Below are 71,184 nucleotides of genomic sequence, written 5' to 3'. Positions count from 1 at the left end.
TTCTTGTTTCAAGCTTCGCCTACTACATTGTCCCCGGTTATCTTTTTCCTACTCTTTCTGCACTCTCCTTTGTTTGCTGGATCTGGAAAGGTTCGGTCACAGCACAACAAATCGGTTCTGGCCTCAATGGGCTTGGCATTGGCTCATTCGGCTTAGATTGGAGTACTGCCTCATTCATCGGCAGCCCACTAGCAACTCCGGCCTTTGCCGTCTTCAATGTCATGGCAGGATACTTGTTGGTGTTGTATGTGCTGACTCCCATCACCTACTGGACTAATGCATACAATGCTAAGAGCTTCCCTATCTTCTCTTCACATATCTTCACCTCTGAGGGTGCTCATTACAACATAACCAGAATACTCGACGAGAAAACTTTTACACTTGATTTACAAGAATACGAACAATATAGCTCCATTAATCTCAGTGTCTTCTTCGCCTACGCCTATGGTCTCGGGTTCGCTACCCTCGCTGCCACCCTCTCACATGTCGCTTTATTCCATGGAAAGTGAGTATCTACACATAAATAATATATATAACAGATTCTATTTATAGTTGCCATTGTCGTGTGTTCTTAATTAGTGATCGAGTGTATGTATGTGAATCCTTGTGCTGTGAAATTAAGATCAATATGGAGTTTATGGAAGAGAGCAGCAGTGACGGCGCATGACAAGTTTGCAGATGTGCACACAAGAATCATGAAGCGAAACTATGAAGCTGTTCCGCAATGGTGGTTCATCTCTATCTTAGTCATCTTCTTCGGCTTATCGATCTGGACTTGCGAGGGCTTTGGTGGGCAGTTACAGCTGCCATACTGGGGTGTCATTCTTGCCTGTGCTTTGGCTTTCGTCTTCACACTTCCAATCGGTGTCATTAGCGCGACAACAAACCAAGTAAGTCATCTTCCCAAGATTAATAGTTCAGTTACAATCTTGAGATCAAATTCTTATCTATTTTGTTCTTCTTGAATGGAGCAGCAACCAGGGTTGAACATCATTACAGAGTTGGTGATTGGGTATTTGTATCCTGGGAGGCCACTGGCAAATGTTGCATTCAAGACATATGGCTACATAAGCATGTCTCAAGCTTTATTTCTTGTTCAAGATTTCAAGTTAGGGCACTACATGAAAATCCCTCCTAAGTCCATGTTCCTTGTCCAGGTAACTAATTACTCAACTCTTTCTTGTTAAATTAGGGTACTTTATCATATAACCAAACTTTACCCAAACCCAAACCCTAGAAATGAAGCTGTCCTTCCTCAATTAAGGATCCTTTTCTGCATGTCAATGTTGTATTAGGGTTTACAGGAAATATTAACTACACAAATACCTTAAAAAGTGAATATATACATACATATAGCTAAATACCATAGCTAGTAGTTATTCATCATATCATGAATATAATTAGCACATACCTTCATGGAAATTTACCCTAACCCTAACAATGGAAGTGTCCTTCATCAAGCTGGTAGGCACAATGGTGGCATCCACAGCCTACTATGCAACAGCATGGTGGCTTCTCACGTCAGTCGATCATATATGCGATGTCGCCAACTTGCCGGAGGGTAGTCCATGGACCTGCCCGGGCTCCGACGTCTTTTACAGTGCATCAATCATCTGGGGAGTCATAGGCCCACGCCGAATGTTCGGCAACCTCGGCATCTACTCAAACATGAACTACTTCTTCCTCATTGGCATGCTTGCTCCAGTACCAGTTTGGCTTCTCACAAAAGCATTCCCTGAAAAGAAATGGATTAGGCTCATCAACATGCCAATAATTATCGGTGCAACAGCAAACATGCCTCCGGCGAAAGCAGTGCATTACATGACATGGTTTGTCGTCGCCTTTGTCTTCAACTTTGTGGTGTATAGGAAGTATAAGAATTGGTGGGCAAGGTATACGTATGTGCTATCAGCGGCGTTGGACGCCGGTGTGGCGTTCATGGGTGTGGTTATTTATTTTGCCTTGCAGTCCAATGATGTCTATGGCATGGATTGGTGGGGGGGTGCTTCAAATGATCATTGTCCTTTGGCTACTTGCCCAACAGCTCCGGGTATTAAGGTTGCTGGTTGCCCGGTCTTCTGATGAATTTAATTTGCATGCTTGTTTGTATGATTTCATTTAGATGTTTATAGTAGTTTGGAGTACTTGGAATGTATATTTATCACAGAACACTATGTTTTTCATTCTACTTGTTGGCAAATAAAATCATGTCCTTGCAAATCAATGTTTCTGCAACTCAACGGTTTGTTGATGGGTTGGGCTGAGAGAAAATAACAATTGGTAATAAGTAAAAGAAAATAAAATAAAAAACTTAAATTTGGTAAACATAACATAAAGGAAAGAGGAAAAGATAATTCAAGTTGGATATACTAGCAGAATCTCTCCCTCTTTTCAATCCAGTGAATTTAACAGACTAATCATCAAATCATACCAAGTTACATAAACAGAACATATAGTATTCCTTCAAAACATCAACTGCTTTACTTGTTTTCATTGTAATCATGTATGCCTTAAACATCTCAAGGAAGTCCAAACCAACAAACAAACAGTTTACTTGAACAGAATATACTGTATTTGTTCAAACATCAACTGTTACACTTATTTTAGTAGTTATCGTTTATGCTTACATAATATCATAACAAACAAAGTTTCCTGACAACAGAAACCCAGGACATTCATTTAGTTAGTAGTTCCACATTCTTACGCATATTAACAAGACCATTCAAACAGAATCCACATGTTCTTGCTGCATCTGATTCAAATGAAAGGTGCCTTCTAAGTTTTTGTGCACTTCAACCTTGAATTTCTCCTCCTTGCTCCCTCTCTTAAGCTTAAGCAGCATATCAAACTTGGCAGAATCTTCAATCACCTGAAATAGCATGGCAAAGATGAAGCCTTGTCCCAAATGCGGCTAAATATTCAAAAAAAAACAAAGGAGGGCTTACCTCTGCCTTAGCATGAAGGATGTCCAGAAGTTCATAGGGGACAATGGAGTTGGACCTCTGCTGGATGGTTGTGACAGCATGATTTGCTGCGTCCTTGACCACAGGGTCATGTGCAGGCACATTTCGCCATCCAGGTTCATGTCCATCTGACAAAAATCAGGGCCAAATTTATGTAGCCACTAACATGCAAGGTTACTTGGATGCACCAGATATTGTCATGAAAATATAGATCAGATAAAACTGTACGAGATAAAATTTCTTTGAACCCTATGACCGCAATTCTGTTGCCCTTCAAAATCGACCAGAATTTTGCATTGTATGAAAATAAAATGCGAGTTTGTGAGTGCATTCTTTTCTAAATACATGTAAAGCTGGGGCAAATAAGCAATTTTTGCTATTATTATTTTTATTCATCTTGCAATGGTTCCAAAAGGGTGGCCTAATAACTGAAGTTAGTTTTCTAAAGCAGAGGCAATGACAAAGTTTACTATTAAACTTGGATGCAGTAACAAAAGCACCCAAAAAAGAAAAAAATTCATCTGTTATCCATGTTATTGAAACTGTTGCCCTGCACAGATATTGCAAACTAGACACTGCGCCAACCTAGTCAAAATTGTCAAATAATGGTAATCAAACTTTCCAAAAACAAAAATGAACAATTTGAAAGTTCCAAAATTATAGACTATCAAATCCACACATCAAAATACACATTATAATAAGAAATAAGGCGTTAAGCTTTGATGTTCTTTACAATAAATAAATAACAAATCCAATCTAACACATTACAACATAAAATGTCATGCTAATAAACGAATAAGCCACATCTTTGTAGAAAATAAGCAATTTGGCATGATCAAACCCGGATAGTTAGGTACATTATTATTCAGATGAAGTGGGTACCTCATTGGTGAGGCCACAAATTATCAGACTGGAGCTAATCCTAATCAAACAGCACAAGCATGAAACAGGAAGCTTTAAATCACAGTACAATAAATTCTTCTGATTATCAGAACCGCTACTAAGCTCTTCGGCATACAGATCCTAAAACCCACAGACCGCTAAAAATATCACATGGATATCTGAATAAAATTTTTCAGTCAATGCATGGTTGAGCAAAGCTGAATGTTGAACCAAACATAACACGCATGAAATATCGACCCATGAACACAAGGCTATCTTGTTTTACATACTGATCAAGCACATATAGTTATTAAGCCCTATAAAAATGAAGCATCTTTTTTTATAGAAAATTATGAGACATCAAACAAAGGATAGCTCAAAGAAATCTCAACAGGCACAAAAGCCAAACCCCGAAATTAGACATTATCATGATGCTAGTGTTACAGTCTTGGTGATTGCATTGGCATTACCTCGCTTGACACCAAGGTCAGAAGCAGTAAGTGAGGGCGAGTCTCCAGCATGCTTAAATTCCTGAAGCTCCTTAAAGTTCAGCCATGGCTTGACCCAGACCTTGGCCTCATAGAGCTTCTTAGTTCCGGCATCAATTGCCTCCACAGTCAAGTGATGCAGAGTGCCTGCCACTACCTGCTCTTTGGCCTTCACAACCCTTGCAAACTCTAGTAGTTTATTCTATTAAAAAAACACAAAAATCAACTTAAAAAAAAAAGGAAAAAAAAAATTAACAATCAACAACAAGACCATAATATGCCTAAAATCTCTGATTTTTGGGCCAAACGAGAAAAACTATAACTGATCCTTTAGCAGTTTGTTCTAAAATGAACCATAGCTCCAAAAACAACACTGATAGAAACCCTAAACAGTCAAAAAGTGCATAATTTAAGGTAAAACCGTAAAAAAATCACAGAAATAAAGAAAAAGAAAAAGAAAACAATGACAAAAAAAAAATCTCTCAAACTGATAAAAATTGAAATTATTCAAAAATAACAAAATTAATAAAACTAAGATCCGCCCAATTATCACATTGACCTCAAAAAAATTGGATCAAAAAGCACAAAATACAAGATCAATAATTCCCAATCCACCGATTCAACAAGAAAAACAATAAAAGATCAGGAAAATCAATAAAATTAAAAAAAAAAAAAACACTAAATCAGACCTCCTTCTTGTTGTGCTCTTCCACAGCGAACCGAGCGAGATCCTCGATCTCAACGCTGTTCTGGAACCCCTCCGATTCCTTGACGCCTCCGAGAGTTGCCATTGCGATCAGACTTTCTTCTTCTTCTTCACCTCCTCCTTGATGATGGTGATGGTAAGCAAGAGAAGCAGTGATAAATAGGGCGGTGGTGGAAATGCAGAGGAAGTGAATGCGAAAACGAGTTCCGAAGGAAGTCCTCATTTTCATTTGCTTTCCGATTTATGCTCTTTTTTTTTCTTTGTACTACGACGCTTTCAATGCAACTTGGTGTATTCCCTTCTGGTTCTTGAGATGGCGCCGATTTGCCACATGCCATGAATGGATGAAATCCGACGGTCAGAGAGACTTTGCTTAGGATGCAAGCGAGGGTTTCCGTTTAAAAGCACATTTTTAATGCTAACAAATCTACGACGTGTCCATCATGAATGATATCTTGTGGGGCCCACATCTCAGTGGGGGGCCACCAAGACTTTGCTGTGAAGGAAACAAAAATTTTGGAAAAGCTTTTTATTATTTTTATTTCTAAGAAATTGCGTCAGTTCATCTCCGTTCCATTTGTACTCTCGTTTAAAATAAATTTGCTTACCAACAAGTACTTTATCATTTGAGTAACTGTTAAAATTTTGGTATAATACAGATTGATCCTCTATTTTTCTCTTTCTACTCTTTTGGTCATTCTACTTAGGAATGCACTCTATTAATCTTTTTACTTTTAAAAATGACCCAATTTAATCCCTTTATTCTTAATTTTTTCCCATCTAATTGTTGATTGGCCCATACCAATTGTTGATTGGCCCATGCCAATTATGTTCTTCATCAACATGGAAGGGCAAGGATGTCATTTCTCCTTCTGTCGTGACTTGGTGGTAGGTGAAGAGAGTTAGTGGGGGAATATTTTTATTATTTCGGGGGTAGGTGCCACCCTACCCCATCATCATGAGCCCCTGGATCAAAATGATCCCAGCCCCTTGGTTTGTTTGGTGAAGGGGCTATATAAACCCCCATGACATTTGTTAAGTCACACGAGTGAGAGTGAGGAAGTTAGAGAGAGAGAGAAGGGTGAGAAGTGTGAGAAAATAGTTTGAGAGTTAGTCTATTCTCCCTAGTATAAGAGAGGATACTTGGTTTTTCTCCTTATTATTGAGAGAGTTTGTAGCTTCCGAAATTTTTCCCACTTAGTGAATTTCTTCTATCCTCGCCCGTGGTTTTTACCCCTAATTATTTAGGGGTTTTCCACGTAATATCTTTGTGTCCTTTATTTTTCAGCATTATTCTTATTTATTTTGTTGCGGTACTGCTATATCCAGTCCTACATTTCACAACAAGTGGTACCGAGCTGGGACTTAGGGTGTGTATATATATCTACTTTATCGTATGCTCGTGGGTCGCCACTAATAGTGGATCCTCCACATCGAGAAAATAAGTTAGATTATTATTCACCCTTTGAGGAACCCGGTTACGCCTTTGAAGCGCGTTTGTGATAGAAGCGATGGCGAAAGTATGATATTGAAAAAAATTCAACGGGAGTAATTTCTCACGTGGAAGTCGAAAATGAAGGCAATCCCGAGGAAGGACAATCGTTTGGCGGCCATCACCGAAAGGCACCGTAGGTCAAAGATGACAAGTGGAATGAGATGGATCGGGGAACGCCATTGCCAATCTTTATCCGGCACTGCCGATGGGGTTCTATCAAGCATAGCGCAGAAGAAGACGGCAAAGGAGATCCGGGATCACCTCACTAAGTTGTGACGAGGCCAAATCACTCCACAACAAGATTTTTCCTTAAGAGGAAACTCTATACTTTGCGTATGGCGGAATCTACTTCAGTGACGGAGCACATGAACACACTGAACACTCTATTCTCCCAACTCACATCATTGGGACATACTAATAGAGTCAAGTGAGCGTCTGGAAATTCTACTCCAAAGTTTACAGATTCATATGATCAACTCGTCATCAACTTAACAAACAATGCCTCCACGGACGGGTCTAGTATTTGATAACATTGCACTGCTGCTTGCGGAGGAAGAGAGTCGCCATGAGAACAAGGAAGACAAGTTAGCAAGTTCGCAACAAGCGGAGGCCTTGGCGGTGAGCGAGAGGAAGATCAACGAGCGTGGATCGAGTGGGAGCTCGCAATCATGGTAGATCAAAATCAAGGAGTAAGAAGACTTTCAAGTGTTACCACTGTGGCAAGAAAGGTCACTTGAAAAAGGATTGTTGGAGTCTAAATAAAAAGGATTCCAATCCTCAAGGAAATGTTGCAAACACTTCAGATGATGGAGTAGCCATGGTGTGTGAAGCAGTATCTACATCAAGTAAAAGATTTGCTGATGTATGGCTTCTTGATTCAGCAGCCACTTTTCATATGACCTCCCGAAGAGAATGGTTCCATCACTATGAACCTATCTCTGGGGGATCTGTGTACAGCTGTAATGATCAAGCCTTGGAGATCGTTGGCATTGGCACCATCAAACTGAAGATGTATGATGGCACGATTCGGACTATAAAAGAAGTCCGACATGTGGAGGGCCTCAAGAAGAATTTGTTGTCTATAGGACAACTTGATGATCTTGGTTGCAAAATTGAAGTCCAGAACAAGATCATGAAGGTAATTCGAGGAGCGCTTGTATGTATGAAGGGGGAAAAAATAGCTGCTAATCTATACATGATGATGGGAGAAACTTTGCAAGAAGGGAGAAGCTTCGATTCTTTGCAAGTGATCCAAGTGAAAGATGCTCATGATGACATGGCACGAGAAAAACTTGGACACATGTCGAGCAAGGAATGAAGATTCTTGCAGAAAAGGAATCTCACTTTCATGGTCTCACAAAGGTAACATTACCCTTTTGTGAGCATTGTATCAGTGAAAGCAGCAAAGATCGATCGAAGTTCAACACATCTAATTCTAGAAGCAAAAGCAATTCTAGAATTGGTACACTCGATGTGTGGCAAGCACCGCTATATCTCTCGGGAGGAGCAAATTACTTTGTATCATTTATTGATGACTATTCCAGGAGATGTTGGGTGTACTCTATCAAGAGGAAGGGTCGATGTGTTTCAAGTCTTCAAATTCTACAAAGCGCGGGTGGAACTTGAATCTGGAGAAAAGATCAAGTGCTTGAGGACTGATAATGGAGGAGAATACACCTGGCAAAGAATTTGATGAATTACGTAAACAAGAAGGCATTAAAAAGGCGATTCACTACAGATACACTCCTCAACAAAAATGGAGTGGCGAGGCGGATGAACAGGACTCATTGGAAAGAACAAGAGCCATGATGGGAGTCGCAAGCTTAGACAAGAAGTTCAGGCGTAAGCGGTCAAGCACCTGTTATGTGGTGAATCGGGCTCCATCAGCTGCAATTGAGTTGAAGACACCGATGGAGATGTGGGATCGGTAAGCCGATTGATTATTCAAACCTTCATATATTTGGAAGTCCATGTATGTAATGTACAGATACCCAGAAACTACAAAAGCTGGATCCAAAATCCAGAAAATGTATGTTTCTAGGATATGCTGATGGTGTTAAGGGGTATCGCATGTGGGATCCCACTGCCCACAAGGTTGTAATCAGCAGGGATGTTATCTTCATGGAAGACAAAGAACAAGAGCAAGTAGATGGTAAAAGCACTTCAAAAGAAAGCACAGAGACTACAACTGTACAGGTAGAAAAAGAAGCTGAAGCTACACCAGAGCATGAGGTACAAGAGCCAGCTGAATCTGAAGTCCCAGAAGTTCGGCGGTCAACTCGTACAAGAATGGCACCAAGTTGGCATTCTGACTATATTATGGAGGGTAACATTGCTTACTGTCTTCTAACTGAGGATGGAGAACCATCAACTCTTCAAGAAGCACTGAACAATTCAGATGCATCTCAGTGGATGGCAGCAATGGAAGAAGAAATTGAAGCTCTTCATAAAAATAGGACATGGGAACTGGTGTCACTACCACAAGGGCGAAAGCCCATTGGCAACAAATGGGTCTACAAGATCAAGCGCAACAGTGATGATCAAGTAGATCGTTATCGTGCTAGACTGGTGGTAAAAGGATATGCTCAGAAGGAAGGTATTGACTTCAACGAAATATTTTCACCTGTGGTTCGACTTACAACAGTCCGAGTAGTCCTGGCGATGTGTGCTACATTAGACTTGCAGCTTGAGCAGTTAGATGTCAAAACTGCATTTCTTCATGGAGATCTTGAAGAAGAAATTTACATGCTCCAACCAGAAGGATTTGAAGAAAAAAGTAAAGAGAACTTGGTTTGCAGGTTGAACAAATCTCTGTACGGTCTAAAGCAGGCGCCAAGATGTTGGTACAAGAGATTTGATTCCTTCATCATGAGCCTTGGTTACAGCAGATTCAATACAGACCCTTGTGCATATGTCAAGAGGTTTGAAGAAGAAGATTTCGTCTTCTTGTTGCTGTATGTTGACGACATGTTGGTAACAGGCCCCAACAAAGATCGTATCAAGGAGTTGAAGGCACAATTGGCTAGGGAGTTTGAAATGAAGGACTTGGGACCGCAAACAAGATTCTAGGGATGCAAATTCACCGAGACGAAATAACAAGAAGATTTGGCTTTCTCGGAAGACTTATCTAAAGAAGATCTTCGTGACGCTTCAACATGCAAGACCGTAAGCCAATTTCTACCCCACTTCACGTTAATTTCAAATTATCCCTCAAGTATGTGTCCTAGCGGTGAAGATGAGAGGATGGAGATGTCTCGAGTACTCGTATGCATCGGCGTGGGAAGCCCTAATGTTCGCCATGATCCGTACTAAGACCGGACATTGCATACGCAGTGGGAGTGGTAAGTCGGTATATGGTGAATCCTGGTCGAGAGCATTGGAATGTTGTTAAGAGGATTCTCAGATATATAAAGGGAACCTCAGATGTTGCATTATGTTATGGGGATCGGACTTTCATCGTCGAGTGGATATGTTGATCGCTGATTATGCGGTGATTTTGATAAAAAGCAAATCCACTCATCGGATATGTGTTCACACTAGCGAAGGAGCCGTGAGTCTGGGTTTCAAAAGCTGCGATCGACCGTGGCTACATCAACGACAGAAGCAGAGTATTTGGCAACTACACAAGCCAGCAAAGAAGCAGTGTGGTTGAAGATGGTGTTGGAAGAACTCGGGTACAAACAAGAGAACATCACTCTATATTGTGATAACCAGAGTGCATTGCATCTTGCAAGGAATCCGAAAGCATTTCATTCAAAGACCAAACATATCGGGAGTTCAAGTACCACTTCATTCGTGAGAAAGTAGAAGAAGGTACGAGTGGACATGCAAAAAGATTCATACCAAGGATAACCCTAGCGATTTCATGACAAAAAGCAATCAACGCTGATGATTCATTTTGGAGTCGATCCTCTTGTGGTCTGACAGAGCGTAAGCAACATTGAATGGCAAGGTAGAAAGAATGGTGTGAAGATCTGATTGTTTTTTAATCAAATCTTCAAGTGGGAGAATTGTTGATTGGCCCATACCAATTGTTGATTGGCCCATGCCAATTATGTTCTTCATCAACATGGAAGGGCAAGGATGTCATTTCTCCTTCTTTGTCATGACTTGGTGGTAGGTGAAGAGAGTTAGTGGGGGAATATTTTATTATTTGGGGGTAGGTGCCACCTACCCCATCATTGTGAGCCCTTGGATCAAAATGATCCTAGCCCTTGGTTTGTTTGGTGAAGGGCTATATAAACCCCCCATGACATTTGTTAAGTCACACAAGTGAGAGTGAGGAAGTTAGAGAGAGAGAAGAAGGGTGAGAAGTGTGAGAAAATAGTTTGAGAGTTAGTCTATTCTCCTAGTATAAGAGAGGATACTGGTTTTCTCCTTATTATTAGAGAGAGTTTGTAGCTTCTGAAATTTTCCCACTTAGTGAATTTCTTCTATCCTTGCCCGTGGTTTTTACCCTAATTATTTAGGGGTTTTCCACGTAATATCTTTGTGTCCTTTATTTTTCAGCATTATTCTTATTTATTTTGCTGCGGTACTGCTATATCCAGTCCTACATTTCACAACACTAATCTCTCTATTTTTGAAAATACAGCTAATAATTGACTTATTTTAGAATAGAAAGGACTAAGTAGAACCATTTTCAAGAGTAAATAGACTACTTGGAAGTATTTTTGAGTAGAGAGACCAAAAAAAAGAAAAAGAAAAGTAGAAGGGCCAATTTAGATATTATACCTAAAATTTTTTATAAACGGTGAAGATTTTGAATATATATATATGCCGGTGCTTATATATGTGCAGTTTTTGTTTCTATTTATTCCGTTGATATTTATGTATACTATGTTTAAAAACTTTAACACTAGAATTAATTAAAAAAAAATATTAACCTAAATTATAAAGTATCTGCGGTGGTTATATGTGTGCGGATTCTACCACTATTTACTACGTCAAGATTTGTATATGGTATTTTTTTAATGACCTAGCCATTCATTTTGATAAATAAATAAATAAATTTTATTAAAAATTGTAACACTATGATTAATATAAAAACTAGTATAAATTATAAATTACCTATTCAGATATTTTGTAAAAATATATATAATTATTTTTGTCAATAATTCTCTTATGTGTCGCATCATTTCCTCACTTTGGAAAGTTATGAAATTAATTAAAATTTATTAAAAATATAAAAATTAAGTAAAAATTATAGGAATTATGAAAAGAAAATAAAGTGGGAGAAATTGAATATTATTTTATTTTTTTCTAAAATCACATAAAAACTCCTTCTTAAAATATCATTTATTTAGTCAGTAAAAGTCAAAAAGTTCCAAATTTTTTATTTCAAAAATTAAAATAAATGTTTTCACATTCTAAAAAAATTAACGTAATATCCATAATTGATTGTTTGGGGAAAATAACAATACTATTATTTCACAAAATCAGATAAAATATATTTTTAATTTTTTTGAAAATATTCTTCAATGATTATAATACTATAATAAAATATTTTATTTACAAAACATATAAGCAAATTTTTTTTATTTAAAAGAGCTATAAAATGTTTTTGTGAATATACAAAACTAATTACAAAGGCTTAAATGCCCAATTTTAGAAGATAAAGACCAATGCTTTTCACCATCTTCATAAGCCACTGGTGTGGGACCGGTGCTGATCCTACAGGTTTATATATGGAAGTAATTTGGTTTTCAATTGTATTCTATTTGTTGATAATTTATATTAGTCAGAATATATATATAGTAAGTTTAAAAAAAAAACATATATTTAGTATGAATAAAATTCAACATTTTTTTTTATTATTTTTTTTTTACATTCATGGTAGAAAATTTGAGTTGTGATGGGATTTACCCATTTGATTTATACTCTCAAGTTTGGAAGAGTTATGTTTGCACCTGCAACTTGTGTTCTTGTAATCTCAACATTTGTATCGTTTATGTTAATGTTGATATTTTCCTCTGCCTTTTTTAGCATTGCTTGTAAGTATTTTTTTTTATTTTGTGTCTTAATTTTCATTTGTAGTGTATTTTCGACCCAAGCATGCATGTGTATGTTTTTTTTAAAAAAATATTAAGTGGTAATGAATAGGATATTAAAAATAGAGTTAGGTTTACAACACTTTATCCCTTTCATCTTTAATTTTTTTTGTTTGTGAGTTGGTCACAAATTAAGTTTTTATTCCTTGGCACAAACAATGAAATATTCTCCAACAAACTTGCTAAAAAACAAAAACCAAAAACTAATCTATGTCACACATGTTCCCATAAAATAGTATACATTAATTACAAATATAGATTAATTTACTATAAAATTTAATCAAAAGCATCTTAGAGATAAATTTAGGTTTTTTTAAAGCACAAATATCGAAATGTTCTAAAAACAACTTGCTAAACAACAAAAACCTATCTAATCTAAGAAGAGAATAAAAAAGATAAACATAAAAAGAGAAAAAAAAATCTAATCTATGACACACATATTCCCATAAAATAGTATATGTTAATTACAAATATAGATTAATTTACTATTAAATTTAATCAAAAACATCTTAGAGATAAATTTAGGTTTTCTAAAAGCACAAATATCAAAATGTTCCAAAAACAACTTGTTAAACAACAAAATCTATCTAATCTAAAAAATAAATAAATAAAGATAAAAAACCAATAATATATATACTACAACATTAGTTTCATCATAATAATTATATGCTTTGATTTGGTATTCAACTAATAATTCTATCATCCATTTTTATATTAAAGACACAATAACAAAGCTGCAAAATTTTGTATAATATACTATTAATGGTGGTGGTGGTGGTGATGGTTGTGATGGTTTAGAACAACACTGGTAAATAAAGCATATTAATTGTTTAGTACATTGTTTTCGTTTAAACATATTTACCTTGTGGCTTTAAATCTCCATTTTGGGAATTGCTCCGGCGCTCTCACCTCCCCGAAAAAAACAACATTTACTTTAAAAAAAGAGGCAATTGCCATCACTTTACCAAAATAAGTAAACAAATAATAATTATTAACAAAGTTATATCACTAACTAAAATACCAAAATTTCATCAAAACATCAAAATTTCATCCAGAAATTCAACTCCAAATGAAACAAAATCTCATAAAAAGAAATTTAAAAAACAAAAACAAAAAAAGGTGGAATAATTTTGATGAAGATTACTTGTCAAAGACTACGAATTAACATTCAGAGCTTTCAATCCCTCCACATCCATAATAACACCAATGTTATTCACCTACGCCGACAAAGTGTTCTACCAAATGGCTCAAAGAAAAAAACAAACAAACAAAAGGACTAGAGCTCAGTAATTCGAGCAATTGACCAAGATACCAAGTTTTCCAAACTCTGCTCCGATGAAATCAGCGAGGGCGGCGACACTGTGATTATTAAAAGAGAGGACCAAATAACGAAGAGAATAAGGGAAAGGAAGAATATCACCGGTGAGATGGTTGTGCTTGAGGTCAAGGCGGAGAAGGTGAGGGTATGCATCCTCTCCATCGATGCCGCCCACATAAAGAGAATCTCAGAGCAATGAAGCTCTCTGACCAACCGAGAACACTCTTCTTCTTCTTCTTCTTCGAAAAATCCAAGCTTTGAATGCGCATGCGCGCGCGCGTGCGCACACACACACACACAGAGAGAGAGAGAGAGAGAGAGAGAGAGAGAGAGAGCTTTCAATGTTCTCCAGCTATGAAGATGAAACGATGGTGTATAGGTTCTCTGATCCTCTTCCTTGCTCTCATGCTCACTCTCAGCTACACCCTCTTCCCTTCCACCATGAAAGTGCAACCTACTTCCATCACCGCTGGGATATTAGGGTTAAAAAAACCAAACCCTAGTGACCAAATACTTGTTGGAGAGGGTTTGAGGGTCTACTAAGTCATTTACTATTTTTTTGGTAAACCAATCCCCAAGGTCCAAATGGCGTTTGGAGAGGCTTTGAGGGACTATTAAGTAAGATTAATATTATATATACATATATATATGTATATGTATATTTTAGTAGGATCATACCTTGATGGTATAATGATAGCATTGTAGGCCTCCTAAATGCTACTAGCTTTACTAGCCTGTCTAATATTACATTTCAGCCCCTTGGGATCAAAACAAAACTTGAATTATCAACACTCTATAGAAAATAGTTGAATATTTTTGATATCTTGTCTTATTCGCCAATTTGAATACATGCTTGTGTGCTTTATGATTTGAAAAAATTCAGTATAATTGATAAAGGCGCTATCAATTTTCAATTTCATATCATGTACTTGAGTTAGGGCAAATAGCAATACCATTACTACTAACAAAAAACATGAATAAGCATAAAAGTGAATGTAGCTTGCACGCATAATTTTAATGGCACTGTCCATTATGAAAAAGTTAACCCCCTAAATTAATTTTAGTCATATATCTCTGAAGATCAAATTGCACCTAGCTAGCTAGCTTTCTAACTGAGCCAAATAGTGACAACAATGATTGAGGCAATCAGTTTAGTCCCAGAGTGAGCGCATTTGCCAAGCCAATTGACAGAGGATACCCTATTTATAAATTCTATATGACAAATAATAAATTCATCAATTGAATTTCAAATCTATCTAGGTTTGAAACATGCCTAAAATAAATGTTTAGAATTCTCCTAATCCAGACTAGAGAACAAACTCATCATTTCAATGTCAAAATTAAGAACAAGCAAAATATCATAACCTTACCCTACTTAAATCTCAAAATAAAAAAATTTTGCTTTGGGAGCCATGCATAATATCCAAAGTTTTTGCCAGCCATAAGATAAAGCTTTTCATGTTTTTATTATTCAAGAATTTATAAATTGCCGAGCTAAGATGATTGTTGTTTGAAGATGGGAACCAAACCTCGCTACCCCTATTAGTTGTATCAATGGCCTCTTGTCCAAAAAGGGGAAAATTAAGATAGGGGCCAAGAATCATATTCAATTTAGTAATGTTCAAGAAATTACTAGTAACAAAATCTTGACCCCCTAGATTGCAAATGTTAAGCTCCATGTTAATATAAGTTGGATTGTAGGTCAACAGAATCTCAAAGCACCATGTGTTATTGATAAAACAAGTAGTGCTAGGGTTCATAGATTTAAACAATTGGCTTAATAATATCAATTGTTCTACAAATAGATGAGAATAGCCAAGAACAATTTGGAGGAAGTTAGTTGTACCATATCCTACAAGGCATATATTTGAACCTCGTTATGTCAACCTAAAATTTATTATCAACATTAAGATAAGTAAAAACATTTTGGCTATCAAGGCTATTTAGCCACCTTAAGATTTCTAATACATAGACAATTTCCCTCCCTTTTAGTTTTATCAATTGTAATGATGTTTCAACTGACCAAATTATGCCACTACAATTGTCACTTTTAGACCAAAGGAAATTCTTACCCAATCTAGATATAAAATCAAATAATTAAATATGGAAAAAAATATACATAGATTAATAATAGGTTGTAGTTGAAATAATAGAACTATTAATTAGAATAGTTTTAGGAACTACTAAGATATATATATATATATATAAGTCCAAAGAGTAATGGTATTAGAAACTTTTAGTAACCAATGGATTGAATTGAGTAACATATAATCTTTTACGAGCAATGAGAATACTTAAATAAGTAAACGAAAGGTCTGTAACTTTAAAATTTGAAGTGGTACTAATAGACTTAGAAATTTTTTTATTAAACTAGCTGGGAAATAGGATAGTTGATTTACTATTGCTAGGTTTCCGACACGTGCTTTGAAAGAAGATAGTAAGACAAAGTCTACAATTTCAAGCGGCCTTTCTAGAAGCTCTAGTGACTAAAATAAGATCATTAATATACATCAAGTGGTTAAAAGTTTTAGGCAGTCTATAATTAAAACCCCACAACATGTTAATTTTAAGAACATGGTTGAAAATTAAAATCTGGTTTGAGAGACTAGAATGAAGAGGCAAGGTAAGGGAGGATCACCTTGTCTAATTTCTCTCATAGCTTGAATCTAGCTAGCCGGTTTCTTATTAATGAGAAACAAAGCTAGTAGTAAGTTATCCATATCGGGGGAAAATTCCTTTTGGCAAGTGTATCAAGAATAGCATGCTATTCTAGTGCATTATTAATATATATATATATATATATATATTGGTTAAATACTAGGAGGTTATTTAAATCATCCTCAATTGTATGAGTGACTTTTTAAATAGAAAGAATGTTGTTCAAAGAAGATTTCCACGAAACAAATCCACATTGCTTAGCTTCAAAGAGATTAGGAAAAACATTCCTAAGTCTATAGGTCAAAATCAAAATGTCAGTAATAATTTTCAAATCTCAACATCATGCCTTTTCTTTATTTATTGTATCTATAGTCTTCCCTTTTTATTCTTATTTTGCACGGAAAGTGATTGCAATTAAAAACTTTCCTTACAAAGGTTTTCACTACAAAGCACCAAACAACCCCTAAGTTCTTCCACATAATTATTAACCTAAGAGGAACATTAGAAATACCCAAGTAATCAATAACCATTTCGCCAATCTTTTTAGCGCCAATTTTGCCTTTGTTATACCACTTCATAATGGAACCTCTTTTTGTAAACATGGAGAGGATGAACCGAGCCATCTGAAGTCCTTTTTTTTTAACAAGAAATTTACATGACCATAAAAGAGTTGGGGACATTACAAGTGCAATTGGGGCAGGGAGAAGGGCAATTGGGAGCCCCACCATGGGCATGTACGAGGAATCCCCGTCCTTGACTCCCCAACAGGAAAGAATAGTCTCCCCATCCCCACCCGCGGGGATCCTCATCTTGTAATGATCTTTGTTCCCGCATTGTAATACAATCATTAATTTGGTTGTCAAATTATCTAATATTAAGATGAATATATTTGGCATATACCCCAATAATATTCATAAAATTAAACACAAACTACAATATAGAAACTTATCCAAAATGCTCCATTGGATGCTTATTAATATGAATCAAAACTAAAATTTTGAATTTATACAAGTAGGATAAAATACACATTTGTAATGTAAAATTGAAAAGGCTAATATGTATCTTTATCTAGTCGACGATCCCCATGGGGCGAGTAATGTTTTCCCTTCCCCCATAGTGTAGGAAGGAAGAATTAGGGAATTTTTACCCCCGTCAAGTCAAGTCCCTGCAAGGATCAAGGATTCCACAACTTGTTACTATTGCTAGGGGACAAACAAAACCTCAGTCTTGATGGCTTCTCTATGGCTTTCTATAAATAATGATTGGAATTCATGAAATCATACATTCTTTCACTATTTAATGATATCATTTAGTACTCTAAAAATCTTAAGAGAAATAATTGGGCCCACATCCTCTTTATCACTAAGAATAACATACCCTCAGCCATCTTTGATCATAGGCCCATCAACCTCCTAAAATGTTCTGCGAAAATTATTCTTAAGGTCTTAGCTAATTAATTATGAGATATCATTGATAATCTTGTTGTTAATTTGTGAATGCCCTTCATCAGAGATGGGCCTATCCACGAAACCATCATTGCAACAAAAGAATTATTTTTAACATATGGCATGCTTAAGAGACCAAAGCCTCATCAAAATGGACTTTGAAGAAGTATTTGATTTTGACAACATGGACTTCATCTTGGAAATTATGCAAGAGCAAAGGTTTGATCCTAAGTGCACTAGATAGATTCAGAGCCTTTTTTTTTTCCAAGAAAGCCTAATTTCTCCTAAATAATAAAACTATTGGGTATATTCGGCATAGATGGGGGCTCTAGTAGGGGGACTTCTTCTCAATTCTCTCTCATTATTTTTATCTTAGTTATGGATATTTTTATGACAATACTTGCAAAGGCTATAAGGAAGCAAGTCTTTAAAAAAGTATGAATCGGGGCGACACATCTCAACTCTTTAGTATACAAACAATCCTTTTGTTTTCAACACCAATAATATTTCATAGTTCAAGATCCTCACATCAATCTACTACCTCTGTGAAGATTTCTTTAGCTTACATATCTATTTTTACAAAATTTTCATTATTACATTCAAAATGCTTACCCATTCGCTAGAGGATCTAAAAACAGATATTGAACTATGTGTATCATGTCTTTTAAATAGCTAGGTATATTAGTTTTAAGCCGCAAATTAGAAAAAAAAAAATGTTACAACTTATTTACAAGATTAAATAAATGATTTGCTCCTAATATGGCAAATTAATCTCCCTCGAGGGTCTCACTACTTTATTGAACTTCATCCTCATAACCATCCCAAATTACTAGATGTCCATCTGGAAACTACCTAAATGGGTGGTGCATGAAATTGAGACACATAGAAGGGATTTCCTCTGGCAAAGAATGAATCTAGAGCCTAATTGTACAAGCTAATCACATGGGATCGGCTTTGCTAGCATAAGAACCAAGGGGTTGGGAATTGTAACATGTATGTTAACTCCTATGATTGGTGCAATACTCAACTATTGGCCTAACAATTGGATTGATGGTAATTTCCCATAAAACTTGTGGGAACCACTACAACACCTAGCCAAAATCTTGACCATCTCGGTAACTTTACTAGGTTCCAAGATATCCAAGAAATTCACCTTTTAATCTTGAGTTCCCTTACCGTCAAGGGTATTCATTCCTATCTAAGTTTGCAGAAACACTTAATGTCACTTCTAATAACATTTGAGGTCTAATAACTTTTAAGACTCTTTGTCAGCTCCTTATGTCACTTCATCATAGATGGGGGCATCAGGTGCCCAATCCCGCTTTATTTTAGAAAAGATTGTACGCTTCGAAGATTAAGCTCTTTGTTTGGTTAACTTTTATTTAAAAGTAGTAGAGAAGTAACAGGACATCTTACTTCTTTTGTGGAATCAAGGATGAAATAATACTTTTGTGGAATCAAGGATGAAACAGTCAACCATTTGCTTTACCTCTTCCCTTACCTGAAGAGACTCTCTAGAGTTAGTTCTACAACTATCTTCAAGCTGTCCACCTTTCTCAATCACGCCATGGTTTATGTAGAAAGGAGAAATCCTCTTTTCATTACCTTGATGAAGAAATGTTACATACGGCATGGGACATGCTATAATAACCATCTTCTGGAATATTGGTTTAAAAAAAAAAATAGAGAATATTTTCATCTTGTAAAACTATGGGGCTGATCTAAGGGGGCTTCAACACCCCTCCCCCTTTTCCTTTTTTTCTTGGGGTCAAGCTACCAACGAGTGGCGTCGCTAGAGTTCACCAAGCTTTAGCCCCCCTTCAAGCTGTTGGTTTAGCCCCCTCCCCACTCCAAGTGAATGAGCTGGATTGGTAAGAATGGGCCATGATGGGCCATGATCCACCACCGGGTCCACCATTAATCAAACTTAAAGGAATAAAGCTTTGGAGAATGAACCCATTGATTGTTCGGGTCCACTATTAATCAAAGGTAAAGGCTTAAAGCTTTGGAGAATGAACCCATTGATCAATCATATGATATTCATTCAATGGCTAGTTTTTGTTGTGCTTTTCTATAGGGGCAAAAACATAATTAATTGATTAGGCTTGAAGCATCTAATCCCAATGCTAGTACTTTTATTCTTATTGTGACCTGTGAGTGCTCCAGCAATCTACTGATCCAGCTTCCACTTTCCATTGCTCTTGAGTAGTGAGTTCTTAGCCTGTTCTTTATCAATTCACCTAAACCAATTTAGAGATCTCCAATCCATTGATTTGTTCTTGAATATTGATTAATGATATGATAATTTGTTGGAAATAGCGATGGCAAAAACCGAACCACCCTGATCCGCCAATAATGGGGTGGTTTTTTTTTTTAGAATCGGGGCACGCGCCCCGGGGGAGGTCACTATTTCGGCAGGGCAGGACGGGTTTGGATTTTCCTTTCCCCTCCCCCGCCCCGCTAATAATTCAGTTGATTAATAAATATCATATATTACAGGGGTTAAACAATAAAATGGTTAATGAAATTTTCTTTAAAATTTAAAAAACTAAAAAAAAATCCTTAAAGAAAAACAAAAGCAAAACTTTTGTTTCTTTGTTGCGGTCGTGGACACAACGGACTCGTGTGTCTGGCTGAGCAAAGAACAGAGCGTCGAAGTAGATCTCGACAGGCGAGCTTGGAGGCCATCCTGCATAAGTAGATCTCCTCAACCATCAGTAACACCCTACGTCCTCAGCCATCGATCCCTTGGCTAACAGTGATTCCTGGACAGATCTTCTCAGCACCTCCACCGATTCGGCAAATCTCCTCAACACCTCCATCAGCAGTAGATTGGTAAGCTGACTGTCACAGTTCCAAGCTCCACCGCTTCTAGACTACCACCATTCCAAGCTTACCCTCTTTCAGTTATCTATTCAATCTTACGCCCTGACCTTTGATCTGATCTGCTCACCGGCAATATGTTCTGATGAATTGCTGTTGTTTAGAACTATTGTGTCTCAAAAAATTGATTTTGATCATCTTGAGAAAAATTTATATGCTAACTGTCTGATGGAATTTTAATTTGCTTGTTAGATTGTTAGAATCTTAGAAAGATGGATTCATTTGGTGAAATGAATTGTGAGATGCTCAATTAGAAGAAAGATTAGATGGATTTAGAAATATTATGTGTTTTTTTTTTTGTTTTGATGAATTTAGAATGTGGCTCTTTGCTTTCTTTTACTATTTTCTTTGCTTTCATTTTGGTTTTCACTTTCATGACAAACATAATCTGATATTGGTTTCACTTCCATGACAAACCTGGTGTTTGTTTCATAGAACTATTTGTCCATGAATGTGAATCTCAATCTTCAACACCAATTGAAAAGATCAATGAAAAATCAACTTTCACTCCTTTATCAATGGATGTACCTGGTGCATCTATAACTCCAATTTCAAATGATAATCAAACTCCAATTTCAACACTTTTAATGGATGATATTTCCATGTACAACCCAAAAAAATGAAATCGGTTGTGTGGGAACAATTTACAAGACAACAAATTAATGGGGAATGGAAAGCAATATGCAATTATTGCAAAAGGATGCTTGGTGGAAAATCAAAGAATGGAACCACTCATTTGCATGACCATGTGAAGAGATGTCTAAAGCTTGCACACAAAGATCTTAAACAACAACTTCTATTGGTAAAGCAAACTAAAGAAGATGGAACAAAGCTTGCCAATTTTGCCTTTGACTAAGCCTTGGTAAGGAAAGAGCTTGCTTAATTGATAACACTTCATGAATATCCTTTATTCATGGTTAATCATGTGGGTTTTAGGAATTATTCATCTCTTCTCCAACCATTGTTTAATGTTCCTAGCCGAAACACAATAAAAAATGATATCCTCAAAATTTACAAGGAGCATAAGTTGAAAACAATAAAGATGATAGAGATGAATGATAGTAGAATCGCAATTACAATTGATATGTGGACAGCAGATCACCAAAAGAAAGAGTACATGGTTCTCACTACTCACTTCATTGATAGCTCTTGGACTTTGCAGAAACGTATCTTAAGGTATAATTATATATATATATATATTATATTATTGTCCAATACTTTTATTCCTATAAATTGTTATTTGGTAATATGTATATGTAGGTATTGTTATGTTCCTGCACCACACACAAAAGAAGTCATTGCAAATAAGTTGATGATAATTTTTTTTTGGATTGGGGGCTTGATAAAAGGTTATCCACTATTACTTTGAATAATTGTTCAGTCAATGACAGAGTTGTGAACCTTGGAGGTGGTTTTTTCCACATGCGTTGTTGTGTGCATATATTACATTTGACTGTGGAGGATGAGTTGAATGTTATTGGTGATGGCATTAATAGAATTCATGAAAGTGTTCAGTTTTGGACAACTACTCCAAAACGAATGGAAAAGTTTGAAGAGTCTGCTCGACAATTGTGTGTTCCAACTATGGAAAAGTTGTGTCTTGATTGCAAAATAAGATGGAACTCGGCAAACTTGATGACTGAGATAGCTTTATTCTACAAAATGTGTTTACCCATGCAAAGTTAAGAGATCCAATGTGCAAGATTTGTCCAACAGAGGAAGATTGGGAAATGGCAAAATTACTTGTCAGAAAGCTACGATTATTTTATGAGGTAACTGAGATGTTTTCTGGTTCTAAATACCCAACTGCAAATACTTATTTCATGAAGATTTGTGAGATCAAATTGGCTTTGTCTAAATGGTTATCTGATTCTAATGTGACTATTTCATTAATGGCTACAAGGATGCTTGAAAATTTTGGTAAATATTGGACTACAGTTCATGGATTAATGGGGATAGTCACAGTGTTTGATCCCAGGTACAAAAAATGTATGTTGGAATATCAGTTTTCCAATATATATGGAGATGATTGTGATATGGAAATAGACAAAATAGACAAGATTTGCCGTAAACTTATTGTTGAGTATGAAAACCAGTTTTCAAACCTTGGAGTTGAGAAAAACATTACTTCCACTTTGGTTCTGAATAAAAGTGTCCCTGATGGATGTGAAGAATTTGTCATGAAGAAGAAGAGTAAAATTACACATGTGAGGTCATAGTTTGACTTATATTTGGAAGAAGATGTTATCCCGAGATCTTCTAATTTTGACATATTACAATGGTGGAAGACAGCTGGTATAAAGTATCCCATAATACCAAGGATAGCTAAAGATATATTTGCTATACTTGTGTCTACAGTGGCTTCAGAGTCAGCATTTAGTACTGGTGGTCATTTGTTGAGTACATATCGGAGTAGGCTTCATCCAACCATGGTGGAAGCATTGACTTGTGCCCAAAATTGGTTATCAAATCAATTAGAAGGTAAATTTAAAAAATTTAACTTTCTATTGTAAACTTGATCAATAACTCAGCTTTTTTTTTTTAATTATTACTTAGATCCCAGTTCAATTTCATCAAATATTGCTTCAAGTTGTGAAAAGGAAGATGATATTGATTCCATTATTCTTGATTTGGTATGGTGTATTATAATTTATTTATCTTCTCTCTAGCCATCATAAAATTTTTATAGTATTTTTTTAGCATTATTTATTTTGATGATGTTCTCGTAGAATTGATCATTAGAGTTGAGCATTCACATTTAAAGAAGAAATTTGGAGACTTGGAGACTTGGTCCTTGGAGCTTCATTGTATAAAAGGATTCTAAACAGCTATATGATCTTTGTTTGATGTTTTTCAGTTGTGGCTTCACTGAAGAAACTAAGTTTTTTTTTTGTGTTTGTTTGCTTGACTATTTGTGATGATTTACCTTTTGCATTGAGTTCAAATGTGTTGTGCAGGAACTAACTTATAACTTGGTAGTTTACTAGTTTTCCATAATTTGGTGATTTTTGGGTGCTTGGGATTGTTGTTGGCATAGTTTGTTGGGCTCCTTGTGATGAACTTCAACTTGATGCTTTGATTTTTTTTTTTTCCTGCAAAATGTCTCTTTACTGTTTTTTTATTATTTTAATTTTTTATTTTCTCATGATTGAGTTTTCTCTGACTTAATTCAGCTCTTAGTTAATATTTTTAATTGGGATTTATAAGCTTTTATTCCTCTTAGCTTATATATATATATATATATATGTTTCTTTGTTTAGTTTTCTACTGCCAGCATGCATCTTGAGAATGTTTTGTAGTTTGGGGTATTGTTTGGCATTGAGGAGCTTTCTTAATGATATATTTAGAAAAAGCATATGAAAGAATGGGCACTAGGTCAGTGGGTTTGTCTCACCTGGTTACCATACAAAGGATCACACTTGTTGTTTGGGTTTTTAACTTGATATAATCCCATAATTTTTCAGCTGTGACTTGTTGTAATCCCATAATCGTTTTTTGGTTATTTAGTGTTATGTTATTTTAATTCTTTTGAAGGGAAAGTAATTGCAATTTTTCATTATTTGCACAAGTTTGTGTGGTTTTTTGGTGCTACTAACATTAGCTCTATCAATTCAGTTTGTTCTCTTTTAGAAATATAGATAAGAAAAAAAAGAACGCTACATTGCAATCTTGAATGAGGGGGCAGGGCAGGGCAGGGTGCGTACTATGCTTCAGGCCGGGCCGGGGTGGTAGAGGCCTGCCCCGTCCCTGCCCCGCCCCATTGCCATCCCTAGTTGAAAATCAGTTCATAATTCAATTGTTCAAATGTGAGAGTTTATTCTGTTTGTTTTTTTTTAATTAATTTTATTGTTTAATATATCATATATTTGAATCAGTGAATGAATGATGTGTGTGTAAGTGTGTTTTTTTACATTGTTGCAAAGGAAGTAGTTTCCAAAATTAATTGTTTAATATATGTGAATCAATGAATGAATAAATGATGTGTGTGTTTATAAATTAAAAGTTAGGCCTTTCATTGTTGACAAAATTAATTATAACAGCTTTTTATTAATTTGTTTTTGTTTGTTTTGTTGTAGCAGTAAGCAGTTTCCAGTTGCTTAGAAAATCGAACTCTTGTTTATCTTTGGTTTATTGAAGGTAAGCTTATATCATTTACTTTTGATTATTGCAAGGAGATTATCGAGCAGATTAAATAAATACTTGCTCTTCACTCTTCAGTATCATTAGTTGTTCTGGTTGATGCAAAGCTCCTTTCACTTGTAAAATTATTTGACAGGCAGCCTTATTTTTAGTGAGTTGAATGTATTTTGTTGTTTATAGTCAATGTATCTTAGCTCTTTGGCCAAATAAGACTTGAAATGTGAGAGATAGTGAATCCCTTAGAGCAATGAATATAGGATAATTTGTTATAACGATATCTGAACTCTTAAATCATACAGTTAGTCACCACATACTCAATATATCCTTGGAAATTCATCATCCATGTTGTTATGTTATTGACTTGATGAGTTAATGTTGAGTTTGATACCACAATGTTAGAGTTTTTGTGAATGAGTTTATGTAAATATGCTTACGTATTTAGTGGGAACAACATAGTGATTAGTGAAGAATAGAGACTGCCATTCATCACATGAAGTATGAACATCACGATCACATTGAATAACGTATGTGTAATATATTTACATCCAGGCTTACAACCACATGATAACTTCTAACACCCACTAATGTAACATGTGAATAACTAAACAACTAATTCATGATTAAACACCAACTAAATCTAAGCTTTACAGACAACTAGACACAATGCTTCAACTGTTAATGAAAATAATAAAATGTATAAATGCTGAGCTTGAATTGTTCTTGAATCTTGATTAATGATTTGATTAGCAACATTGCCAACATACTAAAATTAATAGTCTTGATGACTGATCCAAATACTTTAGAAAATTACCCCCTCCTTTCAACACAAAATTGCAAGAACTATAGGATCAAAAATTTCCCAACATGGCTGTAGGAGTAGCTCCAAGAATTGATTTTACATATAAAGTTTTACAAGATCTCTGTAAAACTAATGAGTTACATCGCCAAGCTAAAGATTTTTCCTTCTGTAGGAACATTCGAGTTCCAGGACAATATTTAAAAAGTCTCCAACCAAGAAAAGCATTGAGAAGGTCCTCTAGATATAAAGGACAAAATGCTAGAACCAACCAAGTTAAAAAATTCTAAATAGATAAGAAAACTGGTAAGCCTAGCAAATGACGATGTTATATTTGTGGAGAGATAGGACATTTTGCAAAAGAATATCAAAATAAAAATGTCAATAGACAAAGAATGATGATATAAGAAGAATTAGATCTCGATCCTCAATGGGATATTGTAAGCTTAAATGATGGTGAAGATCCCAATGATTCAGATATCTGCTCTTTTTCAAACAATGAATAAGATCAAAAGGAAAGATTGTTATTTCCTACAGAACCATTTCTAATGATTCACACAGGATTCGTAGATTGGAATCTAGGGAGCGCTAATAAAAAGCTCACAGAAGAACAACAACAATGTACACATAACTGGAATCATTACCCAGAAGTTGATTATATCAATAACATTTGCTATTTTTGTAGGATAAAATCAACAAAAAGAATAAGAACAATCTATCTGAAATGTAAAATTTATTATGTTTATTTTGTGCAGAACTCAAACTTCAGATAGAAATCCCCTTAGGTCCTGAAATATTACCTGTCACAAAGATAGATGACAGAAAACTTATATTAGAATAAGCACAGTATATAGTAGAGATTGAACAGAAATCATAATTTCTTACAAAAGAAAAAGGAGACATAGAGGCAAAACTTATAGCCACACAGTTATCTTGATTACACCTAGGAGAAGGTAGTGAGACAATGCATATGGCCTCAATAGAAGAAAAAAAGAAGTAGAAGGTTATATAAAATCTCTAGCAGCCGTCCAGAACAATCTCCTAGATTTCATAGCAATCATAGAGATAAATGAAAAATCTTATCCACTTAAGGCAATATTAGACATAGGAGCATCCCGTTGTTGTGTCAGATATTCTGCATTACCCTCTTATTGCTATGAACAACTTCCACAACCTGTAAGTCTACATGGTCTTAATGACATTGAAAAAACTAAATTACGGGTAAAAACAGGAAGTATTATCCTAAACAAAGAAAAATATTCTCTACCGCTTACTTATGTGACTCCAGTAATCTCAGGAGAATTACAGCTTGTAGTTGGAATGAATTTTATACACTCATTTAAAGGAGGAGTCAAGATAGAAGGACAGAAAAATTGATATACTTCAAACTTCACCAATAATCAATAAGTCTTTGGTGGTGGAAGAAGAGATGACGGTGAACCTCATCACAGAGTTTCAGGTACAAGATTATTTGTTCTATAATATTGGTAGCCTTACTGATTTTTAACAACAAATAATCCATGTGCTTAATAAATTAGAGGAAAACCAAATTATTGGAAATAATCCTCTACAGCATTGGCAGAAAAACAAAATCCTCTAGAAACTGGACATTATAAATCCTGATATATCTATCCAAGATAAACCTATTATACTTTCTCCAAAAATGGCAGAAGAATATAAAAAACATATTACAGAGTTAATGGCCTTAGGAGTCATAAGACCATCCAATAGTCGACATAGAACGGCAGCATTTATAGTTAATAAGCATTCGGAACTGGTTAGAGGCAAGAGTAGAATGGTATACAACTACAAAAGACTAAATGCCAATACATACAAAGACCAATACACTCTCCTAGGAATTGACTATCTACTGCTGAAAATAAAAGACAAAAAAGTCTACAGCAAATTTGATTTAAAATCAGGGTTTCATCAAATATGATGGATCCCAACAGTATTGAATGGACAGCTTTTATTTGTCCACAAGGACATTTTGAATGGCTATTTATGCCCTTTGGACTAAAAAATGCTCCTTCAATATTTCAAAGAAAAAAGGACAATATTTTTGGATAATATTCTGATTTCATCTGTGTTTACATAGATGATATTTTGATATTTTCTGAAAGAATAACTCAACATGTCCAACATCTACTGAAAATTTTTAACCTATGTAAATCCGAAGGATTAATCCTCTCCAAAACAAAGGGAAATTGGAGTTTCTAGAATTGATTTCCTTGGATTAGAAATAGGAGATGGAATCGTTCAACTCCAACCACATATCATTAAAAGTATCTTGGAATATCCTAGCCAACAGCTAGAAGACCTAAAAGGTCTACAAAGATTTTTAGGTATTTTAAATTATGGAAGGAACTATATTCCAAATTTAAGCAAATACACGAGGATCTTCTATAATAAATGCTCTATAAAAGGAGAAAGAAGATTTAATCCACAAGATTGGAAGATGTTAAGTAAAATTAAAGAGGTAATCTCCAAATTACCTCCTTTAGTTTTGCCGAAACCACACAGCTATATAATTATTGAAACATATGGATGTTAGAAGGATGGGGAGGTATCCTAAAATGGAAACCTTCGAAAACAGAATAAGCTTTAACAGAAAAAATTGCCCGCTATTGCAATGGAACTTATAAGACTACAATTACTGCAATAAAGCTGAAATAATGGCATGCATATATTCTTTAGAAAAGTTTAAAATATTTCTATATGATAGAAAAGAATTAAACTAAAAACTGATTGTATAGCTATAGTGCATTTTTATAATAAGTTAAATAATAAAAAATTATCAATTAACAGATGGGTGAATTTTTGTGATCAACTAACAAGAACATGACTCATAGTGGAAATCGAGCATAAAAAAGGAAAGGATAATCTAGGAGCTGATAGATTATCAAGGATAATAGAGACAAGTCCTTACAGATAGAAAATGGCTGAAAAAACCTAAAAGGTAAAGAATTACCATAGTTCAAAGAAGATGCAAAAGGAAATTTTAGAATTCCTTATGGGATAGAACTTGATACCCAACAGAAAGTACTTATTAATGCATTATGGAGATCTTCTACTACAACATCAAAGATAAGTGCATTAAATGCACTATGTTATTACTTTACCAAAGAGGCAAAGAAAGACTATGAGTTCTTTGTCATCTTTGAAGGTAAAAAAGCTGGTGTTTATCATACTTGGGGAAACCTACAGAAAGTAGTCAGAAAACGCAATACTCCTCAAGGATGGAGAGGGTTCTATACCTAACATTCTGTTGAACGAGCTTACAAACAATTCCTTGAATCTGAAAGAAGTAAAATTCCACAGCCTCTATAAACTGCAAAAGAAAACTTTGACAGTATAACCACCAGTACAGAAAGAAATTTTAGAAGATTCTCAGCAATGATGAATCTGAAATTGTCTTTTAGACAATAGTGGTTAAACAAATTACCCATAGAAGTGCAATTATTAATTTCTAACAAAGTAAAAAACACTTTCTATGATGACCTTGCAATACTTCAAGAGATATTAGGAGATCTGAACAAAGGCTCAAGACCAGGATTGGAGCTAGTTCAATACACAATATTACCATTACAAAATAATTATGCTCCACCACCTCTATTAGCCAAAATTGACTTAGGATCATTTGATTTGAAACTTAATGTTGGAGAGCTTTTTTACAATGGAATGTTATTATTGCTCTCTATCCCAGAAGGAGAAGATGTTCCAGATTTCTTTGGGCCTGAGCTATAGGGACTCCTAGGAGGATAGGCTAGAGGAGGGCCTTTTGAAGCCCATATCATATATATCTTAACTTCCTCAAAACAGTCCTTGCAACACATGATATACTCTTGAGTCGCCATAAACCCCATTGGCAATTTTATAGTACAAGACCTTTTAAATTATCATAAATAGGAGATGTTAACACTTATACTGAATATTTTGTTAACTTTTAAGGCCTTACTGATAATTGGGAATTACTTAGAGAAACTATTACTGCAAGAGTCTGGGTACTTAATGGAGTAGCTATTCGAAGCTGGAACAATGGACCAATACCAGGCAGACGACCTGAAGGGTTTGGATGACAAACCCAACCAGCAAATCTCTCTGAAGAAATGGATGAAGATGCAACCTCCATCATGGAAGAAATGGAAAAAGATTAACATGTATAAGATTCATTCTCTAGAAGAATGATGAAAAGTCTAGAATAATTCAGGGGTAATTTTAGTAATTCTAATTTTTACACTTTATGACTAAGTATATCCTTGTTTTAGACAGCTGGCATGGGTAAGGTTTGTAATCATAACAAGGCTCCGCTTCTATAAAAGGAGACATTCTCTTGAATTCAGGATATAGTTCAGATCTCTCTGAACCTTCTCAAGTAATTGAAGAATTCCTAAGTTTTGATCTAAGGCCTTTCTTGCTTCTTTTTCTCTGCAACTCTGAGTACAAGGGTTTAGCCGAAGAACTTGGAAGAATCTTCGTTGAATTACAGGTACCCCCGGCTATTCTCTTCTTAAGGTAATAGGGGTCGGCATGGCACGAGCATCCATCTTGAACCAGAAATCTTTGACCTAATTTTTTAATCTAAACCGAACCCATCGAATAACCAATTAACTAGTTGCCCAATTTGCCAGATCGGGCTCCTAACTCAAACTTGACCTGAATCAATATTATTATTATTTATTTTTCCAATTAATTATTTTAAAACTAATTATATTTAAATTAATTTTTTTTTAAGAATGTCCATACTTTATAGGATTAAAAAAAAGTTTTATATTAAAGATTAAATAATTTAAAAATCATTTTAGTTATTACCCAATTTTTAACCTAACCCAAACCTGAATCCAAAACTGGGCTTTTCAAATACCTGACTCAAAGTCAAATTGACTAGTTCAATTAATTGAATTGTTTAGTTCAATTTAGGATTTTGATTTTTCAAATTTTCTCATCCATCCTTATTGATTAAGACGGCCAAATGAATCAAACTAGCATCCACTGACTCTCATCAGGAGAAACTATGCTTTTCAAAAAAACACTTTTTCCACTCCCTTGGACTATAACTCCGGAAAATGACAATATATAGTCTTAGGCTTTGCTTAGATGAGGTGAAGAAGAGTTTTGTAAAGTAGGGTAGAGTAGAGTAAAGTAAGGTAAAAGAATGTTTTAAGTTATATACCTTGTTTGGATTGAAGGTAATAGAAGGTAAGGTTTTATATTAATATTACTAAAATACCCTTTAAGTTATATATAATATTTATGCTAATTTTGCACATATAATATTATATTTGTAAATTAAATATTCTTATTTGACAATTTATATATTTTTTTTTTTTGAAAAAAATTATTCAAATTCAAAACCTTACCAAAACCTTTTTATAAAGCATAAATGTAATTATCTAAATTCAATAAGAGTATTTTTATTTAGAAAAATATTCAACCCTCCAAACCCCCTTTTGAGGGTTGAAAAAGAGGGCTAAATGGAGGTTTTTCAACCCTCCATTTAACCCCAAATACTTTACCTTCTATATAACCTTGGATCCAAATAAGAGTTGGTCCATAATTTATCTTACAAAACCTTCATTTACCCCCTCCCAAGCAAGCCCTTAGAATCTCATTCGAAGACCATGCCACCCATTCTAATATTTCTCTATTTATATTTATATATTAATATGATTCACTATTTCAATAAGACAAAACGTGCTTCATTCATTTTAATTAAAAAAAATCACTAAATCCCAATCATTTTCCAAACTTAAGTCCAAATCCAACGTTGCCATGCCACAATGACCAACCAAAGTTCATGACAGGGCAAACCAAACCTAAGCAAGAAGGACGTCGTTGTCAACCTAAACCAAACCAAAGGATTGTTTAATAAAACCCAAACATTTTAAAGAAACACAGGGACCTTTCTTAAAAACCCACGCTCAAATCAGACCCAAATAAAAAAATAAACATAAAAAAAACACAAAAAGGCAAAGAAACCCGCACGCGCGAACGCCCAAATCCCCACCTTTTTCTCCGATCCCCGAGGGCGATGGCGGCCCAATCGCCGGTGATCCCCGCCACCGCCGCGGCCGACGACCACTCCGTCGATCCCCCGTCGGCGGAGCATTCCAAAAAAAGAGAAAAAGAGAAGTACGAGGATGAAGAGGAAGAGAGAAATCACGATGCCGAACCTCGAGAGAAGAAGAGAAGACGAACCTGCCCGGCGGCTCTGACGAGCATCTCGGCGACGGCGGTGGCATCGGCAGTGGCCGTGGAGGGATCTGGAGAGGCGTCAGCGTCGTCGTTCTCGTTCGATCCGAAGGGGATCGCCGTGGCGCCGATCGAGACCACGCCGAAGTTTGGGTCCTTCTACTGCGGCGTGGATCTAGGGTTGGAGCTGGGAAAGATCGAGAAGGAGAAGGGGAGGGATGTGGATGTAATTAAGGAGAAAGGTGAGGGTAAATTGGGAAATGAAAAATTAGAGTGAGATTAGTGTCTGTGTGGCTCTTTGAATTCATTTGGAGCCGCCACCCCCTATTTTTATAATTTTCTGGGGTTTTTTTAATGGAGTATAATTTAATAGTGGTCGGTGATTAGTGATGTGGTTTGATTAGCGTTTGGTCGGATGTAATTCTAAATGCAGTGAATTTCTAGTTATAATATAACTGGAAATACTTGGCTTTCAAAATGCAGTGCAGTAAAATCTTGTGTTTGGTTGGATGTAACTGAAATTACTGTATTATAAGATTTTATGTTTGTTTGGAAGGATTTGTAAATCTGGAATTGAAAAATATGTGTATAAGTGTATGGATATGTCTGTGTATATGCATATATACATATATATATATATACATATATGTATATGTATATGTATATATTTGTGCATATATACATATATATATATATATATATATATGTGTGTGTATTTCTATATGTAAACATACTATAAATAGGTATATCTAGGGAATGTATATACATACATGTATGTATATATAAATATATGTATGTATATGTATGTGCATACATATACGTGTATATATGTATATGTGTAAGTGTATATGTATAGATTTATGTATATATATATATGTATGTATATGTATGTGTATACATATACATATATGTGTATGTGTGTATGTATATGTGTATGTGTATATGTATATGTGTATATGTATACGTATAGATTTCTGTATATATACATATACATATACATATATACTGGTTTTGAACTCCCGGGATTTGGTTTTACGGTCATTTTGACCGTAAACCAAAATCCCTCAATGATGGGATTTCAAAAGCACATGAAAAATGAAATACATCAAAACAAACACCGGATTTTAAAAAGGTAAAGGATTTGGAGTTACATGTAATTCAAATCCCTTGAAACAAACACTACCTTCGTGTAACTCTGTAGTTTTAATTATATTTTTTAATTAATCTAGTGTTTGGCGTTAAGCAATTGTGTCAAAATAAATTATTTGGATTTTTTTTATTATTTTGCGATGTGATCAAATTTTTTTTTTTTTATTGCGACTTCAATATTATTTTATTAGTGTATAACATGTTAATCAAATTAAAAGTGTGATATGTCAGTTATTTTGTTTATCTTTGTTTCAAAAGTTTTTTAATAAATGTTAATTTTATTATTTTCACATGGAATGATATGATTTGTCTTTTTTTACATTTGGTCCAACTACCTTTCCAATTTCAGAGAATTTTTATTATTTTATATTTTAATAAATTGAGTGGATTTTTTTATTATATTACACACCCAAAAATCTGGTTCTTTTTTAAAATATTACATTTTTTTAATTATATACCAAAATGGGTATTTTTTAAATTAATCATCAAAATACATAAAAATGTACCGTGCAGGGTATTTGCATGGTACGTTTTTGCACATCGGTTATTTTTAATTTTTTTAATTTTATAATAGTTTTTTATAATATTTTACATTTACAATCTTATAAATTTTCTAAACTAATTTTTTTTCACTACTCTATTTAAATTTTACAATGGTTTTTTTTATTTAATATTTTACATTTTAGTCCTTATAATTTTTTAAAATCAAAATTTTTTCTCACGACCCTATTTAAAATTTACAATGGTTTTTTAATTTAATATTTTACATTTAAATCCTTATATATTTTTTTAATTTAAATTATTTCTAACATATATCATTTTCAATATAAAAAAAGCACATATCATACTCTAAACGAATGAAAAGAATAACATATATTATAAAAAAATTACGACAATCATTGGCGGATTTAAGGGGGGATTAAAATATTAATCATTATAAATTCATATGGAAGATGCTACTCTTTATTTAAAAAAATTCAACCTCATATTATTTAAAATTACTTAAATAAAAATAATAAAATTACTATATTAAATAAATTTGATGTTGAGTGATAATAAATAATATAGCTAGCTAAACATAAATCATCAAATATTTTTATTTTTAAATTTTATATATATAGATTTTTTTATTGAACTTATCAATCCATAACTATCAATATTTAGGATATTAATATAAATATAAAAATAAAATTCTAAAAAATGCAAAATCTCTAAAACAAAAAAAAACATTGCAAATCTCATGGATTGGTGAGTTTTTTCTCTTTGATCAATTATCTCTAAGATTATGTTTTAATTTCATTATAGGGATTTGTCATTTTTTTTTTCCGTTTGTTTGATATCTAATTTAATTTTTTTTAATTTTTGTGTGATTATTTGTTGTGTAAAAATATTTATATTTGTTGAATAATTGTTAGATATTTGTTAAATATTTGTTTCATTATGAAAATTATTGTGAAAAAATGTTATATATTTGTGATTAATTGTTATGAAAATTTTAATTATTCATTAGATTATTTGTTGAATAATTGTTGTATTTAATAATTGACTTATATATGAATTTGTTTAAAGTTGATTTTTAATTACATTATTTGTTAATTTAGTGCTTAACTAGTTGAGTTAATCCCTAATTATATAGATATGATAGCAATTTTACTCATAAACCAAATTTTTTAGATGGATATATATTTTATATTTTTAAAATATTGATTATTATAATCTCAAGTTTGAATTAATAGTATTATTTAAAATTTAAAAAAATTAAATTTAAATTCAGCACCTCTTAATTTTAGTTTTGGTTCCGCCCTTAACGACAATCAGATATTACGAAAGACAACTTGGACCAGGTGCATTGGGACAATTCCAACGACTGTGACCTTTATTTTGACATAAACCATAATGCTTCCGCTGACCGACTTCTCTTATATCCATTTCATTAAAAAAAATATAAGGATTTAAAGGTAAAATATTATATTAAAAAACCATTGTAAATTTTAAATAGGGTTGTGAGAAAAAATTTTAATTAAAAAAAATTATAAGGAGTAAAACATAAAATATTATATAAAAAACCATTGTAAAATTTAAATAGGGTTGTGAAAAAGAAAATTTAATTTAAAAAATTTATAAGGTTATAAATGTAAAATATCATATAAAAAACTATTATAAAATTAAAAAAAAATTAAAAATAACCATGTGCAAAGTATTTGTTAAGCATTTTAGTAATTAAATTAAAAAATACTCATTTTGATATATAATTAAAAAAATGTAATATTTTTAAAAAAAATCCCCAAAATCTAGGACAACAGGGATATCATCTTTTTCATAATAAACCAAAGTTGCCAATTTTTTTTTTTTTACTAGTAAGTTATAGGCCACCTTTAATTTTATTGTTTATGTGATTTTGAGCTCGATTTATCTAAGTAAATATTTATCTGAAATCATGATATTTTATTGTCATGAATCTCTAATAATATAAATAAAAAAACAACAATAATAGATAAATAATAATAATAATAATAATAATAATAAGTAAGAGCACTAAAGTTTATGTAAAAATTCCAAAATGAGAAAAAAGTCTTTTATATAAAAAAAAAAGTCACATGCGAAAAAACAGAAAGTAATCCCAATGCGTTGAAAATACTTAAATTTATTATAAAAAATTAAAATATGTTTAAATACGTGTAAATTAATTTCTTTTTTTTTTATGAGTAGGCTACAAAAGTCCATATTTTAAAAAATTGTCAAAAAAACAAGTTAGTACAAAAAAACACTAATTACAACAATTTATAAATTTTTGTAGTGATAAATTCGAGATACATCAGTTATGATGATTTGGAGACATTGTAAAAAAATCTTCTTCTATAGTTATGGAGGGGTAAAATTACTGTATGTGTAAGTTAATTAAACTTAGACTTAGATTTGATAAAAGACTGAATTTAATACTGTTACACAAACTAAATTGAGTTTGTTTTGCCCATTACTACCACAAATCCCTAAAGATATTTTTGTAATTTAGAAAATTATATGAGTTGCAGGTTAGATCAAAGAAAATTTGGGCACAAAGTCCAAAAATTTGGGCACAAAGCAGAGAAAGTTTTTCACTGTGGTCCTGAGTCTTGGAGGAATCTCTCCTTCCTCTCTTCTGTGTCTCAGGGTGTCTTTCTGTGTTTGTTGAATTGTTTTTATCTTGTCTGTCTGTGTTTTTTTATTTCCACTCCTAGTGGATGGTTTGTTTGTTTTTTGTATTTTGAACTTGTTCTCTTTGTTTAATTTATTTGTGGTTTATCCACGTTATAAAAAAAAAAAAAAAATCCAAAAATATCATCCAATCCAGTGTTTAAGTTTAAGCATGTTTCATTGTCTGAATAAACTATTCAAAATCTCAAACAAAGTTTATATCTCAAAGAGGACGGAATTTGGTGATTTCAATATCTATTATTAGGAGATAAGTGCCCGTGATATACGACACATAAGTGCCAGTGGATAATTGTTATATCATGCTGAGGTGGAGACCACTCCAACTCAGAAGCTCAACAATTGCCAACACTTGTTTAGTTGTTTAATCTGAGGGTAAAAAGTTTATTGTCAGTTTTTGGACAGGTGTGGGTTCAGAACTCCACATCTGCAGTATTATTTATAATATTATATTCATGTATTGTTTATAGTGCATATATTATTTATAGGATGCAAGTGGAACAAAAAATCTCAGTTTCTCATTGGGACCCGCTCTAACGAGACGGGGATTCTCCGAAATAAACTCCCCATGGAGCCGAGAATGGGGGATAAACTCTTTCCTGACTCACGGGGCGGGACGGGGACGGAAAATGTATTCTTCTCCCTACGGGTTCCCCGCTTTCTGGGGGAATCTCTGAGGGAAAAAAATCTCCGATTTTTAAATTAAATATATATTATATATATTAAAAACAACTCATATAATTAATTTTATTTATTAAAAAAATTCAATATTGATATAATATTATAATGACCAAATATTTGGGTTTTAAAAATTTTATTTTTGGTATTTATTAACAATGTTTTAGATTTTTAATAAAAATTAGTGCTACTTCAATGCAATACTTAGAGATAATTATATGAAATTTTTTAAAAAAAATTTAATTAAAACTTTTTTATTTCATAATATTGATAAATATGTTATATTAAAATTAAAATTACATTGATTAATTTATCAATTTTATTGAAATCTCTACTTACAACATCTTTTATGAATTCCCTACTTTATGGGAAGCGGGATAGGGATGGGGATTCCATTTCCCGCCTTCGCGGGCCTCACCCCGCCCCACTTGCATCCCTAAATTTATTTATAGCACTATTAACATGAGTTTTATTGGTTCCTCTGCAAAAAGAGTTATATTTCTCCTTCTTCGATTGTAGGGCAGAGATTATTTATTAGCTCGGAATAATTCTTGCAAATATTTTGAGGGTGTATATGGCGGACTTTCATTGCTTTATTTCATGTGAAGTTTGATCTAAGTTAATAAATCCCAAGGGCCGTTTGGTTCACGGTAATGTGAAAACATTATTGTTTGTTACGTAGTAATCTTTTCAGATTATCACGTTTAGATTGGTTGCGGTGGTAATATTGATGATAATCTGTGATTACCAACCTTGGAAGTTTATCAAAAAAATTTTGTAATCTCATTACCACCAAAATAGGTGCCTATGTTGAATTACCAAGTGAGTGATAATCTGAAACATTTTTTGGACAAATATGCCTTGTTTAAAAATAATAATTTTCATATTTTTTGTTGGATAAAAAAAATTAAATTTAAATAGTATTATTTTGGGGATATGTTCTACTTCGAAAATTTTTTTTATCCAAAATTTTATTATACATTAAATTTAAACTTGCATAAAATGATAGATACAAGGATATTTTGAGAAATTTAAAACATTACCACGTTGATTACCATGGCAATCTCATTACGTAATAATATATCATTACCACAAATCAAATGACCCCTTAAGTCAATAAGCCACGTAAATAGTGCACCTCTTGTCTATCCCTTGATAAACTCTTAAGTGGGGCTGCTTGTCAGTTATCATCTATTGTAAAAAAAAAATACAATACTATTCATTATTGATGGAGTAATATGATTTTTTTAGGTTGGGCTACACTCCAATACACCTCTATTTCATTAATTTTCAATACATATTTTTGAAGTTTGGTATATGTCATTTACGCTTCCGATGGTTATAATTTAAACTTAATTAATATTTTTTTAATGTGCTAAAATATAATCTATATTTAACAAACTCTCCTCAAAAAATTATAATCTTTTATGTTTTTATATTTTCTTTTTTAAAATATTTTTAAAAATAAATTTTATTGTTTTCTGCATCAATTGGACCGATTTTGCATTTAAAAAAAGTAAACTTTACTAACTTTTTAAGTTTATCTTTTTCTTATCACGGCGATTGCAACAAATTTTTTTCTCTTTTTCTTTTTATATCAAATTTCCTATCATTCCTTTTATATATATATATATATATATATATAATACTATGATTTAATTTTTCTCAAATAATAAAAAGAAGAGCAAAAGACTCCTGTTAAAACATATTAAAAATTAATACTTTAATTAAATTTTTTTTAATATATATTAATCTTCATCTTGAGAAAGAGTTATATAATGATGTGAAAGAGAATATAAATATAGTTTAAATCTTAGTAAAAAAAAACATAAATAATACTTGTAAAAAAATTAAACATATATTAAAAAGTAATGAAAAAAAGTGTATTGGATTAGAGCCAAAGTTGATTTTCTTCTATTAAAATTCACTTAGTTAATATATGGTCACATTTACCATTATTCAAAATAATTAACTTTTAAATTCTTTTTTAGAAAGAAATGAAGTAGAAATCATTTCAATAAAATATGCATAATCTATGATCATAATTTATCATATATATATATATATATATTTCAATTTATTATTTTATCAATTTACCAAATTACCCTCAATTTAGCTAGTTTTTTACCTATCAAATAGCTATATATATATGGTCTGATTTCCTATCAACTTGGTTTGGCCTCTTGCATGTTCAAATGTTCATCCACACGTTCATGAGAACTCATTGTCGCCTTATCAAGTCTGGCATCACCACTTATACATACACTTGGAATAACATCTTGACTGCCTACTCTCGCCGAAGTGGTCCTTTGGATGCCCACAAGTTGTTCGACGAAATCCCTCACAGAGATTCCATCTCTTGGAATTCTCTCATTGCATCCTATGTATCACATGGTTGGCATTTTTCTGCATGGTGTTTGCTGAAAACAATGATGAGATTTGGGTTACTGGTTGATCGGTATACACTCGGAAGTGTCCTTAAGTCGGTTGCTAATGCTGTCGAAGTTGGTTTTGGTCGTCAATTGCATGCATTGATGATGAAGACAGGGCTTGATCAGAATGTGTTCTCTGGGAGTGCACTCTTGGATGTGTATGCAAAATGCCGTGTTGTCGAGGATGCTTATTTAGTCTTTGTGTTTATGCCGGAGCGGAATTTGGTTACTTGGAATTCGGTCATTTCCGCATGTGTGCAAGTTGGTCAGTTAGAAATGGCCCTGCAGCTTTTTGATGAATTGGAAAGGGAAGAGCTTGTGCCTGATGAAGCTACATTTTCTAGCATTTTGACATTGGTTGACAAGCCTGATTATTATAGTTTGATGTTGCAGCTACACACGAAAATTATTAAGCATTGCAGAGTGATGGACACTGCAGTGTATAATGCAACTATCACTGCATATTCTCAATGTGGGTCTATTGTTGATGCAGTACAGGTATTTGAAGGTATGGGTGATGTTAAAGATTTGGTATCATGGAACTCTATGATGGCAGCTTATGCTTTCCATGGGATTGTGGTGGAGGCGATCAAGCTCTTTGTGCGAATGCAACAACTTAGCATTGATCAAGACATGTACACTTACACCAGTGTGTTGAGTGCTTGTTTTGAACATGGAAAATTTTGGCAAGGAAGAGCACTGCATGGTTTAGTCATTAAAAAGGGTCTGGATAGGGAAGTACCGGTTTCTAATGCTTTGATTGCTATGTACATCAGATACAATGATAACTGTATGATAGAGGATGCAGTGAAATGCTTCAATCATATGGAGGTCAGGGACACAATCTCATGGAATTCTATTTTAACTGGTCTTTCACAAAACGGGCTAAGTGAGGAGGCATTGAAGTTTTATTGCCATATGCAATCTTCCCATATTAGTATCGATCACTATGCATTTTCTGCTGTGGTACGATCTTGCTCAGATTTGGCAGTATTTCAATTGGGCCAACTAGTTCATGGTTCAATTCTTAAGTCAGGCTTTGATTTGAATGAATTTGTGGCTAGTTCATTGATATATATGTATTCCAAGTGTGGTTTCATTGAGAGTGCACGGAGAATATTTGATTATTCAAATAAGGAAAGCTCTGTTCTATGGAACTCAATAATCTTTGGGTATGCGCAACACGGACAAGGTCAAATTTCAGTTAGTCTTTTTTCTGACATGCAAAAGTTTGAAGTAAAACCAGATCATATAACTTTTGTAGGCGTTCTTTCTGCATGTAGTCACATTGGTTTGGTTGAAGAGGGATTTGCTTTTTTGAAATCGATGGAATCAAGTTATGGAATTCCACTTAGAATGGAACACTATGCTTGTGCTGTTGATCTCTATGGCAGGGCTGGGAGATTCAATGAAGCAAAAGAGCTAATTGAATCAATGCCATTTGAACCAGATGCCATGGTTTGGATGACTCTACTGGGTGCCTGTAGAGTTCATGGTAACATAGAGATGGCTATTCATGTTGCCAGACATTTGCTATTGCTAGAGCCTAGAGAGCATTGCACTTATGTTCTTCTCTCAAATATGTATGCTCGGTTCGGGATGTGGGACGGCAGAGCAATGATTCAGAAGGCAATGAGAAGTAGAGGAGTGAGCAAAGTCCCCGGTTGGAGTTGGATTGAGGTCAACAAAAAGGTGCACACGTTTAATGCCGAAGATACATTCCACCCTAAGGCCTTAGAGATTTATGATACATTGGGAATTTTGATGGACGAGATGCAAATGATTTGTCATTTTCCCCTGACGAAGGCTGAGTTGTTTATTCTGGATCTTGATTGATGTGAGTAATCATTAACACTTTCAAGCATGCTAGTGTCAATTGCATTATCTCAAAATTCTCAGCCATTCAATAGGTTTCTGCGTTTTCTGTGGTTCTTATTCTTAAGTAACTTGCTGTTTAACTTTTCAATCACACAGTGAATTTCAGCATATGCATGTGATGCCAACAAGTTTATGGCCTTAAATTTAAGCCGTTTATGCATGTTATCACATAGCAAATTTTGTTTTCTTTCATCACTAATTTGTAAGATATTTCTCACAGACTAAGATTTCATTGCCCTGCAAACATCATTATACATTTCTGCTTATTTCCATAGATTCCGTTATCTGGTATACAACAACTAATTTCATGCTATTCACTGAGTTTCTCCCTTCCTGTTCTTCAGGAAAGCATGCCTAATCCAAAAGATTTAGGGTTAAATTTCTAATCCAGCGAGTTGGAGTTAGCAACAACTCCATTTGTGGAGATTCTGGAAGGAATATGACGATGATCTTGGGCTCTAAAAATTTTTTTAAGGAAATGGTTGAAGCACCTCAGTAGGAACTCATAACTCGACTTTATAGCATTATCTTAGTTTGTGACTTTGCTTGAGATGACCATGAAATTCAAATCTCTGCTGATATTGAGCTACTTTTTCATCATCAAATGCAGGAGGTTGCAGGAGAAGAGAATATATACTCAATCAAACCTTTAAGGTATGGGCTGCAACATGATAGCGCTTTCTTGTTCTTACCGCTGCATTGAAATCTATATTCTTAACTCATGGATGCATCTTCACCTTAAATTTCACTACTTTTGCTAGCACTACAATCATTCATATGCGTTCTGATATACACTGTAAATATCAACATATAGCATGTTATATATTGAAAAATATCCATACATACAGGGTTAGTAAAATTCCAAAGCATTCATCTCAGATGTTCTGTCACTTTTCACTCTCATTAGCAAAGTAAGTTACAATTTGTTTTTAGCTGACAAAGAGCTTGCATGTCACCCAGATATAGGGTAGCAGTAATCTACCTTCCACCCCCCTCAGATACACTGTTAGTCTCTATTGCAAACTAGCTGATCTTAAAAGGTACATGGGACGCATATAAACATCACTTTCCAATTCCACCACTTCTCTGGCTTCTCTCATCATCATCATCATAAATATATATGTATCAAAACTTGCATGAAGTTCCCAACCTCTGTTTCAACCCTGTATTCTTCGTCCTATCCTCAAAAGCCTCAGGCAACATCTGCTCAAACTTGTCCAAAAACAACCTCCAATCCTCCTTACTCAGCTCCCCAAATGAAATGCATTTCATCTGGTTGAACTCTGCTGCAGAGAAGCTCATACTCTTTGTCATCACCTTCATCTTATTCTCGTCATCATCATTGTCATGGTGGTCGTCATCATCATCATCATCATTTAACACCGGTTTGTGTTGGAGAAGAAGAGGGATGTCAAGCACATTCTCAATACAACTCTTAGCAAAACCTTCATTCTCATCTTCCATCTCAAACTGAAACTCTACTGTTTTCTCATCCTCATGTTCATCCCCATCTATTGAGCTAACAACATTAACCATCTCCTCCACCTTCTTGCACAGTGCCTCCAGCGCACTCGGTCCTTCCCGGAGGCCATGAAACTCTCTGGTCATCATCCCACCAATGTCCGCCAAGCAAAGCCCAGCCGCGGCCGCACCTTTCAAGAACACAGTGCACAAAACAAGAATTCTAACAGATGACTCTTTGATCATTGGCAGCTCCGACCTCAAGATATCAGCGTCTTTAAATGGATGCAGTGAAGCTATGTACTCCGCCTCTGCCTCCGAGAACGGCACGGCAGCCTGAGGCCAATGCAGCCACTCGAAGTACGGGTCATCGAGTATCTCCGGCAAACAAAGGCCATGATCAATAGGGACCAGTTCAGCGGAAGTATCATTCTCATCACCGGAGTTTCTCTTCACCAGAATGTTTCCGGCATGCCTGTCAACGTTAAGAAGCCGGACATCAAGAATGCCAATCCGATGCACTGAGGTTATAGAGAATCTTGACGGCCCAAGATCACTGGCCTCAAAATCATGTGGTACAAACCGTTGGATTGAAGCAACTCTCCTCGCCGGAGCTCCAGCAAGCAATGGGTGAGAGAACTTAATAAGTGCAGTTGGTGGCACGCCGGAGAAATGATTATGATCAAGCAGATAAGCAGCAGCTTCTCGAGCTCCAATCTCACTGGCGTGAACTGAACGGAGCCACCGGGGGAGAGGTTCTTCATCGATGGGCTTGACGACAGCGAAAGGCTCGGCAGTGCGGTTGCGAAGAAGGTAAGCTCCAGTGAGGTGGTTGTTTGATGAGACTGGAATAGGTTGGGTGCCGGAAGCTAAGGCAATGGCGGCTTCCACGACGAGAGGGTGCACGCCTGCGGCATTGCGACCTCCGATGATCTCCATATGGACAATGTGGTTGGTGTTTGATAAGTCATTGGCATTGGTGGTGGTGGTGGAGGAGGAGGAGGAGGAGGGGAAGCAAGGGGTGGAGAAACTCCGGTGGATGATCGAAGAGGACGAGGATGGAGAGTCGAGATCGAGAAGGATGGAGTCGGGATGAGGGAACGAGCGGAGACGGCGACGGCGCAAGACGGTGGGGCTTAGGCCGTGGTGGTGGTGGTGGTCGACGGTGGCGGCGGCGGCCATGAAAGATGAGTTTACGTGGGTGGTGGTGGAGTTGGCAGGCATTCATGTGTATATATATTATACACTGAGAATGAGGGGGTTGTGCATGTCTTCTTTCTTGTTGTTGTTGTTGTGTGTTGTATGTTGTTATTATCAGTAGTTTGTTACCTCAAGAATGGAGGTCTTGTTTCCATTAACAAATCAAATACCATAATCTGCAACACACAAAAACATTATGCTTTCTTTTTTTTTTTTCTGAATAAGATCTTGTATTTTGAGTTGTTGTAAATGAAACCACTGATACCATGTGAAGAAATTAAGAGAAGAGAGGCAAATAAAACATGAAGTTTATGCACAGTTGGTTTATCTTCTTACAAGTGAATCAAGAAATGCAGTAATGCATTCGAAAAATATGAAGTCAAATATATAAATTTGATTTTTTATAAGTGAATAGAACATGATATATAAGAGTTTAATTTATTTGATTTGTTCGCAACATGACTAATTAAAATAGATTAACACTAATTAAGAGATATATTAAAGCAACTAATAATCTAATATTTAAAGAATATAAATTTAAATATATAAACTGCATCTCTCATCCTATTAGACTAATATGTTTGTTTTGTATTTAAATCCAGAAGAACCTATCTTTCTAGATGCATGCACACAACACTACTGATTAATTTTCATGCAAATGCAATAATCATTCAAATGAAAGAAAAATATAAAATGAATGCATTGAAAACTTCATCTCTTCTTTCCTTCTCTCCTCTCAAAACACAATAAACATGACCAAACCCATACAATTGCATGAACACACCATGCACAAAAAAGAAACTAAAACATGATATTAATTTGACAAGAAAGAAACACACCATTCCAAATTTCCAATCAAAGCATAAAAAACCAAACAAAAAAAGCATGAAGAGAAAATGTTATAGAGAAATATAAATAAATATACCCTATAATTCTTCTGTTCTGCCAATTTGCCATGATGGTGCATTTGGTGTGGGACGAAGAGTGGCATCATATTATTATTAATTTGATGATTTAATTGTAAAATTAAGAGAAGAGAGATAAAAGAAGATCAAGAGAGCGTGTTAGAGTTCCACAAACCACACGCCCTCTTCCACAAGGGCAATTTTGCAATTCAACCCCTCTCCTCTACTTCTCTCTTCTATCCCACCACCACCTCCCTTTCTTTAATTTTCTTCAAATTCCTTTGTTTTCTTTCTTTTTTCACCATTTTTTTTCTTATTTTTAACTAACTCTTTTCCCGTTCACAGGAAACACCGATTCACACGCACACCCGCTCAAAAAATATGTTATAAATCTTTCTAGATTCGGCTTATGTGAATGTTTGGGTTATTTGTTAATTATATAAGAGGAATTGGAGTGTGAGTAAAATATTTTATGCATCTCCGAAAATATCTTTTAATTTTATTTTATTCTATGTCTTTGGTAAAAATTAGATTTTTATATTTTTTTAATAAATTATAATTTATTCACTTTAATACATTGACTAATTTTTTTTAATATTTTTGAATTCACATGCAAAGCCATTGTTATATGGCGTTTTTATTTTTGGTATGAACCGGATAAACCATGAACTTTAATTAAAAGCAGAGCAAATAAATGAAGGCTTTTATTTTATATATGTTTTTTTTATATGTTTCTAAAGCCAAACCAGTTCATATAGGGGTTCTTATTTTGTACTATGTTTATTTTTCATAATTTTAAGGTTTTTTTCTTTTTCTTGAAAGCCACAAACGTCAAGTGGTTCTTCTTAAAATAATTTCATATTTTTAAATAATGATTTAATGAATAAATGCATATATACTACATTTTAATGCTATCCCCTAAAATTCACTATTGTTTAGAATTTTTCTTTGAGAGACATTTGGCTTCCTATTATAGGGTGTTTTTGATCCCACTATTGTTTAGAATTTTTCTTTGAGGGAAATTTGGCTTCCTATGATAGGGTGTTTTTGATCCCGATGAGGAACCGGTCGTGCTATCGCTTAGGAACATGGCTCTTTAATTCCTCCATTATTACTCATCTAACCAATGAGAAACCACCATGGATAGCGTTTAGTAACATTCGCTAGTGAACACACTGCTCATTTAATCTCAACCTAACTTTACTTCTCTCTCACCCCCTCTTTCCCTTTCCTCCTTTCTGTTGTTTCACCATCACTACTGGAACCCTAATCTTAAATACGCACCATTCTCTCTTCCTCTTTTCCTTTCCTCCTTTTTACTATTGTCTCGCCGCCAACGCATGAACCCTAATCTTAAATTCGCACTGTTCTCTCTTCTTATTCCCTTTTCTCCTTCTTTCCGTTGCCTTGGCGTCGCCGCCGGAACCCTAATCTTAAATACACACCGTTCATTTAATCTCAAACTACCCTTTTTCTCTCTCTCTCTCTCTCTCTCTCTCTCTCTCTCTCTTCCCTTTCTTTCTTTTCCCCGCTGCTTGGTCGCCACCGCCGGTTCTAGCACCTCACCAAGCCTATAATTGCAAGCAGCAAGTCTCTCAACTTTCTTTGTTCAAAGTTAGGATCTTTTTCTCAAATTTTTGAGGTTCTTTTAAGAGACTGTTGATTCAATGGATTTGGATGACACCTCTAGGCAGCTGGGGGTGGAACAGAGCCGATCGATGACATTGTGAATGTTTTGAAGAGTTTGGTGGTGAGATATGTGGATTTGGCTTGAGATTTTGTTTTGTTTGTCTAAAAATTTACCGCTTGATTAGAGATTCTCCCCCCTTTAATCTGTGCTTTTAGATCCTTGCTAAGGTAGACAAGAATCGGTATCCTTGGATAAGATTTTGGGGATTCTTGATATCTTGCATGAGTCCAAGGTGCAATTTTTATCTTTACATTTTTGTTTAGAAATTAGATATTAATATAACTATTTGTATTATTATTGATATCTAGTGCAATTTTTATCTTTACATTTTTTATTTAGAAATTAGATATTAATATTACTTTTTGGAATATTATTGTGATAAATAATAAATCCCTGAGTTATTATTTTTTATTTAGTAACTTTTCCCTTTTTTTAATTTTTGTGAATTAGGAGGCATTGAGGGAAATGGTGCCCTCTGCTGAGGATCATGCTGCTTAGATCAAAAAGTATGTGATGGTTTATTTATTTAGTTGGATGACAAACCAAATGTAATTTTTCCCTTTTCGTTGATTTTGTGCTTGGATTTATTTATTTAATTCTTTATTATTTTTTTAAAAGGGTTGGGTTATGCGGACGATCAAAGACCCAAAGGTTTTCTGTCATTTCTAGAATCTAAGAGTTTGGGAAGTTTGCAAGAGAAAAAACAAGCTTGATTCCTTCATATTGCGCTTCCAATTCATCTGTCTTTCAAATCAAGTTTCTTTTCCCTATTTATCTATTTATTGATTCTGGCATTTTATAGAAGACTGGGTGACTTTGGATGTCAAGAAATTATTTGTATTTTGTGTGTATAATGAATGAGTTTGAGATAATGCGATTATATGTACAATATTCTTATGTCTTGATGAATTCATATTGCTCTGGTAGCTCCTCAATTAATGGTAAATCAGGCATTCCCTATTATTCGCTTTTTGATAGATTAATAGATTAAAATGCATTATGATTTGTTTAAGATTTAAGATGAAATTTTATTTATTTATTTATTATATTATTATTATTATTTTTAATATTTGGAGCCTTGAAAGTTTTCTTTCCTCATCTTTTTCTTGATGATATATTGAAACCAAACTATTGGAGCTCTAATCCTGAATATTTACTATATTTTTTTAGTTGATCCTTGGTTTTGATTGAGTATGAAGCTAAAAGACATGTGCTGGAGAGAAGATGCTCGGACCTACCTAATTAAAATGATTAATCGACACGTCTGTAGGTTAGTACTCTTGATAAAAAAAATCAGTTAAGCATCTTTGAAAATCCAGTTCTTTTGGATATAGTTGATTGGTTGTAAGTTTATTTTTATTTGAATTCATGTGTACAGGTCTCACTTTTGGATGAAGATAAGCCACAATTGTTGACTTTGGGCCTATATAATTGATGTTATCTTGCCAATCTGTTAGCATTCCACATTCATTGAATTTTTATTGACTTTTTATGTACTCTTATACAGGAAACTAGTTAAAAAAACAATTATCCTTTCTTGGTTATACAAGTATGCAAGTATGCAAGTATGTGATGCATTGTGTAACAAAATGAGATTTTAGATTCGATTCACGTTTTACACTAAAATAAAATTTGGGTTAAGGCTGATAGATTGAAGCTATAAATTTTATACTTACAAACTTTCATATGTCTTGCATTATAGATTCCTCTTAATTTAAATAAAATGCTTGATATTTATTTCATTATGTTTTTTTTAAACATCGAAGACCAATTTAAATTCACAACAATGACTTAATAGAATTATAATGACTAAATAAGATCAGATGAACAACATGTAGTGTTTAGTTTCATTAGTAATTTTCAAATTGTTTATTAAGACTTGAGTATGTTTTAACAAAAGATAGAAAGTAATGGGAGTTTTTGGGGAAAAAAACTTTGAAAATTTAGATAAACAATAAATTTAAAAAAAAAAACCTATTAAACAAGGTATATTTTCCTTTCATATTTAAGTGGGAACAAGTCAGTTCTGCAAATTGGAAATTATGTATGTTTTAAATAGAACTTTCCATATCTCTTTCAATACTAGGTAATATAATATAAAGCAATGATAAGGGAGTGGATAATATTTCCTTTTTTTCCCAACATAATTTTCATATTATTTAAAAGGTCTTAATTATTAAAAAAAAAAGTGTAAAGAAATAATTTTAAGAATTATTTTGGTATGAAATTGATCAATAAGGAAAGTTTAAACATGTTCTTAATAAAAATGCGCGCATGAAGGATTTTTTTTAAAAAAATAGTTTTAAAGAAAATCTTTTATATCAATTGGCCATGTTTAGCTTGATTAACAACAAATAAAATTATAATTTTAATTCAATTTTTTAAGTTAATAATAAATATTTTTAAAAACATAATTTTCATATTGTTTTAAGGGTCTTAACTATTAAAAAATTATAAAAAAATAATTTGAAGAATTATTTTGGTATGAAATTGATTCAACATGTTCTTAATAACAATGCGAGCTTAAAGGATTTTTTTAAAAAAAGATTAATTTTAAAGAAAATATTTTATATCAATGGGCCATGTTTTGCTTGATTAATAACAAATAAAATTATAATTTCAATTCCATTCTTTTAAGTGAATAATAAATATTTTTAAATATTAATTTTTTTATATTTTATTTAAAATTTATATAATTTTTTAAGATAATGTAATGTAATAAAGATAATATGACACACCAATATTATGCTATATAACGGTTATAGAGAGATGAAAAACAAAATCTCTCGAAGTTAAAATAATGTTATTATAATTCAAATGGAAGCATTTAGTTTTTCAAATTTGAAATTATGTAGTTTTTCTATAATATAATATAATCAGTTATAAAGATACTATTATATAACATGTATTTAATAAAATTTTGTTATTTTTAAATAGAACTTCTATATTTTTAATTGGTATCAGTTACCAAAAAAATAATGCTGCCTTACGTGTTATATATCACCATAAACATATTTATAATATTATTATTAAAGATGTGAATGAGTAGAAGCTCTTTGACGTTAAAGATGAATTACAAGAATTAAAGGATGCTATCAAAAAGTTTTGCAATGGTTAAAGGGCAGGATGATACTGACAGATCAATCTGAAAGTAACCAAAATACATAAATAATCTGATAAGAAAAAAGATGTGTGCACATCCATAATGACAACCATGAGTAGAATGGAGTTTTTTCACTTTTTGCCCTTGTTTTTTTTCACTTTTTGTAGTTGGAGATGAGAACTTGAACAACTTTTTCCTGGGGTAAATTTTTCATGTAGTCACTGTGTTATGGCGGATTTCCACTTTGATCATCGTGTTTCAATTTGTTTCTTTTTGGTCATTAGTTATCGATTTGTTTTCACCGGTTGGTCACTTGGGTTTTCTGGCCCAATTTGAATGATGTGGCCGCCGAAAGTGCCACGTCACTATTTTTTTAATATTTCTCTCATCCCATCTGGAGAGAGGATGCTGACTCGGCTAACATAACCCCAGCCAGGATGCTGACTCAGCTCATTTAATCCTAGTCAGCATCCACCTACTCTTCTCCTTTCCCATTCTATGCTAGGGTTCATCCTCCAAACCGAGAGAGAAAGGGGAATTCAATTCGAGAGAGAGGAAGACATCCGACCCGAGAGAGGAAGGGGAGAGAAAAAGGGAATTAATTTATATTCAGTTTTTGACCTCAATTCTGTAGAAAAACTGAAAACAGAAAAGTTAATGTATAAAGATAATTGTATTCAGCTGATGTTCTATTCTACATTCCCAGGATTCATTCTTATTAATTTTTATTCAGTTTTGACCTCAATTCTGTAGAAAAACTGAAAAACAGAAAAGTTAATGTTCTGTTGTATATGCTGACAATTATATTCAGCCAATTTTGTACTGGAATTCCCATGAATCAATTGTATATATATTTTGATTGTATGAAGACAATTGTATTCAGCTGATGTTATCTTCTACATTCCCAGGATTCATTCTTATTAATTTTTATTCAGATTCTGACTTCAATTCTGCAGGAAAACTATAAACAACCATTTGCCATTCTAGAAAAAATTATTTACATGAGAAGTGAACCATTTGCCAGTCCACAAAAAAATAGTTACATGAAAATTATAAACAACAAAAAAAAAAGAACTTCAGGCACATATGAACAAATTTCTACACTGTCCTCGGCTTCCCGATTGAGGTTGTACACTCTCCTCAGCTACGACGATAACATGTGGTTCCACTCCTCGCTTCAGCGCTGATGGAGAAACCGCGTGGTTCCTCTCTCGGATCGGATGTCTTTCTCTCTCGGATCGAATTCCCCTTTCTTTCTCGGTTTGGAAGGATGAACCCTAGCATAGAATGGGAAAGGAGAAGAGTAGGTGGATGCTGACTAGGATTAAATGAGCTGAGTCAGCATCCTGGCTGGGGTTATGTTAGCCAAGTCAGCATCCTCTCTCGAGATGGGATGAGAGAAATATTAAAAAAATAGTGATGTGGCATTTCCGGCGGCCACATCATTCAAATTGGGCCGGAAAGCCCCAAGTGACCAATCGGTGAAAACAAATCGATAACTAATGACCAAAAAGAAACAAATTGAAACACGATGATCAAAGTGGAAATCCGCCATAACACAGTGACTATACGAAAAATTTACCCCTTTTTCCTGTGTTAATGAACATGATTTTGTTTGCTAAAACTAAATTAGAAACATGAAAACCTTACATAATACCATCTCAACAACAACATTGCTCTTAAATCAATATTTATGTGATAAGTTGTGACAAATTTTCTTGAATGATGAAGTGTTAATGCATAATACTTCAATCTTTCCGGTAATATATTTCATAATCATTCACATCTTACAAATATACTTCCCATACTAAAAATAGTTTTAAAAAATGACATTAACAATGTTTTTGTTTTCAAAATTTATTTTATTTTGGTAATATTTTGTTTTTGTTATATTCAACGGTAATGTTAGCTCGGGTCATTAATCTAGTATGATTTATGGCAAGGTGGTCCTTTTTGCCATATGTCATAAGACTCATAACCAGAAATAATTTACATGTAACCAAACACTCCACATGCATTTAAAACATCCCAAGAGGCCCAACAAACAGAAACAAAATTTCAGTATCTTCTCAATTACATCAGTTTTTCTTTCCCAGAACCATACTACAATATAATCAGAGGGGCATGCCTCATTAGGATCTTATTTGGTATTCTCCGGCTCGAGTAAGTGCCCGGAAACCTTTGTATGGAGGGCTTGGCACATTCTTGAGTTCCAATTTGTCAATTTTCATGCCTGATAGAGCAACTCCCATGATCTTGAATCCCACCTTAAAAACAGGGAATACATGCAAACGTTCGAGGCCGGCCTCCAGAATTAGATCACCGGACAAAGATGGGGATTTGTCTTTGGGGATCCGCCCAATCATCCATGACCATTTCTGCAGGAAAAACAATACCGACCATCATGAATTATCAGTAAAATATGCTGGTCGTAACCGGTGATTCGTTTTGTTCGCTACTCAAATTCAGTATACATGTCATACAATTTCAGACGACAAATAAAGGAAAGAGTAAATGACAAACCTTGTCAGCAAGAACATTAACTGTTCCGTGATTTGTGGTTAATTCTGCTGATGAAACACAAGGGGGCAACTGGAACTCAACTGATAAATTGTCAATTGATTTTCCTGGATCATTGCGGATTCCAACCAGTACATTAAGACGACAAGAACCAGAATTTGAAGTCAGTTGTGGCTTCACATAAATTGGTGTGCTCTTCAGATTCTTCACCCTGATGAATGATATGAAGTAACATCAATGAGAGCAAAGTGCAAAATCAGATTACCAGAAAAGCACTGAGATCATGGTTCGGCAAAGTTGTCAAAATGCAAAGATTTTGATATACCTGTAGCACATGAGCTTAAACTGCCCATCTGGGGGTACAAATGACAATATCTGATGTGATTCCCAAGGCCGAAAGCGAACACAAGGATGGAACCTCACATCATTCAGGATAGCAGGATTAGCAAGTGATATAGTCAAATCTGGTAGTCCTGGAAGATGAGAATTCACTTGAATTTCACCATATATTTCACATTTGCTGAGAACCCCTTCTCTGAAGATGAAATCAAAACAATTAAAATTCTAAGTAAATCATTGCAAAATGGATATAAAAATGCATAATAATTTTTTGTTCTATGGATATTGTTGTCATTATTGTTGGATAACATCGCCATGTGTTGAGCTCATATTTTGCACCGTATGTATTAAAATTTCAATCAGCTAAGTCAACATCGCTCTAAAAGTACTGACCTAAAACAAACTTGAAACTAGTTGTCTTTGGTCACAAATGTAAGCTCATCTTGAATCAAACTCTTAAAGCCTTGCTATTATCAAAGATAATAGTAATTTTTCCTTTCTTGCATGCCTTAAATCGTCATTTTAGAAGTTTGTCACATTTTGAAAATGAAACTATATCTATAGCACTTGGAAAGCCTAAACAACACTCTGTTCATATTACATAAATAACTATGACTAGCTTATACTGTTGAGAAAGTGTAAAAGACATTGACAAGCATAGAATGCAGATACCATCAAGCCTGTGGGCAAGCAAGGCCATGAGAAGTCAGAGAGAGAGAGAGAGCAATCGATGGAGATATCTACCTGGTAATAACAGCATCCATTTCCTCAATAATGTCAACATAGACTTCATTTGCTGCACTCTTGAGGTCAGTCTTTCTCCAGGGAACAGAAGAAGTTGTTGCATCTGGAAGAACAGTGCTCATGTTGGAACTTTTACCCATAACAACACTAAGCATTTTGCTAACAATGTTTGGAGGGGTTATCATCTCTCTCAAAATATTAGGTTCTGTCGTCAGAGGAAAACCATTGTCCATCATTTCATCCAATAGCTGTAATTTGTATCAAATGTAAAATCATCTTCCCATGAATTTGACCATAAATAGAAGAGCACAATTTGTTGTCCATCATTTGATCTAGCTGTAATTTGTATCAAATGTAAACTCATCTTCCCATGAATTTAACCATAAACAGAAGAGCACAATTTGACAACAGGAATAAGCCCGGCAATCTGAAAATTACAACCTAAGGAAATTTGCAATTTTGAATATCAATTAACAATTAGAATGGCAACATGTTGGCTGCAAAGGTATCAAATATGGATAATACAGTTTTTCTTCAGTACGTACAAAGTTCTTGGTGTCATACCCTATTCCTTAACACACAGTTCACTTTTACTGTAAATCTTTGTCAATATGATATGATTATCTAGATGGCCAAATTGCAGGTTAAACAGGCGTGCTCACACACGCACAATAACAAACAAGAGGGTTTATGAGCACATACCTCATAGACTATAACAAAATTATCCTTGATCAAATCCTCATTCAGAGCCCCAAGATAATCAGTCAAAACATCCACCACTCTGCAGAGGAACTGCAAAAACAAGACTTTCACAAACATTAGGACATAGAACATGATCCTGTTCCTAAATCGCACTATCTGCAGCCTAACCTAACTCACCTCAATTGCCAAAAGAGGTGCCATCTCAACCTGGGTGCACGCCAAGAAAGTTATGCCCTCACGGACAACATGGAAGAGATAGTGCGTAGGAGATGCGGTCACAGGCAGGACCTGATCATTTGCAGCAGCAGCAGCAGCAGCAACAGCAGCAACAGTGAAAATGATGTCAAAATGAAACAAATGAGGTTTGGAGGGGAAGCATGGAGAGAAGTGATGGTACCTCAGAGTGTGAGAGGGCATGATCCCAGAACCATGTGCAGATGGAGCGGTCCACGCGGTGCCCAGACATCTGCTTCTCCAGCATCACCTCCCTGCTAAGAAGAAAATGTTCAGCAAACCAGGGCTTTTTGGATCCAACAGCACAAGAAAGAGGGGAAGGACCAGATGAGATTACCCAGAGTCAGAGAGGAGGAAAATGCACTGCAGCATGATTTTGTGTCCAAAGCCTCACACAAGGGCACCAACCAGAGAAACCCAGATCACAGGGTAACAAGTCCTCTATATTTTATTTTTTATACTACAAAAAGAATTACACATTACTTTATTCTGGGTAAATGAATAATGAAATTTATTAACTCACATAATAAAGACTTGGACCTTAATTTTAGATTCCTTGTTCATCTTCTTAAATTAAAAAAAGAAAGCACTACAAATTACTTTGCTTAGATGATGGAACAAAACAATGAAATTTAAATAGGAAAAAAAATGTTACTAATACAAAAAGGGACCAACTAGATTTTCTCATGTAACTTCAGATGATGTTGATGATCCCAAGAACATTCAATAACCATTAATCACTCAGGATAACCATTAAATTAGTTTTATCGCTGAGTATAAGCTTGAGAAGACAATCACAACCATGTGATATTACTGTACAAATTTAGCATACACAACCCTTCTAAAGATTCAAAGACTCTTTGAATTAAACATCTTCATAGTGATTAAACAAAAAGAAGGAATTAAAACAAACCTTATTTCTTTTCTACCAAAAACGCATAGATCACAAGCCATAAACAACAAATCATTACTCATTGCCAACACAAGCAGTTCCAAAGGATGGCACTAAATTGAAAAGGCAAAATAGTTGACTGATTGATATGCGAAAAGGCAACAATGAAAGTCCAACTTATAAATTTAGTTTGAGCTAAACCACTACAAACTAGCTAGAAGCAATAGAGACCAAAAAAAAAGAAAAAAGTAAATGGCAGGAATGCTCTTACCGAGCCTTCTGCTATATCAACACCAACATAGTAACTAATTTGTGCCTTCTCCCATTTGATCAGATCTCCACCCTAAACAACATCGATCAACGAGATGCATCACTAATGAAATTGATACAATGGGATGGATTAGAAAATTAGTATGTTTTCCTCAACTAATCTAATGAAGATCAGATATTGACACAGCTATCAAAGCACAAATCTCGTAATGGGTTATAACAAAACTTATAGTAATTACTAATTACTTTACAGTTAAAAGTATACAAAATTATTATCCTCTACACTAAATGTTAGGTATATCAAATTCAAGGAAATAGTATAGGGTTTCTATATAAAATCAGATTCTTGACAGCAGCAAGAACTCACATACATATAACAGAATCAGTAAGCTTCAATGCACTTTACCCCCCGCCACAAGCACACCCCCATCCCTCCCAACCCCAACCAAGAATAGTTATCCTATGATGTCATGCTATAGATGAGCTTTAAAGATGCAAGTTAAATTTCAGAAACATATATTTAAGGGAGGGAATGGAACCAAACAAATGTTAATTGTTAGTTTTAAGGTAATGAACCATGACAATGAAGAGGAAACCAAACCTAATCAGAATTCAATCTGTTTAACTTTTCAAAGATATTTACTCAACTGCGATTGAAAGCACTATATCATATATATTGATATCCACATTCAACATGTGTATATATATATATATGTTTTCATGCAGTTAAGGCCAAGTTCATTTCCAGTTGAATTATTTGATAATGATAATATTAAATCATCATAAAAAATTAGTTCAATACATGTTGGATTGCAAGAGAGCTGCCCTTATGTAAGTGATTAAAATTGAAGCAAACATGGACTGTGTAAGTAATTATGCATCCTTATGCCTCACGACTTTGGGATGGTTTGTCTATTAGAAAAGCACTCTGTAATTCTTATTATTTGGATTCTCCTTTCTTGTTTTTTAAGTACTTCAAAAGTGAGTGGGACATTGATGGTGACCATGTTCATCTTGAGCCTATTAATTTATCACGAATGATGTTCATAGACTCGCACAAATTGTTAATAACAAGAGAGAAAAAGCTAAGGAGCTACACAATCATTTTGGAAAAGATACTGGACGTACATAAAAATGAAGGTAGAACACCTGGAATATATTCTTCATCTTAGCTCATATGTCACCATTATTTTGGATTACTGACTCAGAAAACAGAGCTTTTTGTAAATCCTACCGCATAATCACAATGAGTTGCTAGAGTAGTTATATTCTGCTATTTAGTTCAAGATCTCTGCACTTCTGAATGATTTTGAAGATTTTCCAATTCACCAAGCTTTATGTCCTGAATAAAGTACTGCAATTCCTGTAGAAGGGTCATTTTGCTCAAGCTAATGTAATTTAACTGGTTTTTCTCTTCTTTTAGATTTGTATACCTGATTGCAATGCCAGAAATCTTCACTAACATATGTGTCAACCGTGTTCATTTTTTCTTTTCCACTTTTTCTTTTTTTTAAGTCAGTTATCATCACTGTTTCTACTGTTTATAGGGCCCTCAGCAATGGTCTTCACACCTAGATTGGTATCACTCAGTTGTGAGGTTTCTAACTCTGATGTGTATGTTCTGGAAGGACATATTTTTGAGGTTTTGTTGATAATATTTGTGGTAATACTCCTGAATACCATTTCATTATGCATTGTAAATCTCACTCAAGGAACTTTATTTATGCTTTTTGGTCCTGCTTTAGGTTGTTGGAGCCCAATTGGATCCAGGAGAGTGTATTTGGGCAACTTTATTCAAAATATTGCATACTTTGAAGTATGGAACAAAATGAGAACTCCATTTTCTAGATTTTAATATAACAATGATATGATGCACATTGTGTTTATTTATAAATTCTCACAGTTCTACTTGTAGGAATTCTCATTGTATAATTTCCAAAGCTCTGTGATTCTGTTCATTGGCTGTTAGGCTATTTTGACCACCCTGCTAACTAGTTAGACAATTGATTTCATATGGTCCTATGCAAGGAAAAAAAAATTGCCTTTCGGGACGGATTTTGTAGCTGTCAAAGCGTGGGTTTAAGTTTAGATTAGCTACTAGTTTCATGAATTTCGAATAATATGAAATCAAGGTGTTTTTTTCCTTTATTGCACCTATATCTGATGTAAAGGCTCCAAACGGCTGCACTTAAATAATATTTTATGATATTTAAGTCTAGCTAAAGTTTTACAGCATGTTCAAGTTATTTGTCAATGATTTATAGAATTTAACTTTTCATTTTGAACTAATAGTTCTTTAGATTCAACATATGAATTTGGGAAATTTCAAATGGGCCTTGCATTTCATGCATAGTTCACCGCCAATTGAGCATGTTCTGAATCATTTTAGTTTTAGAATAAATAATCAAAGCAATGCAGTCACAGCACTTGCTTGGAATGTGAGTCTCACATAGTTTTAATACATGATATTCTTCTTTATCTAATCCTTTTTCAACTTACATGGAATCAAAATCTTGGCAACCTGTCATCTGTTAATCTTCCATATAAATATCTATCTAACAGGATGAAGGGGAACTTCTTGCAAATATTTGGAGGAAAAATGGCAATTTGCTCTTTCATTTACTCTGTATCTAATAAAATCATAACTGCTTTTGATGTTGAGTGGAAACAGTACAACAAAAAGAGCTCAAAAGAAGAAATTATTGAAATGAGATCATCTTCTTATTCCAATCTTAAGATTAAGGATTGACTTGAAGATGCAACTCATCACAAAGTTCTTGAAAATCATATCTTAACATGAAAAAAACTTAGATCCAACAAAAATCCCAACAATATATCAAAATCAAATCTTGCAAAATAGAAAAAGCAGCATTGTTTGATATTATCTCAACCAAAATACAAATCTATAACAAAAGTAAAACTTACAAGTGAGAATCCAAGATTAAGAGAGAGGCCAGAGGACGACTGGAGGGTTGCCGGTGATGGCGCAGCGAGGATCGGCGGCCAGCGCGGAGGCGAGTTAGGAGATTTAAAGGATTCAACACCAACGGCGAATTAGGGCACTGAAAACGGGCACAAGCGCTGCCGCCGGGAGGGAAATAGATAGGAACTCACAGACGGGTGAAAAAAAAAAAATATATATATATATATATATATTATTGTACTTATAAAATTAAAATAACTGTGAATTAATTCTCAAGCCAAAAATAAACATAAGTGTTTTATTAAAAAAAAAAAAAAAATTCATATTCAAGTAGTATTGACTTAATTACCGAAGACATTAGCATGACAGTGGGGCATTCAAAAGATCCTATGTTCATAACCTCATAAATGAGTTTGACAGGCTTACAACCCAAATTTTGCATGTATACGAGAGTACACAAATTTGATGTTTAATTAAATAAGTTGGTAATGAACAAATAGCCTCTCTAAAATTAAAGTATTTATAAAAAAATTTTGTAAGTTTAAGTAGGGATGTCAATTGGTCCCGGTCTTGATGGGGAACCCGATTCCCCGCCTCGTTGGTGCCGGGGTCGGGGAATTTTTTTGGGTGTCGGGGCAGGGGCTGGGGCCTAAAAAAAATTCCCCTCGGGGGCGGGGACAGGGAATATCCTCCCCGCCCAACTCCGCCCCGGCCACGAAATATTAAATATTTAATTTAAATAATATATATATATATATTATGTTATAAATATTTAAATAAAAATTGAAAAAGAACCTATATATTTATTTAATTAATTAACAAATTATTAATAATTAAATGAAAATTAGTATAAAAATTAAATAAAATTCTAAACTTATATTAACTATATTGTATTTTTTAAATTTTTTTAAATTTGTAAATAATTTATTAGTGATTGTGTATGTTAATATTTTGTATTAGGTCGTATTTGTAAATGAGTTTCTCAATTATTAAAATTTTTATGGTTTTTTTAACAAATATTTTATAAATTTTATTTTAATTAAAAATAATTTTTTTAATTTATTAATTAGGGCCGGGGAATCTCCGAACCCGAAAAATCCCCACGGGGACGGGGACTGGAAAAAAAATTCGTCTTATTCGGATTCGGGGCCGGGTTCGGGGATAAGAGTTTCATTTCGGGGTGGGGCCGGGGAATATATTCCCCGGTGAATCCCCGCCCCCGGTTGACATCTCTAACTTTGAGCATTTTCAGAAAGTTCGTTTTTTTTTTTGACAGATTATTTTTTTAGATCTTATGACATAAAATGGTTGATGTTGACATAAAAATAACTGATGCTGACCCGAAAAAATAATATATTAAGTAAATACTTATGTGGTTACACGTAAACTAGCAATGATAAAATAAACTAATAGAATATGCTTAAGTAACAAAACAGAAGTGAGTTAAAAAAAAAAAAAATTCCAAAATTCAAATGTAGAGTGCCAGTTTAGATATTTTGAAACTGTCATAATCATTTTCTCTTAAATAAAGGATGAAGAATAATATTTGAAATGCATAGAAAACAAACTTTGCTATAAGGTACACTGCACAGATTATTATGTAGTTTTATAAGGGTGCGTATGCAAATTTCCAAGTCATATTTGAGACACAAGTTCCAATTATAGCAATATCTTCCTTTATGGAGGTTTTATTTGCAAATTGGGAAGTCCCTGAAAGAAACCGCAAGGGTCCAGTCAAAACGGCGCCCCTGAGAAATAGGCACGAGCCCCCTAATTTCTCTCAAACAAACCAAGCACAACTCTCTCTCATTATCCTGATCTTTCCTATTTTTCATACAAACCTTAGATCCTTCTGTTAGAGAGTCTTCTGCCGTTTGTTCTCTGACATATCTTCACACTCTTTGCAGACACACATTATTATCTCTCAGGCATCTCTCTCTCTCTCTCTCTAAATCTATGCACTTTTCTCTCTCTCTTTCTTCATAGACTTTTCGCTTTTCATTTTGCATGCATGCTTAGTAGGTAGTTACTTACATGTATATTTGTTTCACAGAATCTTGTTTGAGTACTTAGCTTTTATGGTATGGCATTAAGCTTAAAGTACTCATGCATGGAGACAATGGAGCATGCATTTGGAGACATGGGAATGTTTTATGACTGCCCAGAAATATCTGATGAGCTTTTGAGCTTTTGTGGATCTTTTGATGAACCTGAAGTACATTTCCCACTCAACTCCATGTTTGATCCACCTGATGATGTCTTTTACACTGAAACAACAACAGCAGCAGCCTTCTCGCAGCAGCTCCCTTACTCTCACAGTACTCCATGCAATGAATTCAACAACCATTTCTACCAATCCCCTAAAAGGATAAAGAAGAATTGCAGTGTTGTCTGTGATCCATATAGTTTCATGTATGAGTACTCCAACATCTACAACGTACAAGAGCCGGCACCAGAGTTGTTACCAGAGTTGGTAGAGCCTCTGCCATGGGCTGAGGAGTTGTTGAGCAGCAGAGTTGAGAACAAGACTAGCAATGGATGCTTGTCAACGCAAAGCATAGCAGCAAGGCAGCGGAGGAAGAGGATCAGTGATAAGACCCAAGAACTTGGCCGGTTGATCCCTGGTGGCAACAAGATGAACACTGCTGAGATGCTACAGGCTGCCTTCAAGTATGTTAAATTCCTGCAAGCTCAAGTTGGCATTCTTAGTTTCATGAACTCAACAGATGATCAGGTAATTAAGCACAGAAAGTATATATGATCTATATATATACATACAAATACACAGATGTTAATGTGGTGTTGTTGTTGTTGTTGTTGCAATACAGGAATATTGTAGTGGTTTATTACCAGGAGAAGAATCGCTGCAAGTGTTGCTTGAATCTCCAAAGATTCATGAGAAGTTATATTCTGAGGGAAGGTGTATTATTCCGGAGAAAATGGTTGGTTTTTTACTTGAAGACCAACAAGTCAAATTGAGCAAGAATGTTCATAGAGATCTCAGTCGTTTTGTAGAGACTATTCAACAACCAGGACGATGTGATGAGAAAGAATTGGCATAGTCTATCTATTAGCAGTAGTTATTTCCTGTTGTTTTACTTAGAGTTGTTATTTGCCTCACGTATTTTGTATGTAGTTAATTATTCCTAACTAATTACTTTCTTGTACATATCTCAAACTTGTAATTAAGAAATGGATCAGTGAGTTTTTGTCTCTCTTTTTTATCTTGTTTGCTGTATAAAAAGAGTACTACATGATTTTCAAGAAGCATAAAATTTATTTTAATTACACAACACAAACCAGACGACAAACACAAAAGTAATGATATAAACAACGAAAGCAAACTTTCACATGCAAATTGGCAACTCAATTTCCTTGCCAGCATGTAAACAAGAGCCCACAACCAAAGCACTCCAGCCTTGAAACCCCAACACCAACCTCCTCTTCTCCATTGCCTCCAAAACAAAACAAGCATCATCCATTTTCCCACCCTCACACAGCCCCACAACCAAAGCCTCAAAAGACTCCTCTTTAACACAATGCTTGCCACACAGCATTGTGCTCAAAACTCTCAACCCACTGTCAAAATCCCTGGCTATGCAAAACCCATCAACCATCATCCGGTACGTCGCCGCACTGGGTTCACATCCCTTCAACTGCATCTCAACAAACACCTTGTATGCATCATAAACCCTGCCATGAGCGCACAAGTAGTTTATCAAGATGTTGTAAGTCACAACATCCGGCCTCAACCTCCTCCTAGTCATTTCCACAAACACCTTGTTCATGCCATCCAAATCACCTCTCCTCCCACAATCACTCATCAAAACTCCATAATTCACAAGCCTAGTCTTACAACCTTGATACTCCATGTCAAACATCATCTTCTTCGCCTCATTAAACTTCCCCTCCCTGCACAAGCCTTCCATAAGCAATGCAAAAGTGACAGCATTCGGGTGCGTTCCCTTGCTCACCATCTCTTCCTTCAATCTCATAGCACCATCTAAACACCCATTCCTGCTCATAAACCCGATCAATATGTTATAAGACACAACCGAAGGCCGCACCCTTCTCTTGCGCATTTCGTCGAGCAGGTGACGAGCGTTTTCAAAACCGTATTTTTGACACCTCCCCTTGAGGACTATGTTGTAGGAGACCACATTGGGGGCGGAGATTCCATTCTTTGCAGCCTGCCAGATAAGACTCAGCCTCGTGTAGGGCGTCATTGTCGACAAGGGCGTTGAGTAAAAAGTTGAGGGTTTGGCGGGAGGGTGAGGAAGGGGAGCAGTTGAAGGAAGGGATGGAAAGGAAGAGGTTGAGAGCTTTGTCGGGAAGACGAGCTTTACCAAAGTGGTGAATGAGTGAGTTAAAGATAGATTCTTTGCAGGGGATGCGATTGGAACGGATGAAGAGGAGAAGGGAGTCGACAAGGGGGAAGAGACGGGAGCGGGCGAGGCGGTGTAGGAGAGAAGCGCAGGCAGGGTAGTCGTGGAAGTGGGGAGGGGAGTGTAGGAGGAGACGGAGAGCGTCGGCGGGGTCGTCTGTGGACTTGAGGTCGGCGAGGAAGGGGATGGGCTTGCGAGGGGAAGACGACGACGACGATGGCGTTGGCTTCGCCGGATTGTGTCTGATGATGCGTTTCATGCCCAGCAATGTTTGTTAATTGGAGGGTATTATTATATGACTTTTATACAAACCTGACCCGGGTTTGGTTTGACCCTAGATTCTGGTTAAGGTTTTGAGTTGGAAACCGAATCACCACGGGATTCAGCGGATTCATTTTTCTAAATGTATATAATAAATTTTAAAATTAAATTTAAAATTGTGCAATTGTCAAATTATTTAATATGCTATGAAGCTTAAATTTTTTTTATAAAAAAAAAAAATAGCTACGAGAAAGAGAAAGGCTAATAATGTTAATAATGCTAAATTGCTAGTTCATGCATGCCTCTATATATATAGATTTTTCACTAAAAGAAGTTAAACGGAGTTCACTCTCATCATTGGGCCGTGCAGGACCGGCTTAGCTCAGAAAATTAAAGTTTTGACCTAGCCTGAGCCAAATCCGACGAGCTTCATGAATAGTTTGGATTGAGCTGGGCTGCCCCAAATTTAAAATATGAAATCCATGACCCGGTTCAAAGGCTTAGCTCTTTGGATCAATCATTGGATCGCCCCAAGATTGATTTGTTGGATTTGGCTCGAATTAGTTCGTTGTTATTTTCTTTGTTAACTTTAAACTTTGTGTTGATTTAAAAATAAAAAATAAAAACAAATAATTTTATTAATTGATTAGTATTATTATATTTTTTACTTGAGAAAATATTGCATAATTACAATATAAGTACATCAAAACTACATTAGCACCTACTCATTTGTCAATTATATGCATTTTTTTTTTCATTTTACATAAAATTGGACCTCTATGTTAGGGTTGGCAAAAATCCCCGTCCGGACAACTAGTATTATAAGTATCTAAATTAGATGCCCTGACCTGGCCCGGTTTTAAATCCGGACAAGTGTGACTTGCCCAGACCCGGTTTTTTTCAAAACCGGGTTGTCCGAAATCCGAATTTTATTTGAATCTTGTAATATACATTTAAAATTAATTTAAATGCTAAACTATATACATTTAAATCCGGACATTTAATATACATTTTAATGACAATCATGAACAGAGGCCCGGTTGTCCAGATATATATAAAAAATTTAAAAATATATATAAGAAAAATATGGGCTTGGGCTTGAAATGTATAAAAAAAAACATGAACAATTCTATATATATATATATATATAAGAAATAAAAAACAATCATATATGGGCTTGGGCTTTGAATCATGAACAATCATTTAAATACTAAACTATATTTAATTAGCAATAAAAAAAACATGGCCTTGGGCAAGTGGGCTTAACATTATTTATATAAGAAATTTAAAAATATAAAGGCCTGGTTGTCCGGATTGCTTGGGCCGGACCTGGCCCGGATTTAAATCCGGACAACCAGAGTATGTCCAGACCCGGTCGTATTACTAAAATTTTTGTCCAAACCCGGTTTATTCCGGGCCGGACAAAATCGGGACGGCGGGCCCTGACAAATTATTGTCACCCTTACTCTATGTACATGATTGTTCAATGAAATACAACCCTTTTCCAAGATGAATCATGGAAGGAGTCGTTGGTTGGCATTACATTGACTCATGAGATTGGCCCATGATAATTAACCACTTAGCTAGTTAGCTCCCTTCTATGATAGGCTTATTTCAATCAATTAATCATTTGTAATATTTTTTTAATTTTTATTATTAATATCTAGTAATAAATCCAATGGCCCAGATTATGGGTCGGACTGTTGGATCAGCCCAAAAAAAAGTCCAAAAGGGCCAACCCCTAGGCTGGCCCATCACTTAAAAATGATATTTATATCTAATCTATAGTTTGTTTGGGTCAGGCTTGGACTAGCCTGTCACACATTAATTTTGGATCTGGTTTGGATTGGGCTAGGGCCAAGCTTGGGCTGATTCGTAAGCCTTGGGCCAAATGATGATAGTGAAACAGAGCCAACTAAAATAAAAGACCAAAAAAATCAAAAGAGGTTCGAGTGGTTAGCTGCCTTTATCGATCATCTAGGCAATTTGATCCCAATATGGAAGAGAGATATAACTAAATTAAGCTTACCATGGTTTGCCAAAACGTCTACTAACAAGTTTTTTCCATGGGGAATAAACTCTAGTTCAACTTATGGATTGCATTGTAATAGATGTTTGACATTCCATACTGATCAAGAATGGAATGATATTGCTGCTTTGTACAATTTTTTAAAATTTGCATTTTGTAGTGTCAAATATCCAACTTCTAATTTATATATTAAAGAGGTATGTGGCAAATTCATCGTAAATTGCTAAATGTGGTTAATGATCCAAAATCCTTCTTTACACCTATGGTTAAAGAAATGCAGATGAAGGTTGACAAATATTGGCCTAAGTATAGCTTGATTTTATCATGTACTGTGATTTTGGATCCTCACTATAAAGTCAAATTTGTTAAATTTGGTTATACTAAAGTGTATAGGATGGAAGCTGGGAATATACTTCAAATGTGCAATACTCTTTATAAGTGTTCACCCTTATAAAAAGTATCTAGCATTTTCTTCCAAATATACTATAAGTATCAAAAGCGATGTGATTGTGAATAATGATGACGTTGATAATGATGATTATGATGAAATGCAAGAGTTAGATACATTTGAAGGTTTAGTTAGTAGAGTTCAAATGCAAAAGTTGGAGTTAGATCGTCATTTGGAAGAACCTTGTTTGGATCAAAATTTGGAGTTGGGTGTTTTGAATTTTTGGAAGTCTTTTTCAATGAGATTTCCAAACCTTTCAAGCATGGCTTGAGATATTTTAACTATTTCAATATCCACTGTTGGCTTAGAAAGCATATTTAACACAGGTCGTTGAATGATTGTCCTTATCGAGCTTCATTAAGTTTAATGATTATACAGGCTATAATGTGCCTTTGAGATTGGTTGCAAGTATCCTATGAACCAACTAAGTTAATTATGTTTTAAAAATTGATGTTAATATTGTTTCCTTAACTGATTATTTTTAAATATTGAACTATGGTTCTAATTAATGATTTAAAGAAAAATCCATTATAGTGGTTGATGTTGAACAAGATGATTCATCTTCATGCTCAGATTTTGATTATATAGGTATTTTTTTGGTCTATTTGTAAACTTTTAGACTACCTTTTAATATTTTTATATTAACATTTTGCTTGGTGGTATTTTATATAGGTTTTATTATGGATTGTACTAGTGGTTTTGTTTATTTATTTATTTGTATTATCTAATTTATTTTTAGGTTGGGATAGGTTGGGTCTGGGCTTAATAAAATTCAAATGGGCTATAGCTTAGGCCAAAATAATTTGGCTCGGATGTGGCCCAGCCCATCCCAACCCACATATATGGGCTGCTCTTTGAAGTCTAGCCTAACTTAGACTCATCCCAGCCCAACCCATGTCCAGCTTTAGTTAAAACCACTTGGCATATATGGGTTGCTCTTTTAATCTATATACAAGCCCAAACCATTCATACCTCATATATAGATTAAAAATTGCATATCACTTGGCATTCATACTTCTATGGTTAAAAATCATGTTGAGTGGATGATTGTTATTGCATAGTTCATTACAGGTTTATAAATTGTTTTAAGGATGGATTTTGCTATTAATTTTAAAATGGTAACTTCTTAAATTTATTAGCACTTTAAAACTTTTACTGGTCTTTTCTTGCTACTGAATTTGACATTCTTTGATACTCGATCATATGAGGACGTTATTACTTGGTTTATGCATGCTTTTTGGACACAATTATATCGACATTGTTATTATATTTCTTAAATATATTTTAATGCATGGAAAAGGTTTTGAAAAGTGACAAATGTTTGATAAAAATGAAATAAGGCTCAGGAATGTAATTCCATGATTTATCATGGGAAGGTTGATGAATATAATACTCGTTATTTACATGTGAAATTGTTATTGTGAAAGAGAAATAGAGATTACATGTATTTATATTTGGTGTACAAGTCTTTGACTTGACCACTGTAATAGTGGTCCCCAAGGTATGTCCTGGTGAGAGACGGTGTGGTTCAGTGGCTAACTTTACACTCATTCAAGGGAGCACGTAGGGAACCTATTTAGGAGTGAAAGAGTACCCTCACTAGGTAAGGGACACCATGGGTCATGATTATTACTGCAAGTGCACCGGTCGTCAAGTAGTAGTAAATAAGATACCATTCCACGAGAACTGCATTGCCAATTACTAATTTCTTGCAACTATAGATTATCCAAACAAATTTGAATATGAATTAAAAAATAAATATAACTAAATGTAATTAGAACTAAAACTATTAAATTATGGCTAGTGGCAAGGAGAGAGAATTCAGACTGCAATGATATACAAATAATCATATATTAACTTTTTCACTATTATGCTTAATTGTGTGAATGCGTTTTATCCTAAAATATTCACATTTTCTATTCAAAATATAGCAATGTATCTAACTTAGGTCAACTCCTACTTGTGTGGTAATTGAATCTAATTAGACCATTTAAGTTTCGTGACAAGCATGGATCCTCAAGAAATCCAAATCTATACTTTCAGGCTTAATCATGTGGTTTTTAACATCATAGTTCATCTTTCAGTCCTTCCTTAGGTGTCTAAAATCATGCAAATATGGGATCCATTACGGTAGTGTTTGGCAGCCCGGATATCCCGGGATAGGGATGGGATATCCAGGGCTAAAGGCCCATCCGGTTGTTTGGTTTCTCGGATGGGCCTGGATGGGCCGAGATGACCCCCATCCCTGAAAATTGGATGAGTGGCGTCTCTCCAAATCGGTGGGATGCAGCTCATCCCGTGATTTTATTCGTCTTTCATCCCTTTCCCATCCATCTCCATCCCGTCCCACCTTACCACATCATGATAAACTCATTGACCCTCGAAGCTCCAAAACCTCGCGCTGTAGTAGCAGCGGACGGCCGTTCTTCTCCTTCGCAATAATACTCTTGCCTTTTTGTTCTTGTCCACCTCCTTCTCAAAGGTATATATTTTTTTGGATCTTGCTTTGTCACGGAGTTGATTTCTGCTTTAGGTGTTTATGGATCTTTTTGTGTTTCTAGATTGTATTCTTTTTTAAGGTTTAATGGCTGGATTTCTTGCTTCTTTCTGTTTTTTTTCTTTAAGCATAAAGTTTGGATTTTTATTTGTGGTGTGTTTATGTACATCGGAGAAAGAAGTGATGGTTTATGTGTTGGTTTGTTTATTTACATCAAAAATGATTAAAGATTGATTATGCTTTGTGAGGTTCCGTTGTTTGTTACACGAGAAGTTTGTAGGTTGTGCTCTTCATGAGAAATCAAGTTTCCTAACAAGACATAAGTTGGTATGCATGAACACAAAATAGACCAATTAGTTTGGAAATCAAATACATTATTTTTTTAAAAATAACCCTAGTATATTACTCCATCCCATTATTTCGAATAGGTTCCCACATCCTAAAGATCTTTTTATGTTGATTCAAATAATAGAACAAATTCTAATTCTTAGGCTCCAACTACAAGAGGTGTCCCATTAGATTCAATTATATAACATACATTCCATAATATAAAGAGGTGTCCATTAGGCTGCAACTACAATGCATTGAATCTGACCTCTAGTAGAAAATCATTTCACATGCATATTTCACCAAGTCATAAGTTTAATTTTCATTGCAATTCTCATGATAAAACTACAATCACAAACTAAACTGAAAAAATTCAAAAAAAAAAACTATGATGATATTTGTGCTTGCCAGTGAACTCTTCAAAAATTGCCACTACAATTTCTTGATATTGGTTATCCTTTCTTTTTTTTTTTTCATTTTAAATGTAATCCATGGAATCTTTTAAGCTGGATATACATGCTTCATTTCTATATATTGCTGGATCTTTTCTTGAGAACAAGCTTACCCTGACACAAAGCTGCAAGAAAATCCCAAAGTTTTCCTTACATAATGTCATGCTCTAAGGATTCATTCAAAGAGGTCTCTTACCTAATCGACCCCTGATTTGGGATCTTCATGGCTGTTTAATCCTTAACTGATTACTCAAACTACCCAAATTAACTTTGCCTAGCAAGTTCCATGCAAATGCAAGCCAACAAACTCTAAATCCTTCACTTACTAATTCATGAGCATAGGATGGTAAGATTACAATACCAAGGATGGCAAACTCTCCATGATTTCTTTATGGCCTTGTGATTGGATTTTTGTTTTGAACCTTAATTAGACTTGTTCATCAGCTTGGTTCCTACTAGAAGGAATCAGAGTCATGAATAGGATTCATGAACATTTATTTTCTTTTCCACTTCAAGTGTTGATTATTTTTTTTTTATCAAGTAGGTGATTTTTCATAGAGAGGAATAAAAGAAAAACCTCACTGAAATTATGAGAGGTTGCAGTAATTACAACCACAATTATAGGAATTATAGTGACACATATAAGTAAGCGTAGAGTATGCCGTGCACCCAATTCCCGTAGAGGCTTGGATAGAGAGAATTATCTTGACCGCTTGGTAAATGATGATGACACAACATGTATTAACATGGTTAGAATGAATAAATTCACTTTCTTTAGCTTGTGCTCATTACTATAATCTCGTGGACTGCTCAAAGATTCAATGAATGTCAACGTGGAAGAACAATTATTGATGTTCTTACATATTGTTGGTCACAACCAACAAAATAGAGTCATCGGACACAATTTTCTTAGGTCTGGCGAAACTGTTAGCAGATATTTTAATCTTGTCCTACATGCCATTAGAGAATTACAAAAAGAGTTTATCGGACCTCCATCAAGTACTTTATCAACCTACATTACACAACACTCAAGATTCTTTCAATATTTTAAGGAACATAATTGTAGCTATATGTTTACTAAAAATATAAAACAATCATATTTTAAGCATGACCCAACAAACTTATGTGTTCTTAGGATTACATGCGAGTGTTCCAGTAGACATGGTTGCATCTTTTCATAGTAGAAAGGGTTTTCCAATATAAAATGTGCTCGCTGCAATAGACTTTGATCTTAGCTTCACTTATATTCTTGCTGGCTGGGAAGGTTTTGCACATGACTCAATGGTCTTGCGTGATGCTTTAGAAAGACCCAATGGTATTAAAGTGTCACAAGGTATATGTTGTTATTTATTTACTGATTAATATACAAAACATAAATTTTTATTATAGTATATAGCATAATCCTATATCCTTTTGTTGTTCAGAAAAATATTTCCTCGTCGACGCAGGATATGCTACAAGACTTGGATTTATAGTACCTTTTAGAGGTGTTAGATATCACTTGAAGAAATTCAGGTCACATATTTCTGACAACCCTAAGGAGTTGTTTAACCATAGGCATTCATCAGCGTGGACTTCAGTTGAACATGCATTTGAGTCTTTGAAAAGTCGGTCTAAGATTCTCACATCTAGGCTCTTCTTTTCATATAGTACCTGTTTATATAAAAAATGATAATAAATAAATTAAATGTATCTCCTAATTTAAACAAAATATTTAAAATATCCAAATCTCAAGATCAGCCGAGAGCACAGATCTCGAGGCGGTCTAAAATACTCAAATCTCAAGATCAGCCGAGAGCACCGATCTCGAGGTGATCCAAAATATTCAAAATATCCAAATCTCAAGACCAACCGAGAGTATAGATCTCGAGGCGGTCCAAAATACACAAATCTCAAAACTAGCCGAGAGCATAGATCTCGAGGCAGTCTAAAATACTCAAATCTCAGGATCAGCCGAGAGCACCGATCTCGAGACGATATAAAATATCCAAAATATTCAAAATTCACAAATCTCAAGATCAGCCAATAGCACAGATCTCGAGGCGATCTAAAAATACTCAAATCTTCGGATCAACCTATAATAGCGATCTTGATGCAACCACAATACCAAGATCAACCACGAATATAAATCATGAGGCGAAATATATATATATATATATATACATATAACAAATATAATAAATTAAAAAAAAAGTATAATAATTAGTAAAAAAAATATATGATAAAAGATTTAAAAAAAAGCAATAAAATAAAATAAAATAAATCAAATCGTAAAAGAAAAATAAATAAATAATAAATATATATATAATAAGATAAATTAAAACAAAATAAGTAATATATATATAAATATATAATTAAAATAAAATAAAACCCGATAATAAATTAAAAAAAAATCAATCAAATCAAATCAAATAATAGTCATAATGATAATAAATATAATAAAATAAAATAAATTAT

The 71,184-nt window shown here is 34.3% G+C and overlaps 8 protein-coding genes and 2 long non-coding RNA genes across 14 annotated transcripts in view; 5 read left to right on the top strand and 5 right to left on the bottom strand.

Moving 5' to 3' along the window:
* LOC120273215 (oligopeptide transporter 1-like) overlaps positions 1-2,082 on the top strand; it is a gene marked incomplete at its 5' end in the record, with an annotated part of 2,897 nt that extends 815 nt beyond the window's left edge. Inside the window, 4 exon segments of the mRNA XM_039279847.1 lie at positions 1-505; positions 623-890; positions 975-1,157; positions 1,462-2,082. The exon segment at positions 1-505 is cut by the window's left edge and continues 65 nt beyond it. Of these exon segments, the coding sequence (XP_039135781.1) occupies positions 1-505; positions 623-890; positions 975-1,157; positions 1,462-2,082 (1,577 nt within the window).
* Positions 2,083-2,526: 444 nt separating this feature from the next.
* LOC120273812 (cysteine proteinase inhibitor 12-like) lies at positions 2,527-5,313 on the bottom strand. Its single transcript, XM_039280520.1, has 4 exons — positions 5,023-5,313; positions 4,316-4,535; positions 2,946-3,091; positions 2,527-2,869 (listed from the first exon to the last, which is right to left on the bottom strand). Exons 1-4 carry the CDS (start codon positions 5,266-5,268, stop codon positions 2,723-2,725), a joined length of 759 nt encoding a protein of 252 aa, XP_039136454.1. The 5' UTR covers positions 5,269-5,313; the 3' UTR covers positions 2,527-2,722.
* A 21,133-nt stretch (positions 5,314-26,446) lies between these two features.
* Positions 26,447-29,132, bottom strand: LOC120273377. Its single transcript, XR_005540513.1, has 2 exons — positions 29,082-29,132; positions 26,447-26,624 (listed from the first exon to the last, which is right to left on the bottom strand). It is a non-coding gene; the product is annotated as an uncharacterized LOC120273377 (long non-coding RNA).
* Positions 29,133-31,715: 2,583 nt separating this feature from the next.
* LOC120273903 lies at positions 31,716-32,516 on the top strand. Its single transcript, XM_039280644.1, has one exon. The coding sequence runs from the start codon at positions 31,856-31,858 to the stop codon at positions 32,291-32,293; it is 438 nt and encodes a 145-aa protein (XP_039136578.1). The 5' UTR covers positions 31,716-31,855; the 3' UTR covers positions 32,294-32,516.
* Positions 32,517-39,225: 6,709 nt separating this feature from the next.
* LOC120273395 (putative pentatricopeptide repeat-containing protein At3g25970) lies at positions 39,226-43,038 on the top strand. Of its 3 annotated transcripts, none has more exons than XR_005540515.1 (4): positions 39,226-41,304; positions 41,690-41,840; positions 41,956-41,999; positions 42,903-43,038. XR_005540515.1 is itself a non-coding variant. In XM_039280022.1 (3 exons), exon 1 carries the CDS (start codon positions 39,231-39,233, stop codon positions 41,301-41,303), a length of 2,073 nt encoding a protein of 690 aa, XP_039135956.1. In that variant the 5' UTR covers positions 39,226-39,230; the 3' UTR covers position 41,304; positions 41,956-41,999; positions 42,903-43,038. The 3 variants fall into 3 exon arrangements, 1 of the variants encoding a protein (XP_039135956.1); XR_005540516.1 differs by lacking the exon at positions 42,903-43,038 and adding an exon at positions 42,306-42,455; XM_039280022.1 differs by lacking the exon at positions 41,690-41,840.
* LOC120273396 (phosphatidylinositol 4-kinase gamma 8-like) lies at positions 42,447-44,294 on the bottom strand. Its single transcript, XM_039280023.1, has one exon. The coding sequence runs from the start codon at positions 44,028-44,030 to the stop codon at positions 42,471-42,473; it is 1,560 nt and encodes a 519-aa protein (XP_039135957.1). The 5' UTR covers positions 44,031-44,294; the 3' UTR covers positions 42,447-42,470.
* Positions 44,295-46,188: 1,894 nt separating this feature from the next.
* LOC120273005 lies at positions 46,189-48,108 on the top strand. Its single transcript, XR_005540486.1, has 4 exons — positions 46,189-46,661; positions 47,052-47,107; positions 47,772-47,871; positions 47,980-48,108. It is a non-coding gene; the product is annotated as an uncharacterized LOC120273005 (long non-coding RNA).
* A 3,498-nt stretch (positions 48,109-51,606) lies between these two features.
* LOC120274077 (AP-3 complex subunit mu) lies at positions 51,607-58,534 on the bottom strand. 3 transcript variants are annotated; one of them, XM_039280828.1, is made up of 10 exons: positions 58,331-58,534; positions 55,407-55,478; positions 54,581-54,703; positions 54,407-54,500; positions 54,187-54,297; positions 54,010-54,099; positions 53,308-53,555; positions 52,550-52,759; positions 52,228-52,435; positions 51,607-52,082 (listed from the first exon to the last, which is right to left on the bottom strand). In XM_039280828.1, exons 3-10 carry the CDS (start codon positions 54,613-54,615, stop codon positions 51,837-51,839), a joined length of 1,242 nt encoding a protein of 413 aa, XP_039136762.1. In that variant the 5' UTR covers positions 54,616-54,703; positions 55,407-55,478; positions 58,331-58,534; the 3' UTR covers positions 51,607-51,836. The 3 variants fall into 3 exon arrangements, with proteins under 3 accessions (XP_039136762.1, XP_039136761.1, XP_039136763.1); XM_039280827.1 differs by lacking the exon at positions 55,407-55,478; XM_039280829.1 differs by lacking the exon at positions 55,407-55,478 and having other exon boundaries at positions 51,608-52,082; positions 54,407-54,497.
* Positions 58,535-60,447: 1,913 nt separating this feature from the next.
* On the top strand, positions 60,448-61,390 carry LOC120273214 (transcription factor bHLH52-like). The gene is made up of 2 exons (XM_039279846.1): positions 60,448-61,062; positions 61,157-61,390. Exons 1-2 carry the CDS (start codon positions 60,448-60,450, stop codon positions 61,388-61,390), a joined length of 849 nt encoding a protein of 282 aa, XP_039135780.1.
* Positions 61,391-61,675: 285 nt separating this feature from the next.
* On the bottom strand, positions 61,676-62,972 carry LOC120273213 (pentatricopeptide repeat-containing protein At1g07740, mitochondrial-like). The gene is made up of 2 exons (XM_039279845.1): positions 62,443-62,972; positions 61,676-62,345 (listed from the first exon to the last, which is right to left on the bottom strand). Exons 1-2 carry the CDS (start codon positions 62,970-62,972, stop codon positions 61,676-61,678), a joined length of 1,200 nt encoding a protein of 399 aa, XP_039135779.1.
* Positions 62,973-71,184: the final 8,212 nt, after the last annotated feature.

The sequence above is a fragment of the Dioscorea cayenensis genome, chromosome 12 (assembly GCF_009730915.1).
Source record: "Dioscorea cayenensis subsp. rotundata cultivar TDr96_F1 chromosome 12, TDr96_F1_v2_PseudoChromosome.rev07_lg8_w22 25.fasta, whole genome shotgun sequence".
Lineage (NCBI taxonomy): Eukaryota > Viridiplantae > Streptophyta > Magnoliopsida > Dioscoreales > Dioscoreaceae > Dioscorea > Dioscorea cayenensis.
The sequence above is the reverse complement of the archived record's forward strand: the minus strand, read 5'-3'. Positions and strand labels throughout refer to the sequence as shown.

What these genes read in the sequence shown, in the direction of transcription:
- LOC120273812 (XM_039280520.1), bottom strand. Translation starts at nt 5,268, where the DNA reads ATGAAAATGAGGACTTCCTTCGGAACTCGTTTTCGCATTCACTTCCTC. An exon ending in AAGAGCACAACAAGAAGGAG is followed by an intron (nt 4,536 to 5,022) that starts GTCTGATTTAGT and finishes TTTTTTTAATAG; the next exon opens with AATAAACTACTAGAGTTTGC. An exon ending in TGACCTTGGTGTCAAGCGAG is followed by an intron (nt 3,092 to 4,315) that starts GTAATGCCAATG and finishes GATTTTTGTCAG; the next exon opens with ATGGACATGAACCTGGATGG.
- LOC120273903 (XM_039280644.1), top strand. Translation starts at nt 31,856, where the DNA reads ATGGCGGCCCAATCGCCGGTGATCCCCGCCACCGCCGCGGCCGACGAC.
- LOC120273395 (XM_039280022.1), top strand. Translation starts at nt 39,231, where the DNA reads ATGTTCATCCACACGTTCATGAGAACTCATTGTCGCCTTATCAAGTCT.
- LOC120273396 (XM_039280023.1), bottom strand. Translation starts at nt 44,030, where the DNA reads ATGCCTGCCAACTCCACCACCACCCACGTAAACTCATCTTTCATGGCC.
- LOC120274077 (XM_039280828.1), bottom strand. Translation starts at nt 54,615, where the DNA reads ATGCTGCAGTGCATTTTCCTCCTCTCTGACTCTGG. An exon ending in TTCCTCCTCTCTGACTCTGG is followed by an intron (nt 54,501 to 54,580) that starts GTAATCTCATCT and finishes TTTTCTTCTTAG; the next exon opens with CAGGGAGGTGATGCTGGAGA. An exon ending in ATGCCCTCTCACACTCTGAG is followed by an intron (nt 54,298 to 54,406) that starts GTACCATCACTT and finishes GCAAATGATCAG; the next exon opens with GTCCTGCCTGTGACCGCATC.
- LOC120273214 (XM_039279846.1), top strand. Translation starts at nt 60,448, where the DNA reads ATGGAGCATGCATTTGGAGACATGGGAATGTTTTATGACTGCCCAGAA. An exon ending in TGAACTCAACAGATGATCAG is followed by an intron (nt 61,063 to 61,156) that starts GTAATTAAGCAC and finishes GTTGCAATACAG; the next exon opens with GAATATTGTAGTGGTTTATT.
- LOC120273213 (XM_039279845.1), bottom strand. Translation starts at nt 62,972, where the DNA reads ATGAAACGCATCATCAGACACAATCCGGCGAAGCCAACGCCATCGTCG. An exon ending in GGGGAGGTGTCAAAAATACG is followed by an intron (nt 62,346 to 62,442) that starts GTTTTGAAAACG and finishes GTTTATGAGCAG; the next exon opens with GAATGGGTGTTTAGATGGTG.